General features: G+C 39.4%; 3 protein-coding genes and 2 long non-coding RNA genes across 23 annotated transcripts; all 5 read right to left on the bottom strand.

Moving 5' to 3' along the window:
• Positions 1–9,986: 9,986 nt before the first annotated feature.
• LOC133739532 (UPF0496 protein At4g34320-like) lies at positions 9,987–12,062 on the bottom strand. Its single transcript, XM_062167318.1, has 2 exons — positions 11,902–12,062; positions 9,987–11,130 (listed from the first exon to the last, which is right to left on the bottom strand). Exon 2 carries the CDS (start codon positions 11,094–11,096, stop codon positions 10,230–10,232), a length of 867 nt encoding a protein of 288 aa, XP_062023302.1. The 5' UTR covers positions 11,097–11,130; positions 11,902–12,062; the 3' UTR covers positions 9,987–10,229.
• Positions 12,063–28,147: 16,085 nt separating this feature from the next.
• Positions 28,148–28,909, bottom strand: LOC133740901 (uncharacterized). Of its 2 annotated transcripts, none has more exons than XR_009861490.1 (3): positions 28,707–28,909; positions 28,511–28,631; positions 28,148–28,427 (listed from the first exon to the last, which is right to left on the bottom strand). It is a non-coding gene; the product is annotated as an uncharacterized LOC133740901 (long non-coding RNA). The 2 variants fall into 2 exon arrangements; XR_009861489.1 differs by having other exon boundaries at positions 28,721–28,909.
• Positions 28,910–29,025: 116 nt separating this feature from the next.
• On the bottom strand, positions 29,026–51,383 carry LOC133736402 (probable CoA ligase CCL6). Of its 16 annotated transcripts, none has more exons than XR_009859543.1 (14): positions 51,250–51,383; positions 50,849–51,164; positions 50,468–50,679; positions 50,113–50,277; positions 49,349–50,003; positions 40,664–40,939; positions 33,457–33,522; positions 33,186–33,234; positions 31,006–31,132; positions 30,812–30,888; positions 30,507–30,546; positions 30,314–30,418; positions 30,044–30,208; positions 29,026–29,120 (listed from the first exon to the last, which is right to left on the bottom strand). XR_009859543.1 is itself a non-coding variant. In XM_062163878.1 (7 exons), the coding sequence occupies exons 1-5, from the start codon at positions 40,493–40,495 to the stop codon at positions 30,381–30,383; spliced, it is 243 nt and encodes an 80-aa protein (XP_062019862.1). In that variant the 5' UTR covers positions 40,496–40,645; the 3' UTR covers positions 29,026–29,120; positions 30,044–30,208; positions 30,314–30,380. The 16 variants fall into 16 exon arrangements, 2 of the variants coding, with proteins under 2 accessions (XP_062019862.1, XP_062019861.1); XR_009859545.1 differs by lacking the exon at positions 31,006–31,132 and having other exon boundaries at positions 49,349–49,449; positions 49,559–50,003; XR_009859546.1 differs by lacking the exon at positions 31,006–31,132 and having other exon boundaries at positions 49,349–49,446; positions 49,559–50,003.
• A 3,227-nt stretch (positions 51,384–54,610) lies between these two features.
• LOC133736401 (TMV resistance protein N-like) lies at positions 54,611–61,668 on the bottom strand. Of its 3 annotated transcripts, XR_009859538.1 has the most exons (7): positions 60,996–61,668; positions 59,748–60,858; positions 59,253–59,528; positions 57,635–59,159; positions 57,398–57,535; positions 55,046–56,525; positions 54,643–54,749 (listed from the first exon to the last, which is right to left on the bottom strand). XR_009859538.1 is itself a non-coding variant. In XM_062163876.1 (5 exons), the coding sequence occupies exons 1-4, from the start codon at positions 61,568–61,570 to the stop codon at positions 57,651–57,653; spliced, it is 3,471 nt and encodes a 1,156-aa protein (XP_062019860.1). In that variant the 5' UTR covers positions 61,571–61,668; the 3' UTR covers positions 56,549–57,535; positions 57,635–57,650. The 3 variants fall into 3 exon arrangements, 1 of the variants encoding a protein (XP_062019860.1); XR_009859537.1 differs by lacking the exon at positions 55,046–56,525 and having other exon boundaries at positions 54,611–54,749; XM_062163876.1 differs by lacking the exons at positions 54,643–54,749; positions 55,046–56,525 and having other exon boundaries at positions 56,549–57,535.
• A 3,589-nt stretch (positions 61,669–65,257) lies between these two features.
• LOC133736602 (uncharacterized) lies at positions 65,258–66,491 on the bottom strand. The gene is made up of 3 exons (XR_009859620.1): positions 66,377–66,491; positions 66,166–66,299; positions 65,258–65,451 (listed from the first exon to the last, which is right to left on the bottom strand). It is a non-coding gene; the product is annotated as an uncharacterized LOC133736602 (long non-coding RNA).
• Between the last annotated feature and the right edge of the window lie 5,272 nt (positions 66,492–71,763).

Raw genomic sequence — 71,763 nt, 5'->3', positions numbered from 1 at the left:
GGAAGATAAGAAGATCGAATACCCAAAGAAAAAGCCTTGAACCCAATACCCAAACTCACATAAAATCATCATTTGTTGGCTTTCCAATTTGGGAAGGCCTCTCCTTTCCGCATTGGCTATGATTTTCTTGGCTTTTTTTGCAAACAACTTGAGTTGGGGTGACCAAGATGGGATTTTTGAGCCTCATTTTGGGTTGTGAATGGTGGTGTTTTCTAGGTTTTGGTGTTGAAAACAAATGATGGGTTTTAAGTGAAAAGGATGTTATCGTTGTTTTTCAATAACACTTTTGGATTGATTGCTGTTGCCCATGGACTTTCATAAGAAAGTGATGTGTAAATCATGGTAACCTGGGTATATTGATACAGATGCAAAATAGGAGAGAAATTGAGTTCAAGCTTCTCTAATCTCTATACCTCCTCTATTTTTGACTCTGAAAAACACAAATGTCAGCTAGGTAAAACCCAATACTTTGAGAGATAGATTTTTCTTTGATCTGGAAAGAGAGAGGAAGAAGATAAGAAAGAATAGAGAGAGAGAGAGAGAGAGAGAGAGAGATAAAAAAATGCTTAGAGAAAAAAAAATAATGAATTAAGATACGAATGGACCAAAATACCTTTCAAATTATGCTAGCTGGCAGTCTCTGTAACGGAGCTAATGTCTTCAAGTGCCAATTTTCAATCGGGGTCAGAACATCAGGTACCATTATGAAGTTTTTCATACTTGAGGTATATGAAAATTTAGAATGGCTGAAACTTCAGGTATTGTTCGAATGATTTTCTCATAGTTTAAATATAATAATTTAATCAACATTTTTGCATCTCCCTGATAAAAATAAAAAATAAAACATTTTTGCATCTCAAAAAGTCAGATAAAAACTTCTCTTAGCGTGTTGTTTTATTATCAGCATTGTTATTTTTTGGTTTGTTTATGTAGTGTGCTATGTCTTAGTTTTTCTTTTGCTTTGCTAACTTTTATTTTTAATTTTTTTCAGTAGAAAAGAATATTAGAAAAGCCTCTCTAAATTTTGCCTTATGCCTCACTTTATCACTAGACGACCCTGGCTCTACTCTAAAGTTTATAACTTTGGATGAAATTGTTAAACTATTGACGATTATAATAATACCAAAAACATTGAAATCCAGAAAAATCATGATCTGTTGAAAAATATTTGTTTGATATTTGGTGACTGATTACAAAACTGAGAATTTTAACTTCAAATTACCTGGGGTACTTGGCAAAGTATCCTCCTAGCAAAAATCACTAATTCAAGGAAACTTTGGTTATTTTCTGGTTTTCTATGCATTATTGTTATTGTTAGATAATTGGAATGTTGATTTTTCATATTGCTGAGCAAATGTATTTGATGGTGACCAGCTGAGCATGTTATAGGAATAGGCCTTTTCTTTTCTAAAATTGTTGGTTGATAAAGTTAATACATGTCATTTAGAAGAAAAATATATATGTTTTAGGAAATCAGAAATTGGGAGAGAATGAGCTGTACTTTCATTGATAATAGGAGTCTCTTTATATAGAGGATTACAAGCACAGAATCTGCGTCTTACAAGGCAACTAAATCATACAATGATTGAAATATCTCACTAGATATCCGTAAGACTAACCATTGATTCACACGCAATTTACGTGTGTTTCTAGCTCTAATTACTTTGAAATTAGCGAATACTCAATCATTATTTCGTAGTATTACTTCGTTTTCTTCATTTGTAGGAAATTATTATCAAGAAAAGGAAAAGACGAAAAAAATGGCGAATTCGGGCAAAAAGTCAACTTCTAACTAGAGGACAAAAAGTCAACTTGTTGACCATCGGGTCAACCAAGTCAACTTGGCCAGATAGCAAGAAGTTCAAGGCCCAAGACCAAAAAAAAGAAGCACACAAGTGAAGACCCAAGCCCATTTGTATAATATCTTTGTATTCAAATTTTAAATTCAAAATTGATGTAATGACAATAATAATTAGTGGACCACACCTCACACACATCACACATGTGGATGAGATATTTATTTTTGTTCACACTAGGCACACTCACTTACACTTTTACCCTCCGGTTTTCTTTATATTTTCCAAAATGTTTTCTAATCTTCTAATTCTCTACATTTTTATTAGATTGTTTTAGTCTTTTCATTTTACCTATTTTCTACTTGTTTTTGAGCCTTTGGATCTAGGGTACAAGTCCAATCTTGACCCGACCCTTGAACCCAAAGGGGTATTTAAGCACCTTTGCACACACATTTCAGAAGCTTAAGACCCATTTTTCTACACTCTAGGCCTTTTGGCCGAATTTGGGGACTTCTCTCCCTTCTCACCTCTTCTTCTCTTCTTTATCCCCCATTCTTCACATGTAGGCTTGCACAAGGAGGAGGCACACACATTTCCGGTATCTAGGCCACCATCTCTACACCATGGCTTCATAAGGGTAGGCTGGGTAGCAAGAGAAGCCATGAAGTTATGGCAATAGCTAGTGACAAGCTTTGCCTTAACTTTCATGGTTTTAGGGTTTTGAAACCCAAGTTTAGTTTTATATGGTTTTGTTGAGGAATTAATAAAATTGATGTTTATTCATATGATTCGTGTACTCTTGCTTTAATTTCTTCACTCTAGATGTATGGTTTAGGTTTTCCCCTCCTTAATCTATGTTTGGTTTGTTGGAATTGGAATATTAAATTGGGGAATTTATATTTCAATTTAGATTATGGCATGAGTATGGTGGAATTTGCCCATTGCATATCTCTATTTCCATTTGGATTTCTTAGATTGTGGTCCTCCAATCACCCAATTTTGAGTATTATTACCCTTGATTGTCGGAATAGTATTCGAAATTGTTGGGTAGGGTAATTGTTATCACAAGTACTCTTTTCGACCTTATTATTTGTGGTGATGGTTGCTAGAGTGTGTTACAATCGATTGTCGAAACATAAAGCATTTAGTTTTGAGCACTTATGGCCCTAACAAGGCATAAGGTTTGAGACTAGTATAAGGTAGCCAAAAACTAAGTATTCTTTCTTCTTCTTGTTTTTGCTTAGGGTTTGACTACTATTTTATGACAATCAATTTAGCTTTCTTTTCGACCTCTTAATGCTAAATGGAAATCCGACAAAACATTTGAAGCATCATTTGAATTAATCGTCATCATTCCATGTTATTTTAGGTTGTGTGGAGAACCTTGAATTCCATGGTGCCCCTTGATGCGATGCATCCCATCCTTCTATCTATCTTATTTTTATGTCGTAGTTAGTTAGTTTATTTATCATATATGAAAATCTAAAAACACTGTGACTTTCCCACTGCCATTCATTTGTAAATCCATGTGGGCGTGAGCATTACAAGCACTTTTGTGTGTTTCACGGCCCTATCTAGGCCTTGCTTGGTGCAAGGCCGTCTATGTGACTTTGTGTGATGCAAAGTCATGCTTGAATGAGGCTCGGTGCCTTGTTTAGCATTTTTTCTAGTTTTATTTGTTTGTGCAAGTGATTTTCGGTGACCTAGAACCATAGGATTCTTAGCTAACTCGTAATCCCCGAGGTACGATAAACCGTGACGTAAATACTTCCCATCTTTGATGACTGTGTTGATTGTTATGCAATAGGCGAATGAAAAATGCTCAAATCAACCATATTACAACTCCAGCAAGTAATTAGAGTTTGGGCCAGACACATAAACTAGGTGTCTTTAAACACTCCCCTTGTGTCATCCAAACGTGGTGCTCCTCTCGTTGCCTCATCAAAAACCTTGTCAGGTAACAAAAACCCAGTGGGACAAAAATAACCTTGGTTGAAGATGAAAAAAGAGGACAAAACACCCTTCACGTTTCGAGACCATACCCCCTGATGTCTGCATCTCCCTCTGATGACTACGATCATGGGAGTTCGGATAACTTCCGTAAACCGATGCTTGCAACATGTTTCTCGAAAGTGGATTTAGGCAATGACTTAGTAAGCAAGTCTGCCATATTGTCCTCAAATCGAATCTGGTTCACTTTGATCTTAAGGAGCTTCTGTTGTTGCTGATTATAGAAAAACTTGGGCGATATATGCTTGGTGTTGTTGCAGCCTTGCTTCATTTGTTCAATGCAAGCAGCATTATCCTCATAAATGCTCGTTGGCTCATCTGTTGTAGACTTCAAACCACAATTGCTTTGAACATGCGTAATTATGGATCTAATCCATATACATTCACGAACCATTTCGTGAAGAGCAATAATTTATGCATAGTTCGAAGATGTAGCGACAAGGATCTGTTTTGTAGACCTTCAAGATATCGCGGTGTTTCTCATAGTGAACACATAACCAGTTTGGGAATGACCTTTGCGTTGGTCAGAGAGGTACCCAGCATCAGCAAAACCTTCCAAAACGCTAATGTCATTTTGGGATGGGGATAAGGGACGCAGGCCAGTTTTGGTGGCATTCCTGATGTGTGATGGGTCCGAATTCATCATCTCTCTATACTGATAGAACAAGCCCATATCAATCGTACATCTCAAGAAACAAAGATATCTTTTACACCAGTTTAGTGGCGTCGCGTTGGCGCAAAGCTATGTCTAACTAACAAGTTCACTGCAAATGAGATGTCCGGTCTTGTGCATTGAGCTAAGTACAATCATGAGCCTATTGTACTTAAGTTGGGTACTTTTGCCTCTAGCAAATCTTCGTCATCATCCTTCGGACGAAGATGATCCTTTTTAGGATCAAGACTACAAACGATCATGGGTGTGTGTTTGAAGGCTTGACATTGGCAAAACACCTAAGCATCCATCAACACAGTGCTCAAGTTCCAAACTGAGACAAAATTGTGTTCTTCCAAGATCCTTCATCTCAAACTTGAATTTTAAGTGGTCAACAGCTTCCCTTAACTCTTGAAAGGCTTCCAATGAAGATCATGTCACCAACATGAACCGCGATAGAATCTGAAACTTGTCATAGAAACGCGGCTATTTACATATCCTTTCTCAATCAAGTAACCACTTAGTGAGCGTTTCAACCTCATTGCAAACGCGCTCCGTGGTCTAGAGCCACTTGACTTGGGAAATAAAGTCCATCTGGGCCCTTCATGTATATTTTGTATCTAGATTCCCATAAAGATACATAGTGACCACATTCGTAAGCTACATATTTAGTTATTCGGAAACTACCAAACTGACAGGGTAGTGGAGTGCAATGACATCCATTACGGGAGAATATGCCTCCTCATAGTCGATTCCAGGAAGTTTGTGAGAAGCCTTGTGTAATAAGGCGAGACTACCATATCTTTTTCTCATCACACTTTCTAACAAAGACCCATTAGTCAATAGGTTTTATATTAGGAGGTTGACATCATTGGCCTGAAGACCTTCTTCCTCTTTAAAAAATCCAACTCAACTTGGATCGCATCTTTCCATTTAGGCCAATTTTCTCTACATTGGCATTCGTCATTTATTAACGGAGCGTGGTTCGATATTATCGGACTCAACAAACTCATGCACAATGAAATTCATGAATACGTACATCATCAATCATGATGGAGTTTTTATCCTACGTCTCATGTACACTAGTGTAATTTTCAGATAACTCTATATTCTCAGGAATAGGCTATGTCGTTGAGGTGTCTCCCAATGATAACCATAATCGAAAACATTCTCATGAGACGAATTTTTAGTGTCAATGATCAAAGGATCGAGTTGTGCCAAAGTATCCTTCAAACCCACGGGCCTCCCAAGCATCTTAGCTGGGGCCATGGCCTATGACGCTAGAGTGCCACTCTCTATGGCGTTGGTGCCATGCCTACCTCTGTATAGGGTGGCGCTACGTCCTCTCGCATGGACGTCCATCCTTGTAGGCATGTCTGCAGCAGATATGTGTGATCTCGTTACTTTAGCGAAGATTGAGATGAGACATAGTGGGGACAGACCAAGACAATTCCTATCGTTCTTGTTGAACATCCATATTCTTATGTCCCCCTAAAGACAAGAAGACTGTCTCATCAAAATGACAATCTGCAAATCTAGCGGTAAAGAGATCGCCTGTCAAGGGTTACAGGTAGCGAACAATAGTTGGAGCCTCATAGCCAATATATATGTCTACTCGTCTCTGTGGACCCATCTTAGTACGATGTGGCGACGCAATAGGCACATAAATGGCACACTCTAATATGCGTAAGTAAGAGATACTTGTACCCAGTCACTAGCTGTAACGCAGAGATAGACTGAGTGGCAGTGGGTCGTAGGCGAATTAATATAGCTGCATACAACATTGCATAACCCCAATCGGATATAGGGAAATTGGTGTGCATCACCAATGCCAAACGAGACCATTTAGGTGTGTACATGGGAATATGATGTCCAATATCAGTCCCCAATGATATGCAATAATCATCAAAAGTCTTCGATGTAAACTCTCCATCATTGTCAAGTTGAATTGACTGAATGGAATTATCCGGGTAGTGAGCTCGTAGCCATATGATCTATGCTACGAGTGTAGCATAAGCAGCATTACGAGTTGACAATAGCATGATACGTAGCCAGCATGTTTGCGCGTCAATTAACATCATAGAGTATTTAAACAGTCCTCAAGCTGGTTGAATCAGTCCACATAATCCCCTCAGATTCTATGTAAGAACAGAATGAGTATTTTCATATCCTTTGCATAGGACGGTCTCGGTCCTAATTTCTCTAAGGAGCATGCCTTGTAGCGAGGGGTTTTAGAAGTAACCAATAAGGATTTTGGTTGGGCATGTGCATCTTAAACGCTATTAGAAGCAAAATTGGTGACTACAACATCACCAATGGCTTCATCACCATAATGGACACCATCCATGGTGTCATCACCATGATAGACACTATCCATGGCGTCATAGATAGGGACATCACCGGCCATAGGCCGACGGTGGGTGGCAGCGGCGCCAGAAGCGGTCACACTTAGTCCAGGAATCAATCTTTGATTCTTGCTTCGTTTCACTCGAAAGAATGGAAGTCCGTGTGAAGTCTTTAATATACTAGTCATCATATCATGACTATGATGACCTATCATGTCGCTGCAAAACCAATATGTTTTTAAATCCAAGAGATCTTCTGTCATAACCTTTTTGGATTTAATAGCTCAAATAGTGGTGACATAAAGTCCACTAGAGAGACACATAAGTCTCTAAGATGCGCCTTTGTTCACAATCATTAAAGGTAATGCAAAAGAACTCTTTTCCGTTTTCAGTATGCGTTTCCACATGGAATTCGTTGGCTCATATGAGCTTAGAGAGCTTCTACGACAGTAATCAAGGTGCCATTAGGTAAGAGAAATTGGGCCATTCCATGTCCTTGAACTAATCCTGATAGCCCAGCCATCGTAGTCACAAAGGAATATGCTCAGAATTTAAAATGGAGTCATAATGAAAAGAACTCAAAATTTTATTCATAAGCCAATAGAGTACATCATTGTTTCTTTAACCAAAAGAAAATCTAATCCGAAACTAGCTAATGCAAAACAAAGGTAGTAGTTTAACTTCTTTTGGTAACTGCAAAATAAATATGACCGGGGAAGTAGAAAGATATTAGTGGAGCAAAGCTCGCTTAAGTACCATTATCCCAAAACTTTCCTAGATATCATACTCACTTTGGATGAGCCTAGTTGAAGAAAAACTAAACCAACAACATTTAGTATAAAATATATGGCATTTGCCTTTACATCTCTTGGAAAAATAAAGACTTTTTTTCAAAATTGCTAGTTTCTTGATCTTGGCCAAATTTGAAGTCTTCCACCCTTAGCTGAGATCACCCTCTTAATCCTCTTGTACCATGTAGTTTGCTTCCCTTGCTTCACGATGCATCCTATATGTGTTTGCAACATTCTGGCGGGATGTGTTACATGCCTTTGCCCAATGTCCGGACGCTCCACATTGAAGACAAATATCTCTATGGTCGGACTCCCTTGATCGAGGCGCTTTTGGGGAGCGATTTGGATGGCTCTTATGGTTGGTGGCACCACCACCATGGCTAGAGGCATTGTCTCCTTATCTCTTTACACGTTGACCACCATTGTTCCGTGTCAGCTTGTTTTGGCAGTTACCTTTCTCATTAGAGAGCGAATATGGACCAGAACGTCCAGAATTTTCCTTAGACTTAGGGTTTCGCTCTTGACGCCCTCCCTTAGGGGCGCGACTATAATTGGACTCCGGAATAGACTTGGTTCCCACGGATCTCGAATTATAGTTTTTCACAAGGATATTGTCGTGCTTCTGAGCTACGTTCATGGCTCCAATTAGCTCATGAGACCTTGTGATACATTTTGTGGTTACGTCTATACGATAGTTCTTAGCAACCATCAATGCAGAGACAAGGAAGGTAGAGAGAGTCCTCTTGATCATCATCGCATTTGTGATATCTTTTCCACAGAATTTCATCAAGGATTTGATGTGAAGTGCTTTCGAGTTGTAGTCAAGAATTGTCTTGAAATCATAGAAGCGGAGATTGTGCCATCTCACTTCTACGTCAGGAAGCAAGTAGTCACGGACATTGCCCAAGCGCTCTTCAAGTGAAACCCACAACTTTCAGGGGTCTTCTTCATTCAAGTACTCATATTTGAGCAAATCATCCATATGACGGGTCATTAGGATGACGACTTTTGCCTTGTTTACATCCATAGCTGCTCTATTTGCTTCCACAGCTTGAGCCTGGGCTACAGTAGGCACGTCCTAAGAGGGTTCAAGGATTGTTGATAGAATCCCTTGAGCCTTGAGATGTTGGCGGACATCACGAACCCACTTGTGGTATCTAGTGCCAGTTTGCATCCCTAGCTGCTCTATTTGCTTCCACAACTTGAGCTTGGACTACGGTAGGCACGTCGTAAAAGGGTACAAGGATTGTTGATAGAATCCCTTGAGCCTTGAGATGCTGGCGGACATCACGAACCCACTTGTGGTATCCAGTGCCAGTTGTCCCTAATGGAGCAAAGTCCAGTTTTTCAGGTTACTCGTCTGGAAAAGAACAAGAAAATGGGTTAGTTTCGGAGCAAAAAGGCTACCACAAAAACAAAATGAAATTTTGAGCATAATCGCTCCCAAAAAATTCGACTCCAAGAGATCTTGGATCAGATCGAAACAATTATGTATGTGGTCGATCGTAAATACTCTACAAACTCTAAGTTCGGAGATCTCAACAAACTCTAAGTTTGGAGATAGCACGAACCCCCACAGTTCGGCTTAATCTTCCCATAAAAGAAGAAGTGGGAGGTAGAAGAAGGGATGTTAGAAGTCCCCGAGAAAAAGAAGAGAAATTGAAAAAACTCAAAAAGGGGAACTTCTAGTAAAATTCACCTCGAAAATAGGTTTGCCGGAAAAGTTGGCCAGAATTTTGGTCAGAGAAGTTCACCAGAGATGGGCCTAGTCGCCAGTGGCCGGCGGTGGTGGTGGTGGTCGCTGGCAAGAGATCGTTGATGAGTGGCTGGAGGGCTACTGGCCGCTGTGCGCTGGGTGTGCAAGCGGAGGGCAAAGCTAGTCTAATCTGCCGCGCAGGTGTGCGGGGCGCTGAGGGGACAGAAGTTAGCGAGGCTAACTCGCTGGGCTGTTGTGCGAGCGAGCGTGCAGGTGTGCGTGCAAGGTGTGCTGCAAAGTGAGGCTATCAGTGTCAGGCAAGGCAAGGCTAGCTAACAGGCGCTGGGACGCTGTGCTGTCAAGGTGAGGCTAACAGTCTCGATAGATAGCGGCTGGAGGCGAGGCTAGCAATTGGGGCGAGCAAGGCTAACGAAGGCTTCAGGCAAGGCTAACGAAGGCTTTAGGCGAGTCTGACAGAATCTGAAGCAAGGCTAATACGGCCGGTTCGGGACTTCCGGTGGCTTGTTCAGTGATTTTCCAGCCGGTTCTAGTGGTTCTGCTGCCGATTCTGGACTCCTGGGATCAAGGGCTTCAAGGTGTGCGACAGAGGCAGGTAGGGTTTCAGGTTTCGGCAATTAGGATTTCAAGGTTAGGGCTTCGTGCTGATAACATGTTTTAGGAAATCAAAAATTGGGAGTGAATGAGTTGTACTTTCATTGATAATATGGACGTCTTTATATAGAGGATTACAAGCAAAGAATCTGCGTCTTACAAGGTAACAAAATCATACAATGATTGAAATATCTCAATAGATATCCGTAAGACTAACCTTATTACAACTCCAGCAAGTAATTAGAGTTTGGGCCAGACACACAAACTATGTGTCCTTAAACAATATAATATATATAGGAGCTATTTTGACCTCTTTTGTGATTGGCCTTAACTGCTCAAGATTATCTTCTTAGAAACCTCATCGCTTGCCTCCAATATCTTGGACTTGCTATTCCTTGCTCTTTCCTTCAACTCATTAATGTCCTTCAGAAGACGCTCAATAATTTTCATATTGATATCTTCATCTTCCTCAATTACAAAATTGAGATGGGATAAGAGTGATTCTATGTCCTTTACAACACCACAGAGATACGTCTGAATTTCTCCCAAATCCTTAATGGAAAGGACAGTTCCGGATTGCATTAAGCGAATTACAGAGTCAGAATACTCTAAAGGAATTTCAGAATCTTCAATCCAGGACACAGTCCAATGCTGTCCGGCTAGTGTTGGGATAATAGCAGCAGCAATGGCCAGTGCAACAAGTGGAGCAGCCATAACTGCCGCCACAACTGTGCAGGCAAACTCAGCAGCTGCAGCACCAATGAACAATATATGAGTGACCATCCTCAAACAGCGTCTCCAAGTGCGAGTACAATCATACTTCTTGCGAGGCTTTTCTTTTCGGTCTGTCAATTCTTCATGCAAATCTTCTCGCTGCGTCATCAAACGTTTAACCTTTTCAAGCAAATTTTGATGTGCAAAATGCTGATCATAGATTCTACCTGAGGCCCCCTTGACATTCTTCAATTTCTCCAAAATCCTCATGTAACCATCATCAATTCCTCCGTCGTTGCTTTTCACCTTCTTAATTTGAATCAAACATTTCTCATACGACTCTAGGAATTTGCCCAGTTCAGTTAGGAAATCCTTATCATTCTTGCAAGCGTCCTCGTATGATCTCCAGAGATCTCCATCACGTTTGCAAACGTTTTTGAAGATCTTTCGACTTAAATTTCTCACTCCCTTCATTCCCATGTCCGTGCACCCTACCCACAAACTCTCAACTTCGCTGATTTCACAAAAGCATTTCTCAACTTCTTAGTATCAAATATACTTCTTCTTATTGGAAAAGAACATGCAGATGTACCACTTGGGAGAAAAAGTAAAACCACTCTGAGAAATTCAATCGGCTTTAATGTGATTTATAACATTTTCCTTCAGGGTAAACTATCCCCCTCCAAAAGGTTCAAGTTACTACCTCAAAATAATTGTCAGTACAGTAGTAGAAACAAGTTTTTTTTCTTGTAAGGAAAAAAAAAAAAATTGGGACCAACTGATTATGACGGAAAAGGAAATGCAAGTAAGGTGAAATTTATTGAATTGCTCTGTTCTAGAACAATGTATCTGAGCAACAAATCTCATTTATACAGTATTGCAACTCTAGTAGATTGTGATTCAAGTTTCATAATGTGATCCAGTGATTCTGAATTAACATGCACAAGATCGATCATTTCCAAGGTTGAATGCTGTTGTTTTTATGTGAATGTCATCTTTCGCATTAATAACTATGCAATTTTGGAAATATTACCATTTCAATATGTTAGCTCTAAGATGACATTAGCAATCTCAAGGCATTTAGCTTCAGAGAAAGAAATGAGATCAAACCGTAGGTTCCAGGTTTTTTTGACCAAACAAAGCATATAATATAAGATCAATCGATCTCAAAAGAGCATGTATACTGTCTTAATTTTCTTGAATAGAACGTAATATGTATTGAAGTATATATGCTTTCAATGAGACGAAAGTAAGATGATATAAGTATATCAGAGAGGGTTTATACCTTGCTCCGGTAACCAACAGCTCTGTGCATTTGATCAAGCTTATCAAGCCTTTCCCAGCGATCGACCTGTATGGACTTGCTGCAACTTCTTAAGGGAAATGCTATAGGCTATGAAGTGTTGTGATTGGTTAAAACTCGATTGAGCAAAAGGACCACATAGGGATAAGAATCTTTACACATGCTTTTGCTGAGAGGGTTTGCATGATTAATTTGTACGTTCTTTGAATGAAGGTCTTCCTTGTCTGCCACTCACTGGTCCTTTTTGCTAGCTGGTATTCGGTACTAACGGTGTAATTTGTACTTATTTGTATGTTTCCTTTCAATTATTGTCGCACTAATCTCAAGCGAGACACTATTGAGTATTTAAAAAAAAAAAAATGTACAAGGATCAAGCTCTCTTATCCGGGTCTCCTCCTCCTCTGGAGCGGTTAAGCTCAATATTGATGGTTCTCGGCTGACTTGTATTGGCTTTATAGGAGCTGGACTACCAAAATGGTGATTCGTAGACACTTTTGGGCATCGGTCGAACCTTTTATGCAGAACTTTGGGCTCTATTTTGGGTTAAAAGTGGCGTTGCATATAATTGTATCTGTATCCCGATGGACTCTGACTTCTCTGTTGTTGTCAATATGGTTAAAGATCAATGGGATAATCTTCATCCAAGGCTTAATTTCTAGCTGCAAAGCTCTCGGATGGAATTGAACCTGTATACTTTCTCATATCTATTCGGATTGTAACATGGCCGGTGGTGATGGACATGCTTACATGAGGCATATGCTTTGGAGATTAGACTTCATTATTTTGGGAACCCCCATGATCGCATTAACAAACGTCTCAATGAAGATTAAGATGGTCTTTAAGTTGTCATCTTATTTTTATATACAATTAGTTTTTTTTTTTTTTTTTCTTTTTTTTTAATATGAATTTAGGCTATTTAGCTACCATACAGGAGAATGAAGAGATGCGGTTATTCATGACAATTTTTTGTTTAAAATCTATATATAACATTATAGTACAAATCGAGGAAGTAAAGATGTCAGACCAAAAAAGGAGAGGAAGTAAAGATGACAACTTTGCACACAATTCTTTGGGTAAAGCTATGGTATGTTAACATTTCTCATACATCAACTATTTTTACCACTTTAAGGACTCATGTTACCACTTTGAGGACTAATATTACTATTTTGAGGACTCATATGGTAAACTAAGAAAATTTACCACTTTAAGGACTCATGTTACCACTTTGAGGACTAATATTACGATTTTGAGGACTCATGTGGTAACTAAGAAAATTTACCACTTTAAGGACTCATGTTACCACTTTGAGGACTAATATTACTATTTTGAAGACTCATTTTACCACTTTTAAGGCAATTGTATGCATGTCATACGTTAACATATTGTAGAATTTTCCCAATTCTTTTGTCTACTACATAACACAGGCTTTGTAACAACCACACTTTTGCAAACCTGTTTACTCTAGTTTTTAAGAAGTTGAACCAGCTGAAAACTATAGAAACGAACTTGCAAAAGAAAATAGATACAGAAGTACCATTACTACAAGATCATAAGGATATATATATAATTTATTGTCTGATCTCTGGTCCAGCTGTAGTCTAGAGTCTGATTCTGTTGCGCACGTCATCCCTTGCCTTCAATGTTTCAGGGCTGCATTACACTGCTTCTGCATCCAAATCGTCAATTTTCTTCATGAACATCTCCAGCTTTTGCTTCATATCCTTCATTAAGAAATCTATGTCACTCATTTTAACTGCAGTGTTGGTTTTGGGCCTTTTGGCCAGTAGTGAATCAATCTCGTTTACCACCTGATTAATGCGAAACTTAATGTTGCCCAACTCCGTAATGGATGACTCACTTTCTCTACGTATTGCGTCCATGTCCTTCTTCTTGTTGTCCAAAACCTTTTGTTTATTATCATAATGAGACATCACTAATGAATGCCCTAAGTTTAAAGGTACTGCAGCAACTGCTGTAAACGCGGCCTTGACAGCATACTTTGAAGCAGTCTCATGATTATTAATACATTCTACGGATGCTGCTTGTACTGACTCAATATGTGGATGAGTGTCTCATCGCAGCATCAGCTGCACATGAAGCAGCATCTGCAACATCAGAAGCAATTTCTGCAATACCAGAAACAATGTCTTCTAAATCGGGTAAGAAATCCGCAACTACAAATCCTGCAAATACTAAACCAATCGCAGAAACACTCTTATATGCAAGACTTGTGTGTTTCTTCTGAGTACCAACTGTTAAGGAAATTAGAATCCCTCCCGTCAAGGCTCACAGAGTAGACCGATAGAAAAGTAAACAAACCACAAGACAAGCGACAAGAGAACACCGAGATTTAACGAGGTTCAGCATAAATCCATGCCTATGTCCTCCCGAGAGATACCTGTTCTTCACTATGAGAAAAATTACAGTACAAGATACAATTGAGCTAAATCACCATAACCCAAACCCATAACCATTGTACACCCACACTCATAGAATTTCCCAAGATTTCACTCTCACCCAAGAGCTGTATTCACTCTTGAAATCTCTACTCCCTTACCCAAGAGATATACACTCTCTTGTTGATGATCGCATGCACCGACCATGCCTTGGTTTACTACCCATGCCCTCTATATATAGGCACCCCAATTATAATCCAATTGGTAGTAGGAAAACCAAACCTTCTTGTACAGGAGAAAAGATCCTATTCCTGATAGGAATAAACTTTGACATCAACCATGTCCAATTAGGAAGACTAACCAAGTCCAACTAGGACTTGCCTTTCCTAATTAATTCTCATCACATCCTAACAATCTCCACCTTGATGAGAATGCCATGCAAAATTCCCTTGCACCATCTTTAACCATTGGCCTTTTTTGTACCAGCAACACATAGCCTGAATCAATTGTGGTCCTCCCTGATTCGTAACGGCCAATCCTATGTGTAACTGCACCGAGTCAACAATCAACAGCTGACTCTGAAGAGGGACCTCAAAACAACCCCTTCCCTAGCAGGATTTCCTTCTCACCATCATTTGAACTCGGAAACTTGTCAACGACGTCTCTGCTGTACCCGCAAACGAGACTCGCCTATACGCACTCCTGTTTCCCATTATCCATCGAGGTCTGACATACCAGATGATACCAACCACACTGTTCTCCTTGTATGAGGACCGTACCGCCATGTGTGATTTTTTCAGCTCCACCTGCTATAAACACTTATAGCCCTTGGAAACCAACTAGCTCCTGAATATCAAATTCCTCTGTAACTTTGGGACATCGTCACACCACCCAAAGTACGCCAATCCCAAATTTAATATCCAGTCAAAGAACATGTGTCACCTATGGACATTGTGAGAGCATCTCTATATGAAAATCGGCTTCTGCTATAGCAATGCCATCCAAGCCTTTCGCTTCATATGACCCTAGTCACGACACTTGTAGCATCCCTGCCTCTGGATTTAGACCTGCTATGATCACCAAATCCCCGACAGTTTTCCGTGCATTATCCGCTGTCTTCTCCGGTTTCACATTCTTTCCCTTCAACGCTTTACTAAGCCCCGTTGAACTAGGATGTCTTTCACTCACTTATACCCAAAGAGTGAAACTTCCTTTTCTGTCAAACTACTCCACCTCAAACTATGAGGCAATACCTGAAGCCATGACGAACAACCACGATCAACATGCAAACCTTCGGCGAACGAATACCACGAACGACGAACAAGCACGATCGCTGACACCACGAACCACCTTGGTGAGATATACACTCTTACCAACCATCATTCCCTTGAGTCATATCCTGGTCTCTTGCAACTCCACCTTTGATTAGGATTTTTTCTGAGTCTGGCTCGCACTACCTAGCCTCCGAGTCACTCCACCTATCGACTACCTTCGATTAGGACTTTCTTGAGTTTTTGACCCGCTCCACGTTGCTAGAAATTTTCCCAAGCTGGCTCCACCTAATGCACTTTGAGTTAACACCTTAACCATCTAATTTACTCCACCTTGAATGATGAGGTGTCCCAGCCGAACCTGGCTCTGATACCACTTGTTAAGGAAATTAGAATCCCTCCCGTCAAGGCTCACAGAGTAGACCGATAGAAAAGTAAACAAACCACAAGACAAGCGACAAGAGAACACCGAGATTTAACGAGGTTCAGCATAAATCCATGCCTATGTCCTCCCGAGAGATACCTGTTCTTCACTATGAGAAAAATTACAGTACAAGATACAATTGAGCTAAATCACCATGACCCAAACCCATAACCCTTGTACACCCACACTCATAGAATTTCCCAAGATTTCACTCTCACCTAAGAGCTGTATTCACTCTTGAAATCTCTGCTCCCTTACCCAAGAGATATACACTCTCTTGTTGATGATCGCATGCACCGACCATGCCTTGGTTTACTACCCATGCCCTCTATATATAGGCACCCCAATTATAATCCAATTGGTAGTAGGAAAACCAAACCTTCTTGTACAGGAGAAAAGATCCTATTCCTGATAGGAATAAACTTTGACATCAACCATGTCCAATTAGGAAGACTAACCAAGTCCAACTAGGACTTGCCTTTCCTAATTAATTCTCATCACATCCTAACACCAACACGATTCTTCTCTACATTAATCTTAAAAATTTCGTGCTCCAAATTCTTGCATAGTTTTTCAAACTGCGCAATCAAACATTTGATCTTTTGGTGCATGTTACGATCCCCGGGATCGAAGCCATGGAACGACATCACAAAGGAAATGAATTAAAGGAAAGCTAAAGAAAATAAGACGATAAAAGATGATTTTTCATTGATATCCAAATATGGCAGTCATTACAATACTTAAAGGCTAAAGCAGGATAACTGGAGAGGGTACAACTAGTACAGCTGGAGGATAAACTCGTTTGGGTGTCAAAACAAGTGCCATGGGTGTCCTGAGTAATAATAAGTAACTAGGAAATGAGAATTCTAACACTTAGGTTCCTAACAATCCATCTCCCTTTAAACAAACTTGTCCTCAAGTTTCATGTTCTGAATCAAAATCTGGGCACCTTTGCAAGATATCATTTGAAACCCATAACCATTTGTAGTGTCTGCAGCAATATGTCCTGAACACAGAGTAACCCCAAGGCCAAGGAAAATGTAACTGAACCAAGGCATTGTTGGATAATTGGAGTCTTCAAATGGCAAGTAACCCATGCTTTTGTGCCAGGCTCTAATCAACTGCAAGGAGTACAAAATCATGATCAGAGCTTGATCATGAAAGCCTGAAAATATTGGAGGAGAATCAGCATTAATGGAGTCATCCATAGTTTCTTGAATTTTGCATGTTTCATCAGCTAATGTTGCTTTCTTGACCAAAAGAGGCAGCTGCAAATGAACAAACATATTCCAAAGCAATGGAATAGTAGGTTCCTTGTCCCCATCAGTAATATCATCTTCCACAATCATTATTCCATCATCATGTAAAACAACACCAGCTCTCACATCTTCATCATTTACAATAAGTCCACCATCTTCTTCATTGTCTTGTATACTAGGTGCGAAGACTAGTGGAATACCATTTCCTACATCCTCTTGTCTGAATTCTTTCAAAGTTGCAGCTTGAAAAAAGTAATCAACTCCCATTATAGCATTTGCTACAATTCGGAGTTTGTACGTACCAACCCCATTTGTGCACATTCTTTACACCTTTTTTCTCAAGAAAAACTATGCAGTGCTCAAGACAAATGTTCGCTACTCTGTTAATTTGAACAATCTGTGTGACTCTGAGCGGAAGAAATGCACTAGCTCTATTAATTATCAGCAAGTCTAGTGTATGTGCATCAGCGCTTAAATTGCAAAAATTATGTGCTTTCCCATGTCCAAGTCTGCACATTTTCTTACCAAGTCCAGCAGGTTGCATGGAAAATATATCACTTCTAAATTCTTCTCCCACCATAGGAATTCCATGTTGCAGCAATATTGTAAAAAATGACTTATCCTTACCTAATCTCAAAACAACATCAAGTTGCTTCTTCTTAGCTTTCTCAACAATTCCATCAATGTGTGCTTTTTCTAAAGTCTTCATCACACCACAAGCAGTAACACACATAACTAATGCCATAGAAGGAAGAAGAGTAGCAACAATTGAGATAGCTGAAGAAGAACAATACCTCAAAGGAGTCGATGCAGACTTAGTATGGGAAAAATGTTTAACAAGTTCATCATTGATTACCAGTATTGAAGCAACATGAAGAATCTTGCCAATATATTTCTGGAAAAGAGAACCACTGCGGCCATTCTTTGCAGGCTTTAAATCTTTTTCTGTGCAACAACAAGCGCGTAATTTGTAGCGGACATAAGCTGCAGTTAGAAACACAACACAGGCAATCACAGCAGTAATGCACTGAACAACTTTGGAAGACAAACAAAATGGTATATGAGAACCAGGCAACCTCGGTACGAGAAGAAGCAGAGCATCAAAAGGCAAGTGTTTGCAATCATGAGATGATGGGAGATGGGATCCCTCAATAATCACCTCACAATTGCACTGGAAAGTCTTTGCAATATCTTCATCAGTATAGAATAGTTTGCTGGGAATAAATGGGTCTGGCAGAAGTTTCCCAAATCTTGCACTGGCCACATAAACTTTTTCTCCCATTTTCTGAGCCAAAATCAAAGCATAAGGATTTCCAATTTCAATAGCTCCTGCCAACCATTCATGAGGTCCTGGAGCCTCTAGATCATGATTCAACAAGCCTTCTGATTTTGCAAATGCTTGGACAAGAACAATGCAAAGCCAGTGATGAAAAAAATTGAACACTGCAGACCGGAAATCATCACTATCCAAAGAAGAACGTAGAAGCGGATTAGCACCAAATAATGGTCTAGACAAACTCTCTTGATTGTGCAGCTCAATGTCCAGAATAACAAGCACAAATGGGCTCAGTTTGGTAGAATCTGCTGCAAATATAGAATTGCACATTTGAGGTTGTAGTATTTGATTGCAGATCTCACCTATGGAAGCAATGACTGTCATCTTGGAACCAATGGTACCAATTGAAAAATAGATCTGGAAAGCAAGAAGCCCTTTTGCAAAATTTATCACCTCAAAATGACCAGAAGTAGGCAAGGGTGGCCCAAGTTGATGAGTTTGAAAATCCCAGGCATGACTAGTTGATGGCACAATGGTCTGAATACCGATATTGCTAATTGAATTAATGAAACCAAAACAATGCAGGGTTGAGGATTTGGTTCCAATTTGCTTCTCATGCATGTGAACAAATAGATTCTGGGCATTTATTCTCATGCTCTCAATCAAGTTTGTAATATGCAGATCATATTCAAAATTTCCTTTGTGACTTGAAGTTGAAAATTTTACTCTAACTTTCCAGTTAGGTAGACAAGCTTGTAAGTTTGCTACCTCAAGAGTTGCCATTATATTAATTCACTTATACCAAAATGATACAATATGAACTGCTCAAAATCAATGGTCTTGTGTTTGCTTGCATGCTTAGAGAAATCAAGCATTGACACCGCTATTGTCGCAAATGATTCAACCAAGTTTCGATTCAACAAAGTGGCTTCCAATTTAGGATTGAGAATCGTTACCTGAGAAAAGTTTCCCTCATCCCACAATAATTGGGGAAAATCAGTCACAATTATACTTTGCTTATGATCTTCAAGCATGTGGTCTTTGTCATGAATAAAGTCAGAGTCTCCAAGCAATGCCTCTTTTTTAATGCATAGTCTGCTTCCTTCTTCATCAATAACCACTTCTTCATTTGAATCTGTCACAATCTGCCCATCAACACTCTGAGAATCATCACTATAACTCAAAGAACCGTCTCCATAACTCTCTGCACCATCATTTTCCCCTTCATCCTCATTATCATCTTCACCATCTTCATCTTCAAGTTCTTTTTCATCTCTCTCATGGAAATCAACTCTTAGACTTCCAACTAAATTATGATTATGAGATCCCAATTCTCCATACCCTGCAGAAGACCCATTTCTAAAGCTAGTATGTTGAGTTTGAGCATCATTCCTCCACACTATACTGTTGGCAACATCACTACCGTGACTATCAGACAATTTCACTCCAGTAGCACTTCCAACAATATTTTTATCAACATTTAACACAAGTTTTTCAGTCATACCAACATCAATATTATCTTCACTGCTACTTCCAGATACCACCACAACAGATCCATCATTATTCAATTCCAATATTGCTTCATGAGGTGATAGATTAAAATTTGGTTCCGAGATTCGAATACTACCTCCAGCTGTAGCGATAGTTGACGATGATGGCTTCCCCGACGCTGTAAGAGACGTAGCAATCGTAGGATCCGGTTGTGACCCAAACTTCGGTGTGTTATCAACTTGGATTACCGGAGATTGCGACGAACCCCTTAACAACCGCAGCTCCTCCCTGAATTCAGACATGAAGGTATCCATCGAACTCTTAAAAGATTTTTGCATCTCACGCAGCTTAGCATCTGTGTGATCTTTGTTAACTTGCAATTCTCCGGAACCTCGTGGTGGCGATTGTGGTTTCTCAACCCCCTTAAGCTTGGCCATAGGCTCTGGTGTGAAAGAGTAACAACCAGAATCAACAATTGGGAGCTCCCAATTATGTACCCGGTTAGTTTCAAGAGAAATTCGGTCGTACTCGGGTATGGGACAGAGTGGTTTTGGATCTGCAATTGTATGTGGTTGCTCACAAGTGAGAGGTGGAGGAGGAGAATGGTAAATAGGTGTTGTAGTCATGGATTTGGTGGTGACGGACTGAGAATGAGGCTCATAACATAGGCTTTGTGAAATTGGAGGATATATCCATGGATTTGGATTAGAATGAGGGATTGATGGACATCGAGGAGTGATGGTGAGTGGCTGTTGAGCAATAGGATGAATCGGTTGCAAATATGGAGGAGGGAAGAACTGTGAGTGAGTCTGAGGAACACACGGAAATTGATGAGGGAGTAAGTGGCCATTGATGATGGTTGCAAAAGGGTTGAGTTGTAATGGTGGGTAGGGGTTTGGTTGCGATGAAAATTGGGTAGACTCACGGGTAGAGCTACCGTAAGAATGATAAGGAGAGCTGTAATACCTGCCGGAAATCCCACCGCCGTAAGCCGCCGGACTCGCCGGGAAAGGCCCCAAGTGCGGGCTTTGATACCAGTTGTTACGATCCCCGGGATCGAAGCCATGGAACGACATCACAAAGGAAATGAATTAAAGGAAAGCTAAAGAAAATAAGACGATAAAAGATGATTTTTCATTGATATCCAAATATGGCAGTCATTACAATACTTAAAGGCTAAAGCAGGATAGCTGGAGAGGGTACAACTAGTACAGCTGGAGGATAAACTCGTTTGGGTGTCAAAACAAGTGCCATGGGTGTCCTGAGTAATAATAAGTAACTAGGAAATGAGAATTCTAACACTTAGGTTCCTAACAGTGCAAGCTTTCAGCAGAATTAGCATGGATGTCATCAGAGGACTTGAGATTCTTCAATTTCTCCAAAATCTTCAGGCAGTACTCAGTTTCCATCTTGTTTTCAAAGTACTGTTGAACCACATATTGTGTATATGAATGACCATCCCGAGCTAACTTCACGAACTTATCCAATGCGGAACAGAAATCCAGCAGCTGCTCACTATTGCTCAAGTACTCATTGACAACCAACTTAAAGCTCTTGTTGCTAGTTGATATATCATGTTCGCATGTCAAGATTACAGAGGCAGCTTGGCCATTCATGTAGGAAACAAATGTCGTCACTTCTTTCAGAAAAGCTATAGAAAAACCCTCCTTCTTACTTACGTTGTTGACAGCCTCAGCACGTATTCTTATGTTGTTGACAAGGAATTTCACGTCTGGGTCATCCTTGAATGATTTCAACTGTTCATTATGCTTCTTCTTATGGGACTCTCCCATTTTTGCTTGTGATAGATAAAGCCGACTACAAATCCCAAATTCTGGCTCACTACAAAAAGCAATATTTTTATTTTAGTCCAAATTTGTTCACATTTCAAGTGGTTAAGCAAGTTATAAGTGCAGTATTGAAAAAAAAAAATTAAAAAAAAAAAGACATAAAAACATCAATTGGGAATAGGTGGGGATTGGAGAGGTTCAAACTCTTATAAACTCTAATGCAAAGTCTTATTATTTCAATTTGTCACGACCACTTGTATATCAATGTTTATCATACATTCATTTTATGTCTAATTGAATCAGAATTACAATTATTTTAAACCAAATTTTCTACGTACGTACATTCATTTTATACTATTTACATATAATTAAATCAATTTACAATATTGACAACAAATATGTTCACTCCCGCTGCCCCCAAACTCTCTACAGTTTTGAGAGTCGGCCAACAGCTTCTCCACCCTATGTGGTGTGTCTCCACCCTCTGTGGTGTGTTTTCCCTGAGTTTTGTCTCAGATCTGAGACTTTATGTCTCAGTTTCATTATAGTTTTCTTTGTTCCAGCCCAATTCTTCTTCAATTACCCAGATTTACTTCCACTTCTCTCACCCTCTTACAGATCCACCTCTCATGTTCTATCCCATCTCTTTCTCTTTTTTCCACAATCCCTCACACTCGGCCTCGACCTGGGTATCTACACCTAACTCTACACCTACGAATAGCTGCCGAACCGGTACTCCACGAATGTTTGTGGACGTCACCGGACCAGTGGCGTTGTGTTGCTCGGTGGTCTCCACCACCACGACTGCCGTTTTCATGTCCTTTGGCACCTCTTTCCTTCTTTTGCAGACTATTCAAGTATGGAGAATGATGGTGGACAAACCTCTGGCCTCTGGAAGTGAAGCTTTGGTCGATGCCTCTCTCTTTGCAGCTTCGTGGTCAGCAGCCATGGCGGCTGGTTTCTCTGTGGCAGCTCTATGTGGTTTTAGATCTAGGGTTGATTTTGGTTGTTGTTGGGCTTTTGGGCCTCGGTTTGTTTTCTTTTTTGTCTGATGTTGGTTAATCAAGCTTTTGTCTTTTGGGCCTCTAAGCTTAGGACTTTTGCTTCCTTATGCACATTAACATTTGTAATTTGTTTCTCTTTTAATGAATGAGCTATTTGACCAAAAAAAAAAACTTGCACAATAAATAAAACTGTAAGTGGAGTAATTACCTCTAATATAACAGATTAACATATAAAAAGAACTCATGTCATCACAGTGACAACAAATTTGTTGTCACATCTATAAATGTGTGTGTGAGTTACATGTATGTACCATAAAATTTCTCCACGCCATATATATACTTCTAAGGCCCAAAATTAAAATCAAGAATTTTGATTAAAAAAAAAAAAAAATGCTATAACTGACTAGATTTTTGAACCAAAGTAATCATACCTTCCCTTGCCAACTCAAGGGCAAGTTTAGGACGTGGTATGCTAGCACCACTCATTAGACAACCAGTGCTCACTTATTTAAAGCGAGCCTAAAAACTATGAAAATAGCATAGTAATTAGGCAAAGTACAGAAAATAAAGAAACTGAAATTTTCTCCTTTCCCATAAACAGTTGGGCTCGGAGGTTTGGAAGACTCTAGTACCGCATGCATCGGACATAAACAGTGTTGTTTGATCAAACAACCAGGATCCCAAATACGAAACCCAAGAGAATTAGGATCCCCTATTCCGGTCCACAAAAGGGCCCTAATCCAAGGAACAGTTTCAAAAATTTGGGACACCCAAAATTCCCCAACTGAATTGGGTTTCAGAGTTGATTTGGGCCATCCATCTGATCTGGGCCACCAAAGTGATATGGGTCGCCCGATTGATTTGGGCACCCAAGCTAGATTAGGCCGCCAATTGGTGGGTCTCCCAATTGATCTGGGCACCCCTTGTTCTGCACCAAACCCCTTCATGGCTCCTACCACCGCCGTCCTTTGTACACTGTCATCAACTACACCGGCCACAGCCTGCGCACCGACACAAATGCCCATCAGGACTCTCACCTTCCTCCACTGAGTATGGTAAGTACATCCTGGCCTGGAGCGAAGTTGCTTGGCAGCCATACGGCTCACCTCCACGCTTGCAGACCGGACTACCACCGCACCTGCAGATCGGATCGCTGCCACCTCTACCGGGTTGACCCCAAATCCAGACATCGCATGCATTGCAATCCATGGATGTCGATCACTATAGGTTTTAAGCCTTGCTCGTCGTGGTCGGATCCGACCCAAAACTGTAGATGTTGCTGCTAACGCATCCCTCTCCATCTCCACCAAGGCCGCCTCCCTAATTCCAGTCCACCCTCTCCGCCAATACTGAGAAGCCAGAAGGTCATTTTTGATCACTTGAGTCCGACAGAGGGGTTGACTTAATTGGGAATTCATCGAAGCAAATCCGAATTGGAGGGCTGTTGATAGGCCATAGAGTGTGGAGAGAAAACCTCCACTTAGAGGACGGGCCGGCATCGGCCGCCATGGGAGAGAAACCAAGCCGTAGAACTGACTAGATTAGATGCACATAATGTGGTGAAAAAGAAAAGGATAGCATATAATTTGATCAAAGAAAAAAAGATTAGATGCATATAATTCAAATAAATTGCTAAGAATTAGGATTTTATGAAGTAAGCTAGTTAAGTTCAGCATTTAAGAACATAATATTAATGAAGTTTCAATAAAATATCAATAGAAGGGTCTTAAAAATAAAAAATTATTTTTTGTAATAATTTTGTCAATGTCTGCTAGGCATCCAAGTAAGGGTCATAACCAAGTCAAAAGGAAGAAATCAAAGGAAAAAATACAATATTTTTTTTTTCTTTGTATTTCTAACGGTGAGTGTTTTGGTCGGAAATATTGCATATACTTTCCAACGAAAAAAAAAAATCTTAACAAAAAATGACCCATTATTTTTTAACAATATATCAAGAGTGGTCAGAAAAAGACCAATTCCAATTCTCATTTTACTTTTACACGTTATCAGCACGCTCAGAGCAAATAGCAATTCTCTCCCTATATAAAGGGACTATGAAATGAAATGAGTAGACCAATTCCAATTCTCATTTTACTTTTACATTTATTAAATTTTTCAAACTTTTAAAGCCAAAAGTATAGGAATATTCATATTTTGGAGATGATGCTTTTAAGAATATGATCACCATAGGTACTTTTTTGGAAGTGATGCCGGCTCTCGCTCTCTCTTCTCTACGGCGGCTTCCAACCCTAGGGTTGCGGCTTCCGATCAATGATGGTGCTCATGGTACCTGGCTGTCGAGTTCTCCAAACTCGTGGATCTCCTCTGTCCAACCTCATGGTTGTTGCACCCGAATCTCGTCGATTCATCGATGGGTTTTCATCACCACTAATTGGCAGGCTGTGGCTTGTACTGCGGTAGGTTGCATATGGAGGATACTACTCCATGTATTGGTGGATCCAAATAGACTTTGGGATCCCGGATCCGTGGGGTGGACTCCACGACAATCTTTGGTTTGGCAGAGAGATTTGGGTTGTAGCGAGATTGCCTCTGAGTTGTTCCGGCGATGTATGGAACGGTCTGACCCTTCCCGGCGTCCGCGTTGTAGCTTCTGGTGGATAGAGGCAGCGGGGCAGCGTCTGGGCTTTGTAGGGTTTTGTTGGAGGTCCCTCGATCGGATCCTTTGGCGGTGGGATTCCCGATCGAGAATCTGTCAGGCTACGTCGGCGGCGCGGGGTTGTAGTTTGGTGGAGCGGGGAAGCGGCTCTGGTGCAACTGCACTGGGCTATGTTGCGGTTTTCAGGCCTATCTTGATGGTTCTGGGACTTCCAGTACTCGGCGACGCCCTACAGAGGTGGAGTGGTGGGTCCGAGTGGTTGGATGCTGAGGATGCGGCGGCGCAGAGTACTGGGTGGCGGCAAGGTACAGCCTGTTTGGGTGCCCAGAGCAAATTATGCCAGGCTTGGATCACTGTGGTTTGGGCCTTTGCTTTGTCTCTAATGGTCCTGTTGCGGGCTGTGATTATTAGGCCCATTCACCATTGGGCTCGCTTTTGGGATCCTGGGGGAGTCCCCTCTCCGCAGGGGGTTTCTGGTTACTCTCTAGATATGTTAGGATGGTTTTCTTCTTTATTCCTAACATTGTCTTGGTTACTTTGGTTACTAGTGCGTATTCCTAGGGATTTACATTTAGGTTGCTGTATGGTAGCCTAGCATGGCTTGATTTTGACGTGGCCCTTACGGGCAGGTCATGAATTGTAATTACCTACTTTTGATTATTAAAAGGCTTGACGTCCTTCTCTCAAAAAAAAAAAAAAAAGAGTGGTCAGAAAAGTAATTAGCGGGGAGGTTTCCCGCTAAAATAGCATTATTTTTTACCTAAATCTATACTTTTTCTGAGAGATCGTTGGCCGTTAGAAATAAAGGTCATTCCAAAAACATATTCCATACGGACAATAATTTATGTCGGAAATAATTTTACTTCCGACCAAGATTAGTTTCCACTGGAAAAATTTGGTCGAAAAGGACCGTTCTTTTTTGTAGTGAGTATTGAGCATGTGTTATCGAATTTACGTACATAAATTGAAACTAGGTAGAAGAAAACACCAGCAAAACTGAAAACAGTAATCCTTCAAATAAAATTCGGAAAGAAAATTGAAACATTTCAATAGCGCATTTTTAATTGGTACGATAATTCTAGAGAGGAGATATTGGGAGAGCTGACCTTTAACTAAGAAAAGAAACCTTGGAATGGTCGATGGCTAGAGTTGAAGAGTCTCCTGCTACAAGCTAGGAGCAGAGCTTGAAGTTTGGGTGATCGAAGACTTGCAGCTCCTCTCCCCTGCTTTTATAGTAGGGAACTCTCCCTTTTTTAATGTACATATGATAATCTTAGATCTTCACAGTAGGGTTCGAACGTAGGCTAAGTCTTCCCAAATCGAGCCAGTTTCTAGATTTCCTAGACTTTTTAACGTTGGATCTTTTTTCCATCACAAAACACAGTTAAAGAGGAATCTTTCATTCTGTTTCTTTGATTCCTCGAATCAAAATCAACAGGCATTCGGGACTTCGTCTTCCCCAGTTGACTGGGAATTAGCTAGTCTGCTCCCCAATATGCCTTGAAAGGACATGACTTTAATATAACAATCCCCACCACCAATTTTCACTAGTATAGATGCATGCAATTAGCTATGTTCATCGGTCTGATACAAAATTAATATAACAGGCTTACAGGCACTTGCGTCTTCGTCTTCCTAGTTGGCTGGGACTCAGTCAGCAAATTGTTCATAAATTAATATCAATTTAGGTAGAATAATTATTACAAATAGAATAAAAATTACAGATTTGACATCAATCGTTGTGGGTTGTGGTAAAATGCATAGTTATTGAAGTAATCATTTTATTAATTTTAAAAATATAAAATTTTACCACTATCACAACAAATTTATTGTCACACTTATTAAATTGTCCATAAATTAATAAATTGGTTGTAGGTACCAGGGTGAAAAATTCTCAATGGTTATGTTACACAGATATAGAGGAATCTTTTATTCTGTTTCTTCGATTCCTCGTTCAAAGCAAAATTAACAGGCACTTGGGTCTTCGTCTTCCCAGTTGGCTGGGACTTGGGCCCAGTTTGGCTCCGAGATCTAAGTAGCTTAAGCTGCTCATACCTTTCTTCTTTTTCAAGAAACTAGTTAATAATGTCTCCAAAAACATGATACAAGTACATTTATTTTTTATTATTTCTAACCTAATTTTAATTTGGTGTGGATTTAAATTACTTGCTCAGTTATTGATTTTGAAATTGGGAAAATTTCACAAATGATCACTCAACTATGACTCATTCGACACTTTGGTCACTGAAGTTTCAAATATATCACTTTGGTCACTCAACTATTACATTGTCAATCACTTAAGTCACTTTGTTAATTTTTTTCATTAAAAAAAATTATAAAAAATACTCTTTGGGTGACTTAAGTGATTGACAGTGTAATAGTTGAGTGACCAAAGTGATATATTTGAAACTTCAGTGACCAAAGTATCGAATGAGTCATAGTTGAGTGATCATTTGTGGAATTCTCCCTTTGAAATTAAAAAACAAACTTTATTGTTGATTACTTATGCCATACTTTTAGAAAATTAAGTTCACAGTCGTCAAGTCTATTGTTAATTTCAACCTTAGAAAAGTGTTGGTCTTTCACACGTCGTTTTAATCGCTTCATGAGTGAGTAGCACACTAATTTCATCATCCGAACTGATCAACTGACTGTTGCACCTCTTCGTTAAATGAAAGCACGACATTTGGGGCCAACACGAATTCTAGAATAAACATGAAATATTTTATCTTGGATGAAAGAATAAATATGAAAATTTCATATGATCTTTACTTATTTATACACAAACTTAGAACAAAGGTCAATATGGGTAAATCCCGGCTAGATATTCTTTTAGTCATATGTAGTTTTTCATCAACGAGAGAGCAGGCAATCGAAATTTTGTGAAAGTGATGTAGCTAGATTTATCCAATACTTGCTTACAGTTCTGTTCTTATACTTTTCCACCCTTTGCTTCATTATAAAGTTTATCAACCCGCTCCTGCAGATGATATAATTCTACATACATATTTAGGATTAACTTATCAAAGTTCCAACCTTTTCTTATCCAAGTAGAAATCATACCTTGTAATATTTGAGTAATTGCGGTCTTTTCAGTTTGAAAGTTGGGAGTCATGAGATCCCTCTCTATGTCAAAGGGGTTTGGTTCCAAATGAACTGCTTTTAACAACTCAAACCCTCGAAGCTGCAACATAAATGTCTTTTAAGTCAGATGAATAAACTTAAGCAACATAGCATGAAACAGAGATGGAGCACATACTTGCTGTTTCTAACCCTTACTATTGAGCTCATCCAAAATGTACATGGAGCACATACATGTGAACAGTTCAAATTGATGAATCTGTTTTACCAGTGTATATACGATCATAAACTCGAGGAACCCCACAAAACATAGTAGGCTTTAGTTCCTGAATGTCGTCCAGTAAAAACCTGGCATCCTGCAAGTCCAATGGCAATCACATTGGACAGATGTTGAAGTTGGTAAGTAAGGAAGAGAATACCAATCAAGTTTAATAAGGAAACTAAAGAAAAAGAACAGCAAGAAGGACATGAACTTACGCCTCGCCATAAGCCCATTGATCGAAGATCCCTTGTAGATGCAATAGCTCTCGATTATTTGATCATATATATGGGCCAACGGGAGAAACGAAAAATATGAATCTTCCTTTGTACACTGTAATAGAATTTATTTTATGTCAGTAGTCAATATTATTGCCTTCAGGGAGATGTCAAATTGTTAATTGAGTTCAGTAACTAAACTTCATGAAAAATATAATCCTTAACCGTCTATTGATCATAATTCAACAGAGTTATTTTGGAAAAAATATGAACTATAAAATAAATCTGCAAGTAAGCACCTTTCAGAGGATGACTATACTCAAAATTGTATAAGTAACCTCAGTTTAATTAGTTGGTAGAAAATCTGTAATTTGATGGCCAACCACTAAGCTTTCAGCATAATTTGATCTAATATGGATCCAACTTCTGTCAAAATGAAAGTATAAATTTCCCCTAGTTGAGGGTTACGATACAACCCCAACTTTTATTAATCATGTCTTGGCAATAGCAACACATCTTGAAGATGTTACAATAAACTATAACTGCTCGCTAAATTGGATTGCATCCACATGATTTAAACTTTTGTCACGGCATAAATAGCATTTTAAACAGGCACCGCATATATGTATGGAGACAGAATAAGGATCGCTATTTTAATTTAAGAATGAGGAAATAATTTCATATTGATAATGCTACAAAATCCAAAACAAAAATGGCCTTTGTATTGGGCTTTTCAGTGAAAAAATCACTAAATCTCCATGACCAAAACATGTTCTCTGCAAGTTTATTTGCCTCTGACATATAAACGAGGTACATTTATGCTTCCAAAATGTGCAATAGACCAAACATAGGTACAGGACCTGGTGAAAATTAATCACCCCAAACAACTCATGACAAGTTACAGAAGCTATTCTGCATTTTCTTTTCTTTTTTTCTTTTTTTTTAGGGAGGCAGAATAAGCATTAATTCAGAACCATCAAGATAGAATATATTAAAAAGCTAAAAAATTGAAGATGTTAACTGTGTGAAGTTATTTACCATTCTATCTTTTAGGAAAAGTATATGGTCTGTTGACAATACTTCTGACATTAATGCTGCATTAGTAACGATTACGCCTTTTGGTTCTCTAGTCGTTCCACTTCTACACATTATTGTGCAAACAGCAGTCCTCTGTTTTAGAGGTAGTTCATAATCTGAATTTCCCTGAGAAAATGAAAGATAATAGATGATTTTATATTGTTGAAAGTTAATGACCAATCCCTTACTAAAAGCAAGAACTTATATGAGAAAACAGTGTTGAGAAGTTACCAACTGAAAGAATTCCTCCCACGAAAAGCAAGATACCCCCAGTTCTTCTGCTTCCATCTTTTGAGTGCTAGAAACATTTGTGAACATTTGTGAAGCTGACAATTGCTGAACAACGCAGATGTATACCTTAGATACAATCCAAACAACTTGGACCTCAAATTTGAAGTATTTAATGAAATAGTATATGACCTACTTTTTAAAGGCGTAGAACAGTTTGGAAGGCATGATATAATCTGCAGAAAGAACTACCACATAAGGATCTTAGAAAGCAAGAAAAGGAGAGGGAAATAAATTTTATATAAACGGAGTGCATATTAGGAAAGGAAATAAGATTAACCATCAAGCACACAAGGCAAGTTGGACTTTGTAATTCTACCATGTTTACTACAAAATTGGATTATGAATGTTCTAGTACCAAAATATAAAACATCAGTGGCTTCAAAGTTCAAATATATATCCAGTTATGATAATGAGATAAGAGTTTGGAAAATAACTCACAGCAGGGATTTTGTTCTCTTGAACAAGAGCTATTGGAACTTCAGCATGGTTGATGATGAACTCAACTGCATTAGCACCTGCAACATAAACCATGAAATGTCAATCAAATAAGTTTGAAGGGAAACTGAAAATGCACCTTTCGATTTTCTCCCTAGATCCCCCACCACTTAATTTCCCAAAACTTCCCCTTATACCTGTAGAATTCAAAAACTGTTTGGCAAGTTTGCTGGTTGGCCACTGAACTTTTGTTGTGGCTAGCTAGCAAACACTTGGTACCGTTCAGTAGTTTCCAACAGAACTATTTAAGTTGTTGCGAAGAGGCTGATAGGCAACTACCAAGCATTCAGTAACGAGCCACTAAACACAGCTTAATCCAGATTTATAAACAACGGTGAAGTGGTAGAATTTATAAAGGAAAAAGTTAAGACAAATTAGAATTTACTGTTAGAACTAAATGGACCTATCATCATCTATTATGCAGAATGCAAATTGGATTATAACTTGATTCATTAATAGGAGTTGTAAGCTAAGTACAATACCTAGAAACCTATTGAGACAATTATATCAGCTCATTGGTTAGGAATCCATTAGTTGGTTTACATTGTAATCCGATTTAGTGTTGCATTAGGTTTTCTAGTTGTTGGTGACTTGGTTTCTAAGAAACATCTTTATGGGAGGATTCTTAGGAACATAACCAATATATATAGAAGTGTTGGTCCCTACTCTCTCTGTCACAAAAGCATTAAGTCCTGCCCCATAGAAAGGAGCTTGTATTCAGAGACGAGGAGAAGATCAATACTAGCTACTGTCAATTTGCTTGCAGCAATGGCACCTAACAATGAAGAAGGTTAGTCTCTAAACTTATATTTTGGTTCATGTGGTCTTGATTAATATTCAGTGTGTTTATGTTAGGGGAAATGATCATTTACCCAATTTCTGCTTAACAATTGCCCACTTGCACAACGAAGAGTTTAAAAACCCCATTTACCCAAAACACTCTAAGGGATTATTTCCCTATTACCCAATTAATTCTTTTTTTATTCTTTTTATTTATTTTTGGGACTTTTTTGCCCTCTCCTTCTTTCTCACTTAAAGAGAGAAGTCGTTGGTTACCTGGCCGGACTCCGGTGACTAGTGGCCGGCCTCGGACTCCGGTGACCGGAATCCGGCGACCGGTCCCTAATAATACCCAGTAACAATATTATTGCCCCCTAGTAATCATATTATTGCCCCCCAATAATCATATTATTGCCTCCCAAAAATCATATTATTTCCTCCAATAATCATATTATTGTCGTCCAGTGAATTGTATGAACTCTCAAAACCTAAATGAATACACTACAGGCACAATTGATCAATTTATAATCATATTATTGTCTCTCAATAATCATATTATTGCCAACCAATAATCATATTATTGCCTCCTAATAATCATGTTATTGCCCCAATAATGATATTATTACCCTCCAATAATCATATAATTTCCCTCAAATGAACCATTACAGATACAAAAAAAAATTAAAAAAATCTCATTATACCAAAAAAAACAAAAAAAAAACATCTGGGCACCCAGGAATTGATCTGGGCACCCACCGGACTGTGAGGAGTCGTCGGAGCGTGTTTCACGTTGGAGCGGAGTCGATTCGGCCTGGGTTCGGAGTCGGATCGGAGTTGGGGGCTGAGTTGTGGCTGTGGGCCTTGGATCGGTGGATCTGTGGTTTGGTTGTTGGTGACGCCGGAGGTGGATCGATCGAGGTTGGCCTGAAGCTGAAAGTGGGGTGCCGGAACAGCCATGGCAGTAAGAGAGAGAGAGAGAGAGAGAGTCTGGTTCGGTGACGGCGGCGCTTGGGGGTTGAGCTCCGATCTGGGGGCTGGCTTGAGGGACCTATGACGGTTGACGATCGTTTCTGATGGCAGTGGGGACTGGATGGAGGTGGTGGCCCGGAGCCTGAGGCAGGGCGCCGGAGCAGAGAGATAGAGAGATAGAGAGCGACCGGAGCCTGGTGTGGTGCGCCGGAGCAGAGAGATAGAGAGAGACCGGAGCCTGAGGTGGTGCGCGGCACAGAGAGAGATAGAGTGAGAGAGAGAGTCTGAGAGGAAAGAGTTATTATAGGGGCAAAACTGTCTCTAGAGGTTAGATTGGGTAAATGGGGTTAAAAAACTCTTGCTGGAGTAAGTGAGCAATTTTGTTCTAAAATTGGGTAAGTGGTCACGGCCCCTTTATGTTATTGTGAATTGATGTTGGTCTTGATTTGCTCATTCAGTCTAACATTTCCCTTCAATTAATCAAACTCGACCACCATCATTGAAGTTCACTATCTGCCACTGGAAAATGATAGCGCAAAGAATTCTTGAAAAAGAAAAGGAAGCATACCAAGGGTGTCATAAAGTGGAACATATGTAATTGCATGGCTGTTACACGCCTGTAACAAAATAAATAAATAAAATAAAATAAAAAACAAACAAAACATAAGCACAAGGCTAAAAAGTCACAATCTTTCTAGAAAGATTTAGTCCCCAATATCAGATTCAATTGTTCAATGTGACAAAAATGGGCTCTCAACAGTTAATATAGCATTTCTTCATTCAAGTGTCTTGCATAATATGCTCAAATATGAAACAAAGAATCACAGTATTATTATCACCTCCATTGCAATAATCCATCGGGGGGGGGGGGAATTTGAGCCATATAATATACCACAACGATCTCCCTGCAAGCATTAAAACATATAAAAATCTAATCTTTTTTCTAATTTGTTTACAAATCTGCAGGCATAAGTGCATAGCAAAACTTTAATGTGCAATCTTATACACATAGCCTTAAACCATCCGACAAACATATAATGACCACTTCTTTCAAATCGCAAGGACAATATAGTGACACGACAAAACAATGCACCTATCATTTCTGCATTTACCGAAATCTAACTTATTGTTGTAGGAGATTGTAATTGTGTTTATCATTGATAATAGGAGCCCTTTAAATAGGGAGTTACAAGGTATACAAAAGGTAATAGAATCCGAATACAATTGAATACCTAGAACACTTTCCTATTACAACTCTAAACCTAGTTTGTAGAGGCACACATTATGTCGACATCCTTCAACACTCCCCCTTGTGCCGCTCAAACTTGGCGATGACGCTTTGATTGTTGCCTCGTTAAAAACCTTGCCAGGTAACAAAAACCCTGTGGGACAAAAATAACCCTGGTCGAAGGACAAAAAGAGCACAACACGTCCTTCACTCTTCGAGATCTAACATGTAGACATCATACCTCCCCCTGATGTCCATATCTCCCCCTGATTGCTACAATCATGGGAGTTTAGATAACTTCCTTAATCCGATGCTCTTCACATGTTTCTCGAAGGTGGATTTTGGTAACGACTTAGTAAATAAGTCCGCTACATTATCCTCAGATCGGATTTGGTTCACTTCAATATTTAGAAGTGCCTGTTGTTGCTGATTGTAAAAGAACTTAGGCGATATATGCTTGGTGTTGTCGCCCTTGATGAAACCTAATTTCATTTGTTCAACACAAGCTGCATTATCCTCATAAATGCATGTAGGTTCATCTGTGGTAGACTTCAAACCACAAGTTCCTCGAATATGTCTAACTATAGACCTTAGCCATATGCATTCTCGTACAGCTTCATGTAGAGCGATAATCTCTGCATGATTTGAGGAAGTAGCAACAAGGGTCTGTTTAGTAAACCTCCAAGATATCGCAGTGCTTCCCATGGTAAAGACATAACCCGTTTTGGAGCGACCTTTGTGAGGGTCAGAGAGATACCCTGCATCTGCAAAACCCATCAAGACATCGTTGTCATTTTGATGGAGGGGAGGAGGAGCACGGAAGGTGGCGTTTTGCCTTGTGGAGTCCGATCCCACACTTCCGTTATTTCTTTTCTCTCTGTAGGGATAGAAAAAGCCCATATCAATCGTACCTCTCAAGTATCGAAGGATTGTCTTTATGCCAATCCAATGGCGTTGCGTTGGCGCGGGGCTATATCTAGCCAATAAGTTCATAATAATTGAGGTGTCCGGTCTTGTATTGTGCTAAGTACAATAATGCGCCTATTGTACATAAGTAAGCACTTCTGCTATTAACACGTCTTCGTCATCATCCCTGGGACGAAACGGATCCCTTTTAGGGCCAAGACTACGGACGACCATGGGAGTGCATCTTTGACTTTATCAAAATGCCTAAGCATCTATTGACACGGTATACAAAATCGTGTTCTCCCAAGGCCCTTCCTCTCAAACTCGGATTTCAGGTGTTCAGCGGTTTTCCTTAACTCACAAGGGTTCCAATTATGTTTATCAACATAAACCGTGACAATTGCAAATCCGGAACTTGTCATGGAAACGCGTGGGCATAGTTCATCATATCCCTTCCCAATCAAGTAGTCACTTTAGTGAGCGTTTCAACCTCGTTGTAAACGTGCTCCGTGGTCTAGAGCCACTTGACTTGGGAAAATGAAGTTCACAAGAACCTTCATTATATTCCGTATCTAGATCCCCATAAAGATACGTAGTGGCCACATTTGTAAGCTGCATGTTCAGTTATTTGGAAACTACCAAACTGACAAGGTAATGGAGTGCAATGACATCCATTACGAGAGAATATGTCTTCTCGTAGTTGATTCCAGGGCGTTGTGAGAAACCTTGCGCCATAAGGTGAGATTACCATCTCTTTTTCTCGTCACGCTATCTAACGAAGACCTATTAATGTCAATAGGTTTTATGTTAGGAGGTGTTCGCATCTCAGGCCCGAAATCCTTCCTCTTCGTTAGTGAATCCAATTCAACCTGGATCGCATCTTTCCATTTAGGCCAATTTGAAACTACGTTGGCATTCTTCAACGGAGTAAGGTTTGATGTCATTGTTCTCAACAATTCCACGTCCTCATGTACACTAGTGTAGTTCGTAGAGATCTCTATATTCTCAGGAATTGGTTCTAACATTGAGGCGTCCCCCAACGATGTCTCTTAGACATAACCACAATCCAAAATATTCTCATGAGACGGATTTTGAGTATCAATGATCAATGGATCAAGTTGTGCCAAACTCGCTCTCTTCTTAGGGCGAGAATCCATCGAACCTATGGGTCTCCTACGCTCTCTAGCGGAACCCATGGCCTATGACGCCATTATGCCACCTTGTGGCGTCACCATCCCACCATCCATGGTGGTGGTGTCGTACCCATCTTCTCTGGGTGGCACCATGTCCTCCTATGGGGACATCAATCCTTGTAGGCATGTTTGCAGCAGGTATATGTGATCTCGTCACTTTTAGGGGATCAAGATGAGACATAGTGGGGACAGACCACGACAATTCCTGTCGTTCCTATTGAACATTGACGTTCTAATCTCCCCCTAACGATGGGAAGACTGTCTCATCAAAGTGACAATTCGCAAGTCCAGCGAAATAGAGATCGCCTGTCAAGGGTTCTACGTAGCGGACTTATAGTTGGAGGCCTATGTCCAACATAAATATATATATGCTTTCGTTGCAATGACTCATGTTGATGCGCTGTGGCGGCGCAATTGGCACATAAACCGCACACTCAAATATGCATAAGTACGAGATATTAGACTCGAACCCAGTCACCAGCTGTAACGCAAATAAAAGCTGAGTGGCTGCTATGAGTCGTAGACGAATTAGCATAGCTGCATGCGATATTGCATAACCCAAGCGGAAATATTGGTGCGCATTACCAATGTCCGGGCTACCATCATAGTCGTTTAACGGTGGCTTTTCCGCGAGACCAATTGGGTCTGTACATGGGAATATGATACTTGATATCAATACCCAATGATATGCAATAGTCATCGAAAAATTTTCAATGTAAACTCTCTAGCATTGTCAAGTCGAATTGACTGAACGGGATGATCCGGGTAGTGAGCCCGTAGCCATATGATTTGGGCTAGGAGTTCATCTTAAGCAGCATTATGAGTGGACGATAGTGCGACACATGACCAGTGTGTCCGCATATCAACCAACAGCATCAAACATCTAAGCAGTCCGCAAGTTGGTTGAGTCGATCCACAGAATCCCTTTGGATTCTCTGAGAACACATGTGTCCTTTGCATAGGATGGTCTCGATCCTTAAATAGCAGGCTTTGGGAAACGAGTGATGGGCCTTAGAAGCAACCAATGAGGATTTTGGTTGAGCCACGAAATCACAATTGACTTGAGAAGTGGAGAGAGGTGGCACATTGCCACTCTTGGCGTTAATGCCAAGCTCTTGCCGTAGGGGGTGACGGCATTACCCTTCTCCTTGAACCAACTTTTGATTCAAACTTCTTTTCACTCGAAAGAATGGATGTCCGTGTGAAGTCTTTAATAAACAGATCATCATATCATGACCTGGATGTCCCAATTGGTCATACCAAAGCCTATATGTGTCAGAATCCCATAAGTCGTCTCTCATGACATGGTTGGATTCAATAACTCGAATAGTGGTTGCATACAACCCACTAGAGCGACACATAAGTTTCTCTAATACTCGTTTATGTCCGTAGTCATTAGAGGTAATGCAAAGGAATTCTGTCCATTCTCATAATGTGTTTCCGCATGAAAACCGGCCATTGGCTCTTATGTAATGAAGTTCGAATTAAATAAGGTATGTCCAAGACATTAAGTAAAAGAATCGACACTTTATTAATAGCCAATGATTACATCAAAGTTTCCAAAAAGTCTAATCCAAAAATAAAGAAAATCAAACTGTGACACATTGTAGTCACTCTATCCGTTTGGTAACTCCAATCAAATATGACCAGGAAAGTAGAGAGATGTTGGTGGAGCGAGGCTCGCTTAAGTACCAATTATCTCAATGACTTTCCTAGACATCATATTTTATTGGGTGTGCCACATGAGAAAGAGTTGATACAATTGTCATTTATTGACTAAGGCTCATTTGCCATTACAAAAATTCTTGGAAAATAAAAAGGACTATTCTAATCAAAGTCTGCAGCATCCTTGTGCACTTCATCTTCAGCTTTGAAGTCCTCTATGGTGAGGTTGACATCTCCACCATCTTCTTCTCCTTCTTCTGCAAGGTACACTTCTTGCTCTCTCAGGTCCCTGTATGCCCTGTATCTTGCAACTAGTTGCTAGCTTGCCTGGCATTGCCTGAACCAATGCTCACTTGACCCACATCGATGACACATGTCATTGTGGTTACCTCCCCTTAATTGAGGTGCACGTTGTGCACGTTGTGGTCGTTCCCTAGGAGGGTTGGCGCCACCATCACTACCCATGGCGCCACCACCACGAGCTATGGCTCCACCACCACGGCTAGGGTTGCCACGACCCCCTCTCCCACGTGTGGCATTGCCACCACGTGTATCCGCTCCAAACTTGCGGTTTCCTTCCTGATTAGGGCGGTTATATGGACCCATACGTCCCTCATATCCCTTATTCCTAGGGTTCCGCTCCTTGTGCCCTCCTTTGGGTGCATTAAAATTCGCCTCATGAACGCTCTTAGTTCCAATGGGCCTTGAATTATAATTTCTCACGAGTATGTTATCATGTTTCTCAGCTACAGATATAATATTGATAAGCTGATGAAACCTCATGATCCGTCCAGCATTGACTTCAGTACGGTATTGCTTTGATATCACAATGGCTGAAACGGGGAAGGTGGAGAGAGTCTTCTCAATTAGCTCTTGCTCTGTGATAGGTTTTCCACAAAACCTCAACATGGATTGTATGCGAAGAGCTTCTGAATTATATTCAGCAACAGACTTGAAGTCAGCAAAGCGCAGATTGTTCCATTGAACCTTCAAGTCAGGGAGGAGGGAATCTTGGACATTGCCAAAGCGCTCTTCTAGCGCTACCCATAGCTCTCTTGCATCCTTGATCGACATATACTCCAATCTGAGTGCTTTGTCCATATGACGTCGCATCAAGATGACTGCTTGAGCATGTTTTGCAGGTGTTGGGATGAACACAAGATCCGGGTTAGGTGCCTGGATTATGGGCAATATTCCCTTTGAAGTGAGATGGTTCTCAACATCGGTTACCCAGCTATGGTACTCCGAGCCTGTTGAGTCAAGCATGGGAAAGTCGAGTCTAGGTTCATTCGACATCCTGAAAATAAGAAGAGAAGATATATTAGTTTCGGAGCTAAACTTCCACGAAAACTAAAATAATAAGATTTCCGAGCTATGCTACCAAGAAATCAATTTCCAAGAATCTCTTTTGGATTAGACCAAACAATGATGTTTTTAATATGGTCACAATTTGATGCTTACGGACGCTCTTAGTCCAAGCATTATGAACACTCTTAGTTCATACGAACGCTCTTAGTTCGTTTAATTATGAACACTCTTAGTTCATACGAACACTCTTAGTTCGTTAAGCGTGAATCCCCACAATTCCGCTCTGTTAAATACTCAAAACCATTTGGCAACATATATTCTAATATTCTGCAGAAAATAAAAGAATTTAAAATACATGAAAGCAGCAACTTTAATTATAAAAACTTACGTGATTGTTCTTGGCTTGAGGACACGCGCGTGTTGGAGCAGGCGTGTTTTTTTTTTTCTGGACCGTCTGTTCTTTGGGCTTTCCTCCTATTTTTTTTTCTTGGGCCGGGTCCCTTCTTCTTCTTTTTTTTTTTGTTTTTTTTTTCTGGGCCGGGTCCCTTTTTTTTTTTTTTTTCTTTTTCTTTCTTTTCCTTCGGGTCTTCTTCTTCTTTCTTTCCTCTGTTCTTCCTCCTCCTAATCTGCAGGTGGCGGGGCAGAAACTGCAAGGCAGGCAGCAGCTTCAGGCAGGGACGCTGGTGCGGTGGCGCGGCAGCAGGGACGCTGGGCTGCGGGCTGGAGCGCAGGGCTGCAGGCGGGCTGGTGTGGAGGGCTGCAGGCGGTGTGCAGGAGCGGTGTGCAGGGCAGTGGCCTGCAGCAGGGGCGTGCTGGGCTGTGGGCTGGTGTGCAGCGCGGGCTGCAGGGAGGTGGCTGGAGGCTGCAGGATGCGCGGGGGCTGCAGGAAGCGTGCAGGGCAGTGGGCTGCAGCAAGCGTGCAGCAGGAGGGCTGCAGGCTGCAGGGGGCAGTGCGGGCAGCAGGGGCTGCAGTGGGCTGCGGTGGGCTGCTGGCCGAGCTAGGGTTTAGGGAGGAGAGGACTTGCGGCAGATTTTGTGAGAGATAGTTTTAGTTTTTTTTTTTCTTTTTTCTTTTGGGCTAGGGTTAGAACTCGTGCTGATAACGTGTTGTAGGAGAATTGTAATTGTGTTTATCATTGATAATAGGAGCCCTTTAAATAGGGAGTTACAAGGTATACAAAAGGTAATAGAATCCGAATACAATTGAATACCTAGAACACTTTCCTATTACAACTCTAAACCCTAGTTTGTAGAGGCACACATTATGTCGACATCCTTCAACACTTATATACTTTTTCAAACAGAAAAACATCATCAGCAGCAGAAAATTAACTAATAGCTCAAGCATACACAGCTGAGTCTATTTAAGCATACCAGCCAAGGGGCCAAGAAGAAGCAGATTCTAATATGTCATACAGACTCCTACAGTTCAATGTCCCAAAAGGAAACTAAATCTGTGAACTTGATATATATACTACTACCAGTGCTATTTGACAACAACCAGGAATAACGGTTCATAACACTACATTTAAACATTACTTGACCATATATATGCAAAATAACATAAATCCACTCCATTCTTCAGCATTTAGTGGTCTTCAGTCCCAGCAACTTTCATAATAAGATACTCAATCTCCCAGTTTCAACAAAAAACAAAGCATCAGAGACTCAGGAAATCAGAGAAACTCATGCATTTTATAATTGATTCAACCAAATTGAAGCTATGACAGATGATGGAAAACAAACCTCTTCTTCTAACCATGATGTCTCTCTCTCCATCTTCTTTTGAAACATGTCAAGCCTCCAAATCTTAAAGAACACAGCTTTAGAAGGTCTCAGCCAATCATGCTGACAGGAGACAAGAGAGCTGTCGTGGCAGAAAGAGGATTCAACCTCCCTTACAAGGTAGCCATCACAAACTGTGGCCTGATGCAGTAAAAGAACACTTTCCCAGCCTTGTTCTTGTTCTACATTTTTGTAACGAGAGACACTTCATGGCTATACATCTAATCTTGTAATAGTCTAATACAAATGCAAACACGAATAAATAGGTGAAAACAGCCAGAAACTATCTCCCTACTTCTTCAAATAACCATACAGAACATTGTCACATTGGTACATTATCATTCTGTTTCTTTCCCTCTTGATAATTTAGCAAGTAATTAAACATTCTTTCCATAGATGATAATATCATGGTGTCATGTAGAGTCAAAAACATATTGATTCAAAATTATTTGGAAACCAAAAGCAATCAATTACCCTGTAACATGAAAATACATAATGATCAAGTATAGGAACCACATGTTTATAGCTTTGGAGTTTACTCCTGGAGATTGTGAGTAGCAAAAAGAACAATGTCTTTGCTTCATCTATATCTCTCAGCCTTATCGAGCACGTAAGTTATGAAGGTATATTGGCTTGGGATTCAATTTCAATTAGAACAGAGAGACTCAAAGCTTTGCATCAAAACTTTAAATGATTACAGGCCTGGGATTTGGTGGGAAAAAGATGAAAGCCATGAGCTAAAAGACACATCGTTGGACTCAATATGGTTAGAAGAGAGGAGATATTACAAAGTCAAAGGGCACATCAAAGCTTAAATTAGAGAAAAGAGTTGGGTTACTTTTTCCATTGCATGCATAATTCTAATGCAAAGCTGCAGAACAAATAAAACTCTTGCAGATTAATCATTCTTCTGCTCAAGTGATACAGTGAAATATGCTTATTAACAAAAGACACACAACTCTATTTCTATGCAATTTCATTTTTGAGGTGTCGTTTTCGAAAGTGAAACTTTTTGGTACTAAATATTGCCTCTTACATGCATTGTAAGTTCTCAATATATTTTCAAATGTTTTATGTTCAGTGATGACGCCAATTTGTTTTATTTCTGCACCTTAACTGTGAACATAAAAAGAAAAATGGTCCAAAAGGAATAGCAAATATGCAGCTATAAGCATTCTGAAGCAAACATGCAACTACTGGAGATTGAGCAGAAATTATGTGCAAAGAAGAACACGAAAAAGAATAATGAGAAGAGGTATTGGGGTGTCATTGTTTTACTGTTGATGTGTTTGTGGATTGGTTTAGTAAGAGAAAGTAAGGTACTAAGGTGGAGAAGTTGAGCATAAGGTGGAGAAGTTGAGCATATGTTAGGTGCATAGTTAGGTGAAAGGGAGGGAGGGTATATATTAGTGCATAGTTAGGCGAAAGGGAGTCATTTTAAGGTGGAAAGACCATGTCATCGAGAACACAAGTGTAACTCTTTCTTGGCAAGAGGAATACAGAGGTATGGAGTTCTGCTTGGCAGGGCAGGAAAAATAGAAGGATATGTGAATGAAGTCAGTGGGGTATGATAGGAGAATGATGATTATGATTCAAGTGTATTGCTTATTGTTTGGTGCAAACCTTACAGAAGAAGGCTTGTAATTCAAGTCCTCATAAAATAGGCAGTTACAGTACGACCAATTTCTGCCATACATTATTCTTTTATGAGACCCTCTGATATAACATCTCAACAGAAAAGAAATTATGCCTAGCTACCATAAGATTTCAAAGTTAACTGTAAATTTCAGATAATCTGACTCGCTAAAAGTAAGCGCGCAATTTAACCCTGCAAAATGTAGTTGTCAGTATAGAATAAGTAGGGATCGTTCTAACCGGGGATTGAGAGTACACCTGTAATTGCATAAACAAATAAAGAATTAATAAAAAATATGAAGTACTATTTACAAAAATAAAACAAAGAATAGAAATATATACAAGTAAATACAAATAAGGGGGTGTTAGGATTATAAAATTGAAAATTAAAATAAAGAAAATGTAAAAACACATATACAAGGGTGGAACGCAAGGAATAAAGATCAAAACCATAATCATATGAATGAAATCCAATTACAATTCCTATAGTTGATTATCTATGTCATGAGAAAGAAGTTGACCATGTGAAACGTTAGTAAGCAAACGATTTCCCATATTTTACTTTCCTTGAATAATTAATCTAAGTGAAAGCACCTAAATCAATCCTATTGAACATGCAATCATAGTCTAGAAAGCTAGCTACTCAAGAACACATTCAATGCATGAAGAACAAAGAAAGGATGTCAACCAAAGTGAACAACCTAGTATGAAAAAGTTCATCTATTTGCAATCCTCCTTAATTGATTTCGACTTTTGTCCAAAGCCTTCACTACTTAAATCTAGTTCCAATTACATGAATATATCCTAAGCGTGCACTCAAAGAACATAAACATATAAAAGTTTTCTGTAAAACAAAATCAATTAAGCAATCTCACATAAGCAACATAGAAATCAACATATAGAAATCACAACTTTATTTCAAAACATATAAACGGGCTTTAAACTTCGCCCTTAACGTCATGTTAACTAGAATTCATAACTCTACGAATCAAACAAAGGAAAACAAAAGAAAAGCATGAAATACACCATGAAAGATGGATGACAAGCCTTAACACGAAGAACTTGAAGATCCTTGAAAGCAAGCAATCTTCTAGGGACGACACAAGGGTGGATGTCGGCTAGAATCTTGATGTATTGCATGGCTTCTTCTCCTCCTTGGTTGAGACGCAGAGCTTCTGAAGACTAGAGAATGGAGAGAATTTTTCTGATGTTTATTTTCTGAGGGAGAGAGGTGTATAGAATTATTCTGAGGGGAGAGGTGTGTTGTGTGTGGTAGAGAGGGGGGGTATATATAGGGGAACGACCAGGCTTCATGAATCTTCTTTTTAATTTCCCAAAGAATTGTCTAGTCATGCCACACAGTTTCAGCCAATCAAATAATGCCACATCAGCCCTGTTGAGTCATCCAACCAATCAAAAAGCTCCAAAATAAGTCCATAATCTTTCAAAATATATTATTGCTGATTTTCCCAAGATTTTATCTGATTTTTCTCTTAATTTTCGGCCAAAATATTCTTGAGTGAAAATAAGAATGAATCTGGACTTGTTTTTGGACATTTTCTCCCTTAAATCTCTCCATGGTGTCATTATCCTTGATCCTCTCTTGATTTTTGACATTAACTCCGTGATTTCCCATGGCAAAAATCAGATTTAATCTCCCAAAATATCTCCAACGTCATCTTCAAGCCATGTGGTCTCCTAATGCCTTCAGGTTTCCTAGCCTCATCAGGATTCCTGCGTTGACTGGGATTCCTAGTCGGACCAGGAAAATTCCATTTCTTCATTTCAGCTCATTTCTGCATCCCTTGTGCCTTGCCTTTGTCATCTCCAATGTCTCACATCCTTCTCATGTGTCTTTAAGCTCATTTCCTTGTCATTTTCTCCGATGTACCTAGAAAATAGAAACTAAATTAAAAAATGATTAAGTAAAGGAAATAACTAAGCAAAATATGAGGAGTTAACTATTAAAACGTCGCATAAAAATGCTCTTATCAAATTCCCCCACACTTAGCTTTTACTAGTCCCTTAGCAAAATCAAAACAAAGAAATTAAAAACAGAGACTCTGACTCAACGAAACTTTAAAGAAACAAAAACAAAAAAACGTTACGACAAACAATGACTCTATTGCCCTTCAACATTTAGTCTTAGAAATCTCCTACTTTCACAACATCAAGATTAGCACTCAACCAAGAATCAATGTTTAGATATTCGAGAGTTAATTCAAACATATAATCCACATATAAATAAGTAGGACTTGGATGTAATAATGGTGATGGGGTGGAGCTCAGCATGTTTCAGACAAGTATGATTCATATCCTCACAAGGTATATCCACTCTTTCTTCTCTCAGATCAAGGCAATGCTTAAAAGCTTATAATCACTCAATTATATGTGAGAGAAAATATTTTGAGGCAATCAAATAGCTCACATATATAAGAAACGAAAAGCACTTTGTGAATAAAATTTTTTTCAAAAGATCTCATGAAAGATATCAACTACTTGCACGAATGGACCCAAGCCATAGGTTCAACTCTTATAACTCATCTCCACAGATCAAAGGTTGTCCCATCTTAAGGATCAAAAAGGTCTTTAAAGGGTTGTAATGGGGCCAAGGCTTAAGGTTTTAAGAAACGAAAGGTAAGGAATTTTAACAAAATATCCTAAAAACCTAGTAGAGCGCATGTTGACGTAGAGAGACTTCTAGAAATCCACCAAAGCTTACATAATGTCATCCCCATAGAGGCAAACTAAAAAGGCCTAATATCTTTATGTTGGACCTAAACTTCCTTTGAACTCTCATGAACTGGACAAAGACCAAATTTTCTATAGTGGGCCTTCAATTCAAAACAAACTCCAAATCCACAAAGTATGGGGGACTAAAAAACAAAAAAAAATTTCTTTTCTTTTGCCATGCACAATATTTTTTTTATTTGATCATTTTTTTCATGGCATAAACATATATTTTTTTTTCTTTTGGACAAGTCTACCCCCACACTTGAACTTTCGCCTCTTCTCATCCTTCATCTTTGATGCCAAATCCTCAAGTAAAGTCTCAAAATTAGCTCCACTAAGTTTTTAGAACAAAGGGTCAGGTTGTTACTATACTAGGGCTCAGGGTTAAGGATTTTTAGGGTGATGAAAGAAAAGGCTTAATATAGGCTCAAAGGGGTTTATCTAAGGTGGTCCCACGACGGGCACAAATGGGGACACAAGCTTATTTAGCAATGGTGGTAATTCCTAGGGTGCCTCTATCATTTCCAGAATCAGGGACATGTATTGATAAAAGTCTCAACAAGCATAAGAGTGAATTCTAGCATTCTCTAGTCCATTAAACTTAATCTATGGCAAGCAATCAATCAAATGAAAGAATAATGAGATCATCAAAACATCGCCAAGAAAATAAGAATATATTTTTCATTTATCACTCCAAGAAAAAGGGACATGGGCTCAAATATCTCACATGAGTTTTTATGAATCAAAACTCATCTTAACATGCTCATATTCTGTACCAAGGTCACGAAATCCATATCCACTACACATGCACATGCTTTTCATATATCTCAATTAACCAAAGAATATCATTTAAAATCATCTGAATATTGTGATCCTCTTTTAGCCATAATTTCAAAGATATAAACTCATCCTAGACAGTTGAAAGCGCATCCTATGACTCAAAAACAAAAACAAAAGAAATTTTTTAATTTTTTGACATTTTTCGATTTTTTTGTATTTTTTCAATATATAGGACTCAAAATAAAAGATAAAAATATAGATCCCTTCCCCCACACTTAAATATTGCATTGTCCTCAATGTAATCAATTATAAGCATGCAATGAAACAAATAAGCATAGACAGAAGGCATTTATGAAAAAAAATTCTATAATAAAAACAAAGCAGAAAAATTGAAAAATAAAAGAAATAGGGAAAGAGAAAGCAAATATGCATTTGTAGACTCATTCACGGCTACTTCTGAATTGGATTGCCTCCCAAGCAGCGCTTGAATTTAACGTCTTTCAGCCAGACGGTACCTCCATTAAATAAAGTTAGTGACTATAATTAACAAAGAAATACAAAATATAAACAAGTTACTATGAATTAAAAAAAAAAAAAGTACAATTAACAAGTACATTGTACATAATTTCTCACACAAGACACAAGTTAAGTACACAAGTAAGTACAACACGTGAAAAGTATTTTTACAACTACATTGTACAGTTTTTTTTTTTTTTTTTTTTTTTTTTTTAATATAGACAAGAGTTCAATTTATTTCTAACACTTAGGTACGGGAACAGGGAATTTCGATGTGCAATGGGACTGAAACAGCTACCATTTTCAAGACTATGTTTTATCCAATATACCTTAGTGTATCACAACATTTTCTTTTGTTATAAATATTATTGGTATCGAATTAAATTCCAAGCGGTAAATCAAGTGGACATGCGGCCCAAGTATAGTCGTCTAGACACAAAATCCCTTTCACATCCTTTGGGCAACCTTACTGAAATGGCCAGGTAGGGGAGGGCGACCACGAGAGGCAGAATCCATTTTGGCATGAGCTACTCCCACATAGTGGTTTAGACCCATTTGCAAGCACTTCTGGATTCAAAACCTGTCATGAACGTTGTCCCCTTCCTAGACACCATCCCACATAGGCTATACTTACTAGGATGAAAAAGGTCATAATTGTGAAGACAGTTCAACAAGTGTTAATAAAGGCCGCCCTCAACCTTATAGGACCTGAGCTAGGTACCAATAAGGGGTTTAGGCCAATATTAACAAATGCGACTTCACCTATTCCATTTAATTTACAACTTACAATTAAAATTCGTATTTAACAATATAAATAACATCCTAATTAATTTACACTAAGTTGCAAACAGTTTATATACAACAATTATAAACAATAACACAATTTAACAAGTGATTTTTCAATCTCCGGCAACGGCGCCAAAAATTGACACGCTAAGAGTAAGCGCGCAATTTAACCCTGAAAAATGTCATCGTTAGTATATGGTAAATAGGGATCGTTCTAACCGGGGATTGAGGGTACACCTGTCATTGTAAAATAAAGAATTAAAATAAATACAAAGTATTATTTACAAAAATAAAACAAAGAATAGAAATATATACAAGTAAATACAAATAAGGGGGTGTTAGGATTATAAAATTGAAAATTAAAATAAAGAAAATGTAAAAACACATATACAAGGGTGCAACGCAAAACACATATACAAGGGTGCGTGGAACGCAAGGAATAAAGATCAAAACCACAATCATATGAATGAAATCCAATTACAATTCCTATAGTTGATTATCTATGTCATGAGAAAGAAATTGACCATGTGAAACGTTAGTGAGCTTTTCGATTTCCCATATTTTACTTTCCTTGAATAATTAATTTAAGTGAAAGCACCTAAATCAATCCTATTGAACATGCAATCATTGTCTAGAAAGCTAGCTACTCAAGAACACATTCAATGCATGAAGAACAAAGAAAGGATGTCAACCAAAGTGAACAACCTAGTATGAAAAAGTTCATCTATTTGGAATCCTCCTTAATTGATTTCGACTTTTGTCCAAAGCCTTCACTACTTAAATCTAGCTCCAATTACATGAATATATCCTAAGCGTGCACTCAAAGAACATGAACATATAAAAGTTTTCTGTAAAACAAAATCAATTAAACAATCTCACATAAGCAACATAGAAATCAACATATAGAAATCACAACTTTATTTCAAAACATATAAACGGGCTTTAAACTTCGCTCTTAACGTCATGTTAACTAGAATTCATAACTCTACGAATCAAACAAAGGAAAACAAAAGAAAAGCATGAAATACACCGTGAAAGATGGATGACAAGCCTTGAGACGAAGAACTTGAAGATCCTTGAAAGCAAGCAATCTTCTAGGGACGACACAAGGGTGGATGGCGGCTAGAATCTTGATGTATTGCATGGCTTCTTCTCCTCCTTGGTTGAGACGCAGAGCTTCTGAAGACTAGAGAATGGAGAGAATTTTTCTGATGTTTATTTTCTGAGGGAGAGAGGTGTATAGAATTATTCTGAGGGGAGAGGTGTGTTGTGTGTGGTAGAGAGGGGGGGGTATATATAGGGGAACGACCAAGCTTCATGAATCTTCTTTTTAATTTCCCAAAGAATTGTCTAGTCATGCCACACAGCTTCAGCCAATCAAATAATGTCACGTCAGCCCTGTTGAGTCATCCAACCAATCAAAAAGCTCCAAAATAAGTCCATAATCTTTCAAAATATATTATTGCTGATTTTCCCAAGATTTTATCTGATTTTTCTCTTAATTTTCGGCCAAAATACTCTTGAGTGAAAATAGGAATGAATCTGGACTTGTTTTGGACATTTTCTCCCTTAAATCTCTCCATGGTGTCATTATCCTTGATCCTCTCTTGATTTTTGACATTAACTCCATGATTTCCCATGACAAAAATCAGATTTAATCTCCCAAAATATCTCCAACGTCATCTTCAAGCCATGTAGTCTCCTAATGCCTTCAGGTTTCCTAGCCTCATCAGGATTCCTGCGTTGACTGGGATTCCTAGTCGGACCAGGAAAACTCCATTTTTTCATTTCAGCTCATTTCTGCATCCCTTGTGCCTTGCCTTTGTCATCTCCAATGTCTCACATCCTTCTCATGTGTCTTTAAGCTCATTTCCTTGTCATTTTCTCCGATATACCTAGAAAATAGAAACTAAATTAAAAAATGATTAAGTAAAGGAAATAACTAAGCAAAATATAAGAAGTTAACTATTAAAACGTCGCATAAAAATGCTCATATCATAATCTCCATGTAAATCAATCAAATTCATATGCATGTGCTTAATATCGTATTTAGAAGTCCATATTAGAATGAAATGGGGCTTTGATTATTAAATCTACAATTATCCAATTACACATGACAACATACAACATACAACTAAACATAACAAGAATTATGAAATAGAATCGGAAAACAAAAATTGGAAATCAAATAATCACCTTATAGAGAATGGATGCTTATCGGGTTGACCATGACCATGATTTGAAGCTAGTTGTGGCTGTGGCGGCAGAGGTTGCAAATCCCTAGGTGGGTTTTTCTGCTGAGATAGCATAGTAGGAAGATTGTAATGGAAGATTGTAAAACGAAAATGGGGGAACGGCCCTTTAAAAGGAAAGCTGGTATTCTAAGCTGGTTAGAGACAAAATTACTCTGACTATGAGTGTGCAAATAAAACAGCAATGAAATCAGTGAAAAGGGTTAGGGAAAGCTTCACGTAGTCCAGATCACCATGGTGTGCCCTTCTCAATCATCTCCTGGGTGTTGACTACCATGTAGCCCACGAAAAGGGAAGCAGAACCACCAAAGATGGGAGAAGCAAATCGCAACCAGAGATCTGGATAGACACGCCCGTAGAGAGCAAGCCCTCATGGTTATGGATCACATTGCTCCAAACACCAGACAAATCTATGTTTTACATGACCAAATCATCTCCCCCCCTCCCCAACCACCCACTCTTCATTGGTTGATGGTGAACAAGATCTTGCTGATATTTCACCTATCTCAGTCAAGTGTAATATCAGACTCATGTAATCCCCTTTGCGGGCCAAGACTTCAACCCTCAGTCCCATATTTAGCTAATGCATCTTTGAATTTCTTGACCAGTAAAACAACGAATCCAATTAGCATAATTCAAATCATAAATACCCACTGATCCTTTTATTGAATATTACAAACCAACATCAACAGGAATTGCAATACTTACAGCGGCAATGGTGCAGCCGAAGCTACGTACTCGCCCTTCTGCGCCTCTATAAAACCTAAAGAATGGTATCACATGAATGTGGAGACCATGGCACATAGCGTTGAGCTCTTCATAGTTAACCTTAAGAAAAATTGCAACTGGAATCTGTTCAGCCAGCTGACAAATCTGAACAAACTCATAAAACTATTGGTAAACAGATATTCCAAAATGCTCCAAGCTAAAATTAGATGTGCTATAATTTCAAAAGGGGATTCAGCTAGTAGAAGCAAAACCGGACCATTTAATAGCAGCTGTATAAAAAAATAGTGTCAAAATAACCAAGGATCATGATAATTAAAGTGATAAAGTGATATACCTGGGGTACGTATTCACCACCACCTCCAAAATTCTCCACTCTTCCAGTCATATTTTTCATGCATGACACCTGTTTTCTTGTAGCCTTTATAATTGGTTCTGATCCACCTTACAGCAATGTCTTCTCGCACTAACTTTGCTTCTTTTGATCCAGACCTTGCCAGGCCTTCAGCTATCATGTGTTGGATCGGAGCCCAATCATTTGGAAAGTCCCTATTATTACAATTTCCATTAGGCCACGTAAAGGTCAAAGTAGGTAGCTGATATTCTGAAAACTTGAAAAGCCAATACGAACAGGTCTTAAAAAATTCCTGAACTACTAAAAGCAGTTAATATCATATTGCAAATGACTCGATACCCAAAAATGAAATATGAAAAATACCCTGGGATGGAGAGCTCTACAAAATTTGATGGCTTGCCCTGCGAAATTGCAACTGCCTTATAATTCGAAAGAGCAATACTTTTTTCCCAAATAAGAAATTCACCAAACTTTGACATCCCAGGACTTTGTATTGTATGTGAATATCTGATACAGGTGTTATTGCAGCAACACAGTAGGCCAAGACCTGTATAAATGCAGGAGATTTAGACATTTTTTTCAAAGGCCTTGGAGTCCCACTTTATTGAAAACTCCAATGCTATGTCAACCAAACCTTCTTCTCCAATGTGGGAGGCTTTGAAGCTGTGTTCTCAGCAAACTATCATTTAGGAATTCAGTTAGTCAGTTTCAAAGCAGTTAGGGATTCATAAAATTCCATCAAGTGCAGGTCAATAAATAATTACCTTTTGATCCACATAATAATCCAGAGTTCACTTAACTCTCTTGAAATAGTGGCCTAATGTCACAAAACTCTGGTAAATCAGAAACTCTAGCTGCAATAACCATTAGTGATGCAACAGCTTCCTTACATTCTGTAAAACAACAAAGACAGATTTGCTGGAGAGATAATTGCTCTATTGATCTGTAGCACATATATACAATAATACAGCTTGATTCTAGATACAAAACAAGAAAGCTATTCTAGCCCTTAATGTCTAATAATATAGAATCAATGTGATGATATAGAGTGAATGTGTTAAATGTTAACAGCTATACAAGATGCTAATTTTGCTCTACTTTCCAACACTCCCCCTCAAGTTGGAGAGTGGATATCCTGCACACCCAACTTGCGAATCATAAGTTCGAAGTCCTCCTTGCCAAGAGCTTTAGTTAGAACATCAGCCAGTTGATTTCCAGAACTCACAAATCGTGTCTCCACTGAACCATCTTGAATCTTATCCCTGATATAGTGACAATCCATTTCTATATGCCTTGTACGTTCATGAAACACTGGATTTGCTGCTATATGTAAAGCAGCCTTGTTGTCACAATAGAGCAATGCCGTTTCCTGGTGTAAAATCCCCAAGTCTTGAAGCAAATAACGTAGCCAAGTTAATTCACAGCAAGCTCCTGTCATATCACGATACTCTGCTTCAGCTGAAGAAAGAGAGACTGTTTTCTGACGTTTTGACTTCCATGAAATTAAAGAAGGCCCTAGGAACACACAATACCCTGTAGTAGACCTTCTTGTAAGTGGACATCCTGCCCAATCTGAGTCACAAAAAGCTCGTAGCCGAAGATCACTATTTGAGGAAAAGAACAAACCTTGACCAGGAGCTGACTTGAGGTAGCGTACCACTCGCAAAGCTGTTTCCCAATGAGCTTTTCGAGGCTGATGCATAAACCTGCTTAATATATGAACAGGATATGTAATATCCGGCCTTGACACTGTGAGATAAATCAATCTTCCAACCAAACGCCTATACTTCTCTGGATCTTTGAGTAACTCAGTCTTATCTGACAACTTTAATCCACGTTCCATGGGTGTGTCAACAGGAGCAGCACCCAATAATCCTGCATCTTTTATAATTTCTAACGCATACTTGCGCTGACAAATAAATATCCCTTTCTTAGATGCTGACACTTCAATGCCAAGAAAATACTTTAAATTGCCAAGATCTTTCAAACGGAATGTTTTATGCAAAAATTTCTTGACATCAGCTATACTCACAGGATCATTGCCAGTAATTAATATATCATCAACATATATCAATAAGACTGTAAAAGACTTGCCTTGCCTCCTGGTAAAAAGAGAGTAGTCTGCTCTAGATTGCACAAAGCCAGCAGACCGAATAACTTCTGAAAATCTAGAAAACCACTGCCTTGAAGCCTGTTTCAGACCGTACAAGGATTTATGCAACCGACAAACCAAATGCTCCTCCCCCTGTCTCCGGAGCCCAGGCAGTGGAGACATATAAATTTCTTCATCCAGGTTGCCATGGAGAAAGGCATTGTTGACATCGAGTTAATAAAGGGACCAACCACGAGACGCAGCGAAAGCAAGGAGACAACGGACTGTAACAATTTTAGCAGTAGGAGAGAAGGTGTCCTGATAGTCAATACCTGCTAATTGCGTGAAGCCTTTGGCCACCAACCTGGCCTTGTATCGTTCAATCGAACCATCAGACTTGTGCTTGACCTTGTAAACCCACCTACAACCAATAGGGATCTTCCGAGGGGGCAACGTGGTAAGGGTCCAGGTACCGTTGGCCTGCAAGGCCTCCAATTCGGAACGCATGGCATCCTTCCATTACGGAACAGTAGCCGCCTCAGAATAAGAGGTCGGTTCACAGACGGCACTGAGCTGAGCCACAAAAGAGGAGTAGGCAGGAGTGTAACGATGATAAGAGACATAATTTGCCAATGGATACTGCGTACCTTTGGAAGGACCTGGCGGGAAGGAGGGCGATTGGTAAGTGCAAGCATTGGATTGAGGCTTGGAGAAGTCGATATCGGTGAACCGAGCAGGCAGCGCAATGGAGCGGGTGGAGCGACGGAGCCGTGGTGGGCCGGGAGGAGGCGGGTCGGAAATAGCTGCGGGTGGAGGTGAGGGAGGAGGAGACGGAGAAGATGGTGGGGATGGGGACCATCCTGGCACCGGGGACGACAGGGGGGTAGGAACAGGGGTGGAGAAGGACGAAGGAGGTGGGACAAGGGGCGGTGGAGCAGGCGGCTTGGGTCGCCGGGAATACTGACGGATGGGAGGCGGAGGAGGCGGAGGCGGAGGCGGAGGCGGTAAAGAGGAAGCTCCAAGATCGGCGTCTATGGCAGGACGGGAAGGACGAGAAGAAGAAGGACGCGTGGGAGGGACCTGGGAGTCAAGATCGGTGTCTATGGAATTAGGGAGAAGTGGAATTGGGCCTGGGTCATGGGCCAACGGGGCAAAAGGAAGAGTGGGCTGAGTGGAGGCATAAGGAAACACATCTTCATGAAATCTAACATCTCGACTGGTAAACACTTTTTTAGTCGTTAAGTTAAACAGTTTGAAGGCTTTTTGGCCCACCGGGTAACCAATGAAAATGGAAGAAATTGCTCGGGTATCAAATTTATGAGTAGGGTGCACATTTGTGGCATAAGCTAAGCATCCAAAAACCCGAAGATGAGAAAAAGAAGGTGGTTTTGTGTAAAGAAGCTCGAAAGGAGTTTTGTAAGAAAGGATGGGAGAGGGCAATCGATTGATTATGTGGACGGCTGTGAGAACACACTCCCCCCAAAATTGTGGAGGAAGATGAGCCTGAAATTTTAAAGCACGAGCCACCTGGGTAATATGGCGATACTTGCGCTCCACAACCCCATTTTGTTGAGGCGTGTAAACACAAGAATGTTGGAAAATAACGCCATTATCTTGAAAAAAAGAGCTAAGTGAAATAAATTCACTACCATTGTCACTTCGGAAAGTTTTAATGCGAGAGTCAAATTGAGTGAGAATGTGAGCAAAAAAACGCTTCAAAAGTGGTTGTGTTTCATCTTTGTGCCGCATTAAGAAAACCCAAGTAAATCGGGTGAAATCATCCATAATGGTAAGGAAATAAAAAGCACCAGAAAGAGAAGGGTGTCGATAATGACCCCAAATATCACAATGAATTATTTCAAATGGTCTTGTAGAAGAAATAGAACTAGAACTGAATGGTAATCGACTCTGCTTAGCCAAAGGACACACAGGGCAATTATTATTTGGATGAATGGAAAAATGCAAGAAATTTTTTGCTATGTGACTTAAACATGGAGAGGAGACATGACCCAAGCGATTATGCCAAAGATTGGTGGAGGAAAGGACAAGGTTGCAAGATGATCTGGAAGGAGTGGTAATGGAAGGCCTGGTTCGTTCCGTCGCTAGTGCCACCAAATAGTATAGCCCATCACGTTCTTTACCCAAACCAATCGTCCTCTTCGTAGCCAGATCCTGCAAAACACACCAATAAGGATAGAATGTTACTGAACAATTCAGACCTCTTGTCAAGCGGCTAACCGACATTAAATCAACTTTGAACTTCGGCACAAACAGCACATCATGTAGATAATATACGGTACTCAGAGGCAAAGAACCTGTGGCTTCAATATGCAATTTTTGTCCACTAGGTAGCAAAACAGGTGGTAATGCACAATTTTTATGTTTATTCAATAATTTAGAGCACGAAGTAATATGATCTGTCGCCCCGCTATCAATTATCCAATTGCGGGAAGCGACTCTAGACAAACCTGGTTGCGTTACTGCATTTGCCTTAGAGCTCGAGTCAGTATTTGGATTGGGCTTTTGGGCTTGTTGGAGAGCAGCTAAAAACTGTGTGAATTGGGCCTCAGATAAAGTAATTGCTTATCCACTCTCCTCTTCTACGATGCCTGTCGCATGAACCTGGTTAGCAGAAGGAGAGGGCGCGACTGGTGTGGCAGTGTGCTTCTTGGGGAAATTTCCCGATCCTTGTTTTGCTTTGGGATGACCTGGAGGAAAACCAATTAGGTGAAAACATGTTTGGACCCAATGTCCTGGATCACCACAATAGGTACAGTGCGACCTTCCCCTTCCTCGATCTGAACCAAAACGCGCGGTGAAGCCGCGTTCGGCATCTCGTCCGGTCTGAAGATTCGGTCGGTCACCACGACCTCCTCTGCTGCCGATCTGGTTCGGCCGGCCGCCACTCCGGACAGCCATGGCGGCGGTGCTTGAACTGGACTCCGCCGCTGCAACGAAACTTTGTTTTTCTTCTTGTGCAACTGCAACATATGCTTGTCTGACACTTGGAAGGGGATTCATCAAGAGGATTTGACCGCGGGTTGCACTGTAAGTCTCATTTAATCCCATCTAGAATTGCATGAGCTTTTGTTGATCTGCCTGTGCTCCTTGTGATGCTTCTGAATAGGATGCCAATTCATCCCACAAACTTTTCAGTTTCGTGTAGTATGCAGAAACTGATTGTTGTTCTTGCCTGAGTGAAGCGATGTCTCGCTGAATTTCAAATATGCGAGGTGCATTGCCTTGTGAAAAACGCTCACTTAGATCTTCCCATACCTCATGAGCTGTAGGATAGTAGATGATACTGTCAGCAATTTCAGAATTGACTGTGTTAACGATCCATGAATGGACCATGTCATTGCATCTTGACCAGGTTGCATATTCTTCTGGGTCAGCTTCGGGTGATGGAACTTTGATTGAACGTACCATTCACAAAACCGAGCTTGTTTTTAGAATTGAGAGCCATTGTCATAGCCCTCTTCCAACCTGTGTAATTGTCTCCATTCAATGGTTTGGAGACTAAGACCAATCCAGGATGATCGGAATGGTGAGTGAAGAATGGATTTGAGATATCAGATGTTGGATTATTTGACTTGCTGGAATTGGGTGGTGGTAATGGGACGTTATCACCAGCCATGGTGATTATGGCTTTTGTGAATTTGTTGCTAGGAAGGCTAGAGAAGAGTCAGGATTGTGAGTCCTGCTCTGATACCATGTAAAACAACAAAGACAGATTTGCTGGAGAGATAATTGCTCTATTGATCTGTAGCACATATATACAATAATACAGCTTGATTCTAGGATACAAAACAAGAAAGCTATTCTAGCCCTATTAATGTCTAATAATATAGAATCAATGTGATGATATAGAGTGAATGTGTTAAATGTTAACAGCTATACAAGATGCTAATTTTGCTCTACTTTCCAACACATTCCTCAGGGCATTCCCTGCAATGACAATAAGGGAGGAAAATAAACATTATGATGAGTTAACCTGTCCTTCTTTTAACTCATTAATGAAAGAAAGGTTTCAAACAAAAAAAAAATCATTTCATTTAGCAGGAACTCAAACCACCTATCTGATGTACATTATTACATGATTCCGTCAGGTCAACAAAAAACTGTAGTAATGACAGAATCATCTAAAGTTTCAAATATTCATGGCGTGAATATCTCTACACCAGAACCTAATCAAACTTCCTCCAATGAGTCTTTGCATCTGGTACAAATTTACATGGCATTTACTAAAATCAATCAACCATGTGAAACCTGACATTTGGAGAATCTAGTAAACTGAAGTAATGCTATACTGCATCAGCAGCATAATCTGACACTAAGATTAGCAATCCAGGAAACTAAACTAATTAAGCGAAAGTAAGGGCTTTTATTCTTTCTCGCCAACATTTCTAAGGCCCATAAGCGAATGTATTTATTAGCAGTTCAATCCGAAATCAAAAGAGCAGCTGTGTATTAATAGAGTAGCAGCATACCTTTGGATGAGGGAATAAATTCAGAAAACGATGCTATATAATCAGAAAATAGAAAGACCTTGAAAGTGGCTATCGGACGAGAAAACGTCTACAAGTTCATCGATGAGTTTAGTGAAGTAGATTTAGTGCACTAGATCAAGCTTCGAAATTACAAATTTAATACTCCTTTCACTGATGCAATTTTGCATTTATTAGTTACACGGAATTGGGCATGGTAAACTAGTTCAACTCTATCCACACATATGAAGAATGCCAACAAAGAGTTAATATTACAAAACAATTTTGAAACTCCAAAGATATCAAAGAAAGGGAGGATTTGAAAATGTAAACCTGTATTCGTCACACTGGTCCGTAGACAATGCTATGCTGCATCAGTAATAATTACAGCTTTTCGTTCTCCAGTTGTGCATCAGTATATAATTCTTTGCAGTTAGTCCTCTGTTTGGGACGATAATTGTCCCAGAAGTCCTGCAATAGCATTATTGTGCAGATGTCAGTCGTCCGTTTTGCTACAAATGTCAGTTATTATCTCTGAAATGAGGAAATTTTCACAAAAGGAAACGATACCTTATAAACATCATCATTAGAAATCGCACTGGTGAGAACGGATTAGCTTCATACAAACGTCTTCATTGGGTGGCATTACAAGGTGGACCCCACAGCTTTTGAAGGGGTTCGCCGAAGGATAAGAAGGATAAATAATGACTCGACATGTAAAAGGGGGCAATGGATGCATACAACCAAGTCGCCACATTTCATGGAATGGAACATAGTGCAGCCACACATGATTTGACTCTGCTGATTCAACTCGCTGTGTGTGGAGATTTGAAACACGTACTTCATTGATGTGAATATGGACCTCAAATTCAGTATGTTGCAGCTTTTGATCAACAGCAACACAGAGAGCCAATCCTGTGTTCTCCCATTTGAAATTTGCAAGTGTTTCAATACAAAATTCAAACCGTCGATGCCCCATGAAATCCATTTGACAATTGAACCACTTTGGAACCTCGCTTCTTGGAACTGGAAATGTAATTCTGAATTTGAATTGCTGAGAAGATAGGAGTCGAGAGAAGAGATCAGCGTCCACCTCATCATCATCCTCGTTTGCCATCTCAACCAAATTTTGACAGAGTCTCCAGCAATTAGTCAAGTCCATCTCCTCAATCATTATTTGTGATTCTTTACGTTCCAAAATGTTTGACAACTTCAAAATTCGTTCCAATGATACACAATCCCTCAACAACAACCGGCTAATACTTGGTCGAAGCTTTGGAATTTCTACGAGCCTCCTGCAGCCTCTCAAATTGAGTTCCCTCAACTTGACAAATTTGTTGATGCATTCGGGAAGAATAACAATGGGGCTTCCTCTTAAATCAAGTATATCTAAAGTGGATGCACAATCAAGGGACGCGAGGAAATCAATATTAGATAAATTGCATCGGCTCGCACGGAATCGATGTAGCCAAGGAAGCGCCGAATTGAATTCAGTGTCTGGCTCTGGCTCCAATGAACTGCCTGCACGCCATCTCTTTCTTTTCGATAAAGAGTCACGGTTGTCATGTGAAACCTTTGAGTAAGTTGGAAGCACTTCAGAGTCCAACTTTTTTGGGAATCTTACGAGTTTTGGGCAGTCGTACAAACCAACGTCCTTCAAATTTTGCAATTCATAAATGCTGCAAGGTAGATCTGTGAGGTTTCCACAAAATCGTAACTCCAACCTTTCAAGGTTGATTAGATATCCAATGGATGAAGGCAATGCTTTGATGCCAGTGCCCCATAGATACAAGGATGTCATGTATTTCATCTCTCCCACAATTTCAGGGAAACTCTCCAGCCTCATGCAATGGTCAAGATTAATGTCTTTCAGGGATCTCCAGTTGACTTTTTCAGGTAGCCTCTCAAGCTTATAGCAATGCTGAAGATTCAGGTGAACAAGCTTTTCGAGGGATCCAACCGAAGAGTGAACCTCCTTTAACCTTTCACACCTACTTAGATCCAGGAACTCTAACTTTGGGCTTCCAGACAGGTCTGGGCTTTGTACTAGGAATTTACATATCCCCAAATTTAAGGATTTCAGATTTTGCATATTCTGTCATACCAAAGAAGAAGAAGAAAAATCAAATGGAAAATTAGTAAGGTGTAAAGATTTTAATAAAGTAAACTCTTGAAAATCTATAAGTACCTTGGATCCTTCTCCAAAACGTGAGATGTGGCTGCAAGGCATACTAAGTTGAACCAGATTCTTCATATTAAAATCGGAGGGCAAAGATTGTAGTGGACAGCTAGACCAATCAAGTAACCGCAACTTATTCGGATAATAATCAACCTTTCCACAAAATTGTCCATTGACATTTATAAAAATTTTAAGATTTTTCATCTTTTTGAAGCATTTAGGACTCAGGCATTTCTCATCTTCTTTGGACATCTTTATCATCATGCCTTCAATTTTACTTGTTCCCTAGTATGAAAAACGCAATCTTATTAGCAAAATGAGTACTTATGTAATAAAATGCAAGTCTTTTGAGTTTTATTCTTTCTTTAAGAATTCAACAGAAAATCATATAATACATATTACCCGGATATTGGTTGTCGAATTGGAATAAACTACACACATAGAGAATCAACCTGACCTGACTCCATGTCTATATGTAAATCTGAGCATATAGGAACTACTTACTGTGTTTTCTGTTAGAACCTCCTGCACATCCTTGTGATGCCATAATCTGCTTCGCTTACCGGGCTCTGTAGACTCTTGCTGAACTATATATTTTCCCATCTCATCTAGCAAATCATGCATGCAAATACGACCATATCCATCAACATTTATGAGCGCCTTTTCTTCAAGAACTTCAATACTATGCTTGGGGTTGTTGCGGTCGCAACCTTCTAATATTTGTATCACATTTTTTGTATTCCAACCTCTGAAGAAACAAGCAATGTCGAGGAAAACTTCTTTCACTATTTCTTCCAGTCCATCATAACTGACTTTGAGAATATCTCGAATGTCTTTGGGAAGATTTCTTTTATAACCATCTAACATAGCATGCCATTCATGTATACGTCTACCACATAGATGTGAACCCAAAACTACCAGGGCTAACGGAAGGCCATGAGCATATCTAACAATGGTGCTAATCCAGAGTTTCTCATCGTCATCATGATTTCCTTTTTTCTTGAAGGCATTTAACCTGAAGAGCTCACAACCTTCGTGATGATCTAGTTCCCTGACCTTGTATATAGGATTGACTTCGTGAACAGTCAGCAAACGCTTATCTCTTGTTGTTATGATAATTCTGCTGCCACGACCAAACCAATCTGGAGCTCCGGTTAATGCGTCTAACTGGTCCGATTTATTCACATCATCAAGAATTAACAGAATCCTTTTATTTCTCAACCTTTGACGCAACAAATTGATTCCTTTATCAACATTGATTACTATCAGTTCTTTGCCCCCTAGAATCTCTGAAAGAATAATGTTTTGTAGGTTGACTAAACCTCCATGTTGCTCTGAACCTCCTCTAACATTTTCCAAAAAGCAGTGACATTCAAACTTATGGGCAATTGTATTGTAAACAGCTTTAGCAATTGTTGTCTTCCCTATTCCACCAATTCCCCATATCCCTACCATGCGTACATCACTTCCCCCAACATCTAAAATTTCAAGCATGTCTTGTACCCGAGAGTCTATCCCAACTGGACACTTTGCCACATCCAAATTGGTACGTTCTTTTAGTTGTGCAGAAACCTCTTCAACAATTATATCAATAAATTTAGATTCATATTCATGCCTGTCATGTTAAAATCAAATGAAACATTTAATAAAAATAAAACCTTGCTACTTCGAAAAAGAGCATAGTATTGTATAATACACACCAATAAAAGAACTGACAAATTTGCTATAAGTAAGATTAAGTGCATGATATACCCCTGCGAGAAAGGCCACCCAGTCAAATTTGCTGCTTCTGAAAGAGCTGCTCTCCATCTCAACACCTTGTCCATTTCACCTTCGAATATGCGTTCATGCTCTGCAAGTGCCTCACCAAATTTACCTCTTTGGTGTCTTACATCGGAGGGATTTACTTTGTAAAAGATTGGCCGAACCATTTGGTTCTTTGATCTTCTACATTCAAGGATATGAACCAGTTCATCCAAACACCACTTGGAGGATGCATAGTTTTCAGAGAACACAACGAGAGAGAGCTTTGATACTTCAATTGCTTGGAGAAGTGCTTCTGATATTTCTTCTCCTCTTGTAAGTTCATCATCTATGAAAGTGTTGATCCCCCTATGAACCAAATACCTGTTCAGATGACCTGTGAAACCGTAGCGAGTATCCTCGCCTCTGAAACTCAGAAACACATCGTGTGTGTATGAACTGGTGGAAAAAGGAACAGAAGAGAATGAGGAAGAAGCTCTCAATTGGGTGGCCAATATTGAACCTGAGTTATTGTTTGATTGCTGATGAAATGAAGAAGGTGCGCACTGATCACAGTTTTTCATGTGAGCTTCGATCAACGGCAATGTGAAGTCAAGCGAAACTACCAAGAAAAGAAGAACAGGTAAAGGTCATCACAGTTTTGAACTTCTTTTCGTTTTTTCAATTTTTGCCTCTAGATAAAGTGGACCGATGAGTCATGTGACCACCGAAAGAGGATTTCACATTGACCCACTAATGAGTGGAAGTGACCAACCAACCAGCTCTGGATTTAGTGGTTAAAGAATAAACTCAATAAAGAAAGAAGGTTTGTTTATATTCTAGAATTTGGTGGTGAAAATGAACATGACAGTATGACACTATGACAGCCAAGAGACTGAAGAGAGATTGGTTCTTGAATTTGGTGGTGAAATGATTGACGACACATATATTGACTGGTTGAAGCAAATGTAAAATAGAAGCACCTCCTGACTTATTTGATTTTTTTTTTTTTTAATGAGCCGAAAGATTACAACATACCCTAGAGGTCAAAACCTAGCTCGTATACTTGAAAGGGAATTGGCTCCATGCATTAATTTATTTAATTCTCACTAGGAGAGGGATGATGAATCGTTCTTTTACACATGAATTGATTAGGTTCTTGGACTAATAATAAACAAGTGGATGAATTTGGAAATGGACTTCCGACCAACTATTTTATCTTTTTCTTTTATCGTTGATTAAAAGATGCTTTAAATCCGCATCGAAGGCATCTCTCCCTGTTTCTCACTTTATTGTGCAAAATATATCTTAAGATTAGTTTGGCGTTTTGCTTCAAGGTTTTAGTACCGGCCAAGACCTCTGTATTGCCAGGAAGCTGGTCTCAGACCATTATTGGTGGAAAGTGACCCTTATTTTATGTGATGTTTTTTTTTTTTTTTTGGAAATGGGGATCAATTAAGCTGCCCCAAAGCTAGCCTAAAAGGCTGAAAATAGAACCAACTATTAAGTCTGATGGACAGGCCCAAACAGACAAAAAGAAAAATAAACTTAATTTCCAACTGAGCTCAGAAAAGCCAGTATAAGAAAATTAACCCTTGTAAAACAACTATTGCATAGGCCCAAAGAACAAGCTCGATCCAAAACAGAAAACCTAGTTACTGCAGACCACCTCGCGTCGCCGACCACGTAGAATCGCCGATGTGTCGCCGGAAGCAGAACACCAAGTAGTTCCATGATGAATAACCGATGCCAATCAAAACCCAGAACACAAATCATAGGAAAACCAACAACCCAGGGAAGGATATCCCTCAAAACAACCTTATACTGTCCACCATCAAGACCCAAACCAAGAAAGAGTCGTGGCTGCCGAAAGAGGACCGAGAACCAGAGCCGAGAACCAGAACCATGGAGAATGGGGGGTGATGAACCCATGCGTGAGCACCCATACTCACCTAGGTAAGTACCTTGCACTTTATCATCGCAGCCACAGTAGCTCTCATGGAGGTTGACAGTGAAATGAGAAGAATTGTTTTGGGGTTGGGTAATCAAAGATCTGGAAAGATGTGGGATTGATTGACATTGAGAAAGAAAGAAAAAAAGAGGTGAGGAACAATGTCCTCCCGATCTGGACAGTGCCAGGAATGAACTGGACATAGCCAGAAAATACCACAAAGGGAGCAAAAGAAACACCACAAAGGTGAGAGAAGAGCAGCAGATTCTTGAGGATGCTGAAAAGGATGAAGGAGAAAGGACCTCCCCCCAACTCTTAGGCCTTCAATCTAGATCCCAAGGGATTAAGATTTGGGCAAAAGAGAAGGGGGAGGGGGATTTTTTCCAGATCTACTTTCTCTCTCTACAATTTAGAGAGAGAGGGTCTCGACTCCTTCTGAGAGAGTTGTCCTAGCTAATCTAAAAAACATGAATTGAGCGAGTTGTCCTAGCAGATCTACTTATGTGATGTTGGTCAACAATAAGCAGCAGATTTTTAATACTCTCCAGCTCAACCTTAATTTATCACTAGAAATGGTACCCTTTTCTGCGGGATTTGTTGTTGGTAATAATCAATAATAATGAAAGATATAACTGAAAATGACTTCATTCTTAATTAAACTGATAAAATACCGTATATATATTACATAAATTGGAATAATATTTATGTGAAGAGACGCAAATTGTTCTTGATTAAACTGCTCCAGAAACTACTTCCATATCATTTGATCCCTCCAACCCTTTGATATGTATCCCTCACGACACTCAGCTTCCTGTTTTAGCTGTCCAACAGTGGCATCCAGCTAGGGCTGGGCACGGGCCAGGACCACATGTCAATTTGCTAGGCCCGGGATCAAGCCCCTTTTTTTTGAACTGGGCTCAAATAATGTTTTTCAATTATAGGGACCATGAAGGATCGGACCATACGGGCCCGGGCCGGTCCTGTCGAGTTTTCAGGCCCAAAAGTACTATTTTTCTTGCCTTCATTTTCTCCACAGTTTCATCATGTTTCTGATTTTCTGGTTTGGAAGAACAATATAAAATATACAAATCACAAACTAAGCTACAAAATGAAGAGAATAACATCAAAACTTCACAGCTTCTTCAAAGTTACAAAGTACAAACAAATGAAGTTTCACAGTTTAAAACTTTAAATACAAGTTATACAACCAACTGAAGAATTGAAATTTCAGACAGATCAAAGTTCCAGACCAAATAAAATTCCAAACCAAATAGGCAGATAATGTTCCAAACAAGTAGACTAACAAAGTTTCAAACCACATTAATTTGCTTCCAAGCCTCCAGCTGCTGCCAGCAAATGGTGTCCAACAAACAAGCTTCATCCTATATGATCACAGTAAAAGTTTCATTAAAAGTTCCATTTCAATAAACTGAAAATGAACATTTGTCAAATGAAATATGCACAGGATTAAGCTTAAAAGAGCATAATCATTAATCAATCATAGCAATCAAAGAGATGCAATTGTATTTGCCTATTTGGTTGCAAACCAAAAAAAGTCTTGAAATGATTATCACAAGTGTCTCACTCTCATCCTATCAAATGCACAACAAGGGATTTAAGATCACATTTAAACAAGCATTTACAGCAAGCAAGCACAACAAGCAGTATAAAACTATAAATCATAATCACACAAGCACAGATCACATATACCTAAGTGTCCATTTTCCAGCAATATCCAAGAACAAGAAGAGCAGCTGCTACGGGTTTCTGGGTTTCGATTGCTGGGTTCGAAATCGGGAATGCTGGGTTCGAATCGATTGCTAGGTTCGAGCTGATCGAAGAAGGGCAGAAGGGATTGAGGGCTAGGGATTGCTGGGTGTCTGGAAATTTCGAATTCGAAATCGGGAAAGCTCCTGGGCTGGGTTCAAGGCTTCGAGCTACTAAGGGAAACTGGAGAAGTGAAGACGTGAAAGGTTGTTGTTGCGAAGGGAATCGAAGGAGTGAATAACTGATTCAACTGAAGAAGGCTGTCGTTGCGTTTGGTGGTTTGGAAAAGGCTCGGGGTCAATTTCCAGAAGGAGGCTGTGAGTTTGAAGTCTCTTAGTCAAGGCAGTATACCTACAGATGTAGGGTTATATGACTTCGGGCTTTCAGCCATATGAATAACAAGGCCTGGGACCGGCCCCTTTAAACACAAACGGTCCGGGCTTTATTTTTTTTGTGTTTTTTTTTTCTTCAAAGCCCGACCCGGACCTGACGTTCGGATCGATTCGGTCCGGGTTTTCGGGCTTTACGGCTAAAATGCCCAGCCCTACATCTAGCAGCTTTACCATTATCTCACCTGGTGGCAACTCCCTCTTGAATTCAATTTCCTTATCAAACTTGATTTGGCAAACCAATGTCAGTAACTGCTCTTTCTCATCTGTAATGTCAGTACCAATGTGAATATGGAAGAAAACAATTTCCTTATCAGTCAAACTTGATTTGGCAAACCAATGTCAGTATCAGCCATATCTGAAAGAAAACGAAGAACATACAAACCATCAACCCAACAAAACGGAAGAGGTAGAAGAAAAAAAGAATCTGAGAAAATACAGAAGTTTCACCATTAATCCACTCGACACATGCTGCAATTATGAGCAGACCAACTACATACTCGTTCAAAATCTAATGTGGTTGGACTTGTGCACACACCTAGTTCACTCAGCTAGAGCAATTTGTTCATAGATAACTATGACCATTAACCACAACCTTCAACTTTTCCATTCCAAAACTAAATCCACAACTCTAAATAGTTTGTGCAGCTCTTAATCACCAAATAACCCATTAAACAACAGAAAATTTAGTAGATCTTTTGCTATTAATTCAGATTAAATTTCACACTTCTCTGTACACTTCCATTGGCCCTCAACAATACTTTTCACATTCCACCTGATGACTTGAACTATCTAATCGAAGAAACTAAGAGCAATATAAAGGTTTATAACATAAACATACATAACAGTACTTATTTCAAAGAAAACAACAATAGCTGAGTAACTCACACAATGCTAAGCAACCAAAGGCCCAAAATAACTCCCAAAAGGCATGCCCAATTCAAAACTGAAATGCAAACAATAATCAACCATGACCACAATAGAACATATAGGGGAGTTCAAAGTAATCCAAAAGCAAAGTAGAAATCTTGAAAAGAGGATACCAATTAGCAGAGACTAAGAACTGTCTTACAGAATATATCTTGGGATGGCTGATCGTGGAAAATTTGAAAGGTACTACAAAGTGCTTAGTGGCCAAGAAGAAACCTTTGCTTAATGTCTCGATGTATCACCTTTGGTTCAATGACATTCTGTAAATAAGCAAGGCTGCAAAAAGTATATCTTGTTAAATAAGAACACCTTGGCATCAAAGGAAATAGTGAGATATCTATGGTGACGCATACCTCCATGAAGTCAATGCTCCAAGTTTCCATTGTTGATATACATGCAGTATATCTGAGATAAATATTTTGCTCTCAACACTCCTAGCAAGTATGCACAAATATATATCAAGAGTATGGGAAAACAAATGTTCCCATCGAAACCCACAAATACGTATACACATCATTTTCAAATTCTAACTTTAAACGGTTTCACTTTTCCTAACAACACGTCAGACAGAATACTTTTCATAAGTTGGAGGGCAGAACATTCCAGGAAGCCATCAAATGTGTATCACTTAGCTAGTATAACATTACAGGGAGAAAGTGCTTGACACCTCCAAGTAATCATCCTAATAACTGCTTTCTAATTGTTTTGACTTTTGACCAAAACTCGGTTACCCAAGTTGCATCTCTCTCAAGTTTATATTGAAATATCACATTATAATTGGTTTTCGACAACTATTATTGCAAGCCAATGAGTGTGAAACGCAGTACCTTCTGAAGAACATGCAGCTTTTCCCATTTAGATTACATCAGAGTGTAGATGTAAACGTCATTGTTCTTTGGGCAAAATGGCAGCACTACAAAACAACATTAAATTACAAAACTTTCAGTCAAAAATTGATCTTTAAGCCCATAAACCACACAGTAATACCCTTCAATTACCAGACTCTAGTAAAGCTTCAATCTTTATGATCAACATATAATTAACACAGTACCTGCTAAAATGATTGAAGCTTTTCCCGATAATTATTGAAGCTTATCCCAATAATAAACATATAATTAACACAGTACCTGCTAAAATTCTATTCTTTTCTTCAAAGTCTCCAAATAACATATAATTAACATAATTTGAAAGATGGAAAGAAAAAGATCAGTGACGAAGCTAAGTAAAGTGGAAATCTGATCACATTTAATCACATCATTATAACTATTTACCACTTTTAGTACAAACTATCAGAATATTGATTTCCTACTTATTAAAAAACTAAAATATAAACATGAAATAACTTTCTCTTGCTGAAACAGCAATGAAGGATAAACAATTATGAACTCAAAAAAAGGTGAGAAAATTACCGACTTGGTTGCTTCTCATGACAAAACCCATTCAAAGTTTTTAGTATAGCTGCAAATGCACACAATAAATTTATCAATTAGTCATCTACAAATCAAATATAAAAGATATGTTAAAAGATTATATCATCTGACAAAGATCAATCTTTATCACTAATTTTTCACTTATCAAAATTAGCAAATCGTTATCACTAACATAATCCTAACACAATTTCTCAAATCCGAACTAAAACTCTGAATTCATTAGACATCTTATAGAACTCGATCAACAACATAATGTTAAAACTCACAACACTAATTTACAAACAAATATCAAGACAAATTTTTCCTGCCGTCAAATAATTCAGTATTCACAGCACATCAAATAAATCCCTACACTCAATCACCAAACACCAATTTTCTGAACTGAGAGAACCAAAAGTACACAGCAATGAATCGAAAACATAAAATAAGAACAAAAGCTAATACCTGATCACCTTTGTTTGGCTCCAATTTCGCTGGGCTGGTCAATAGTATCTTTTCTTTCTGTGACTATGTGATTGCGCGGGCGTGCCAGCACCGTAGGGTGCGGTCGTCGGGGATGTTCCTTGACCTGACTTTTTTTCAAGCTTCTTGTGGACGAGGAGAGCACCAACCTCGTCGCGGGGTTCTTTTCTATGCCTCGTGAGCGAGGACTTTTGCTTCGTTTCTTCAAATCACACAATCGATACTCAATATTGTAGATTGAGCAGAGCGAATCACCGGGAAGTAGATGAGGAGCAGGGGTTTTGCTAAACCGTGACTTTAGCTTCGCTAGGTTGCGAGGGCGTTACCCTTGCTTCGCTGGTTGAGATGGTGTCGGTGGCAGCAGCACTGGCAGTCGGCTCCTGGGGAGATTAGGACTGGAGTACGGTTGCCGGTTTGGTTTGGTGGCACTGCCAGTCGGCTCCTGGGGAGACTGGGACTGGAGTGTGGTCACCGGTAAGAGATAGGTTGCTCCGGAGAGACTTTGATAATCGTAGAGATTAGTTGATTGATTGGTCGTCTTTTGTTTTTTCATTCTAGCCTCGGATATAGGCTATTCTGTGAATTCCCGATCCTCAGAAAAGTGTAGAATATTCTATTCTATTCTGGACCAAGGGTATCTGACCTGTAGAAGCATTACCTTGGGAATCTTGGCAGATACCACATAATAATTGTTAATTATCTGGATATGATTAAATAAGAGTAAAGCTGATCCCTTATTAGATGCGAGCTGTTAGGATATGGTACTTAAACCTATCCCCGCGAGCGCTCCACAATAGTAGCTGATTACACGCATTTATATGCATGTAATTGTATCCAAAACACTAGAAATAAGTTAATCCTCAAGTTAATTATTATGTAATTAATCAATTTTTATTTATTTTGTAGTAAATAAGCGGAGTTGTGGATTTCGGAAGAAATTGGCGTGAAAATGAAGCAAATGAGAGTTTTCGACAAAAAGATAAAAGTGCAACACCATCAATTGTTATCAACGCGAGTAACGTGAAGTGAAGAGAAGCCAATTAATCAAGCAATGTTGATTAATTAATTAATTTGTTAGCATCGGTTTGGCTATCATGCTATGCTGCACGTGTTAGATATATTAATTAAGCAAATTAATTCAACCTTTGCTTAATTATCAGGTTGACCAACCCTCCTTTCTTTTGGTTATCACCACGTGCCAGACCATTTTTGTTCCTCTCTCTCTCTAACCAATCACACGCAGCCAGCTATCCTCTTCTTAGTCCTTTTCCTCCTCAACCACGAAGACCACTAGACCAGCCATCCATTTTTTTATAATCATCCTCTTCTCTTCTACCCTAGGGGGAGCCGCACAGCATATATATTATTCTTCCCCTTCTGCCGCAGACACGACCAGACCCATCCCATCCCTTCTTCTCTCTTCTTCTCAAGGACTAAAAATTCGAAAGTTTCGGCGATATTTCGTCGAAATTTTCTTTTTTTTGGGGTGTCGATATTTCCGTGACCATCCAAGTATATTTCGACGGATATTTTGGAAATTTCCGGAAATTTCCGGAAATATCGAGAAATTTATGATATTTTGCGAAATTTTGGGTAATTTCCGTGACAATCCAAGTATATTTCGATGGATATTTTAGAAATTTCCCGAAATTTCTGGAAATATCGAGAAATTGACGATATTTTTCGAAATTTTGGGTAATTTCCGGAACCTTCCGACTCTTCCCACCTTTTCTCACATCAGTCACACGCAAAGTCACCACCACTCTACCACCCTTTCTCACATCAGTCACATGCAACATCAACATCATGTGGCTGACATATAGTTGGCCAAAAATTCCAATAAAAAAAATCAACAAAGTCACCAAGGCTCAAACCTTGGTCACTTCATTGCTCTTTGAGCAAGAGCCTTAGCCAACTCTGCTGCACCTACACTTGTGTTATCATTGCAACATTCTAATATATATTCATTTTGCCTACGAATCTGAAAACTTAGGTAAATGTTCAATCAATAACTAACATAGAACAATCAATTACATTTTGAATTTTGTACCTCATAAGTCTTCTACGTGATTCTAAGTTACTCATGCAATTCAAGGTGTAATGTATGATATGTACAAAGAATGTATATAATATGTAATGGCATAGCCTCCCATTGGGTTTCCGACCATCAAAAAAAAAAAAAAAAAAATGTTTATTTCTAAAATTTTCAGAGTTGTAGGCGATTCAGCATTTACCGTTTCATCTTAAATTATTATAAATTACTATATAACAATGTTTATTAAGGTTTTCTTTTCATATATAGTAGACAATTGATTAAATAAACATATCTAAAAGTTTTACTTAAAATTTTCATAATTTTTTTTTATTATTTACCGAAATCGATATATCCTCGATATTTCCGTTGAAATTTCCGTTTCCGGGACCATCGAAATTTCCTCGAAACTCGATATTTTGGTCCTTGCTTCTTCTCCAACAGACCACACTCCACCACACCACCATTTTCCTCCTTCTCATATTTTCACCTCCTCACCAAGATCCATTTTCCTCCTCACCAAAATTCCATCAATTTCTCAAGGAATTTCAAGGGGCATCAAGATTTGAGATTGGATATAGTGGGAAGCCATAAATCAAGGCTTGTCATATTTGCTCCATAGCAATTGTGACTTGTTCTTGTCACTTCTCACTCTTCTTCACATTTATCTCTTTAATTGATGTATATTGTTGTTGATTTGTGGATGAGTTGTGAGTAGTCTATTTAGGAAACTAGGGTTTGAGCTCTAGCATGAATTTAATGTAATAAATATGTTTTGATTTAATGGTTTTCAATTTCGTGTTTGGCATATGTTCTATTCTATAATATTTGGCTTAGATGCATGATTAGGAGCTTGATTAACTCTTGATGTGTAGATGAGCATGTCTAGAACAAATTAGGGGACCTAATCACTTCTCTAATCTATGGCTAGGACACTTGTTTAGAACATGGTTAGTTACAATACCAATTTCGATTGCCGTATTGGCTAGCTTGGGAACCTTGATTCTAGGACTCTTCGCCTTTTGGTGCAACTAGAGGCCCTAACAAGGCTCTAGATTGTCCCAATTGAGTTTCTAAGACCCTTGATCCGGAGTAGGAATACCCTTTAAGGAATCTAATGACCCATGAGCCTTGAAAAGTCTTGGGTACGGTTCTTGATGCCACTATGAATTGAATGACCATTGTCGAAATATATTTGTGCATTAAATTTGGCTAGGAGGATACCCTAGTGACCTAATTTCTATTTCTTGATTAGTTTCTATTATCTCAAGTTTTATTAGCTACTTTAATTTTCAATTGTCAATATTTTTTCAAAATCAAAAATCAAATTTCACAAACCACTTTCATTGTCCATACCATTTGGTTGTGGGTTTCCGCATTCACTTGTGGTTCTCTTGACCCATTTTAGGCTTGGTTGTTCCGAGCCGGGCATGTAAATAGCTTGGTGCTATTTTTAGGTTTTGTTTGTTAAATTGTTGGTGACTTAGTGATCGGCATAACCAAGGATTGTAGTTAGCTTTTCAATCCCCGCGGTACGATAATTTCGGGTTCAAATATTTCCCACTTCTTTGATGACCGTGCCCTTATTGCGCGTAAGTTGCATTTAAGCACACAAATCAGTAGCGCACTAATATAGTCATGATGCTATATTCCTGTTTTCCTGCAAAAGTGACCATACCCCATAGCATGCCTAGCACTTCTCCTCCACCGCGAGGGGAAACCTCGCTGTATTCTCTGAGCCCCACGTGGGCAGGGAATCTTAATGATTACTCGGGGTGGCCCTTTAGAACATGGGCTTCGTTTGGCCCTTCGCGCG

This window comes from Rosa rugosa, chromosome 3, assembly GCF_958449725.1.
Source record: "Rosa rugosa chromosome 3, drRosRugo1.1, whole genome shotgun sequence".
Classification (NCBI taxonomy): domain Eukaryota; kingdom Viridiplantae; phylum Streptophyta; class Magnoliopsida; order Rosales; family Rosaceae; genus Rosa; species Rosa rugosa.
The sequence above is the reverse complement of the archived record's forward strand: the minus strand, read 5'-3'. Positions and strand labels throughout refer to the sequence as shown.

What these genes read in the sequence shown, in the direction of transcription:
- LOC133739532 (XM_062167318.1), bottom strand. Translation starts at nt 11,096, where the DNA reads ATGGGAATGAAGGGAGTGAGAAATTTAAGTCGAAAGATCTTCAAAAAC.
- LOC133736402 (XM_062163877.1), bottom strand. Translation starts at nt 50,527, where the DNA reads ATGAAAAATATGACTGGAAGAGTGGAGAATTTTGGAGGTGGTGGTGAA. An exon ending in TCGGCTGCACCATTGCCGCT is followed by an intron (nt 49,450 to 50,112) that starts GTAAGTATTGCA and finishes ATGCTATCTCAG; the next exon opens with CAGAAAAACCCACCTAGGGA. An exon ending in AAGCATCCATTCTCTATAAG is followed by an intron (nt 49,048 to 49,348) that starts GTGATTATTTGA and finishes TCTATTTTCTAG; the next exon opens with GTATATCGGAGAAAATGACA.
- LOC133736401 (XM_062163876.1), bottom strand. Translation starts at nt 61,570, where the DNA reads ATGAAAAACTGTGATCAGTGCGCACCTTCTTCATTTCATCAGCAATCA. An exon ending in GGGTGGCCTTTCTCGCAGGG is followed by an intron (nt 60,859 to 60,995) that starts GTATATCATGCA and finishes TTAACATGACAG; the next exon opens with GCATGAATATGAATCTAAAT. An exon ending in AGGTTCTAACAGAAAACACA is followed by an intron (nt 59,529 to 59,747) that starts GTAAGTAGTTCC and finishes TTTTCATACTAG; the next exon opens with GGAACAAGTAAAATTGAAGG.